This window comes from Diceros bicornis, chromosome 1 (genome assembly GCF_020826845.1).
Source record: "Diceros bicornis minor isolate mBicDic1 chromosome 1, mDicBic1.mat.cur, whole genome shotgun sequence".
Classification (NCBI taxonomy): domain Eukaryota; kingdom Metazoa; phylum Chordata; class Mammalia; order Perissodactyla; family Rhinocerotidae; genus Diceros; species Diceros bicornis.
The window spans coordinates 57,977,776-58,048,054 of record NC_080740.1 but is presented as its reverse complement, the minus strand read 5'-3'; the positions used below and the strand labels follow the sequence as shown (position 1 = coordinate 58,048,054).

At 56.6% G+C, this 70,279-nt stretch overlaps 1 protein-coding gene across 4 annotated transcripts; it reads right to left on the bottom strand.

The window, feature by feature from the left end:
• Nucleotides 1–34,549: 34,549 nt before the first annotated feature.
• CXXC5 (CXXC finger protein 5) lies at nt 34,550–70,070 on the bottom strand. 4 transcript variants are annotated; one of them, XM_058541799.1, is made up of 3 exons: nt 69,940–70,070; nt 37,086–38,159; nt 34,550–35,591 (listed from the first exon to the last, which is right to left on the bottom strand). In XM_058541799.1, the coding sequence occupies exons 2-3, from the start codon at nt 37,998–38,000 to the stop codon at nt 35,547–35,549; spliced, it is 960 nt and encodes a 319-aa protein (XP_058397782.1). In that variant the 5' UTR covers nt 38,001–38,159; nt 69,940–70,070; the 3' UTR covers nt 34,550–35,546. The 4 variants fall into 4 exon arrangements, with proteins under 4 accessions (XP_058397782.1, XP_058397772.1, XP_058397752.1 ...); XM_058541789.1 differs by lacking the exon at nt 69,940–70,070 and adding an exon at nt 69,464–69,479; XM_058541769.1 differs by lacking the exon at nt 69,940–70,070 and adding an exon at nt 68,632–69,139.
• Between the last annotated feature and the right edge of the window lie 209 nt (nt 70,071–70,279).

Genomic DNA, 70,279 nt, shown 5'->3' with positions numbered 1-70,279 from the left:
TTCTAAGGTCACAGAGCAAGTAAGTGGTGGAGCCGTAATTGGAACCCAGCATGTCACTTCCAGGCAGCCTTCCCTGGCCACTCAGACCAGATTAGGGGCCTTTACTGTGAACATCCCCAACCTCAGACCTGTGTGAGGTGTAATCAGCTGTCCACTGGTTTGGCTCCCCTCTCTTGACAGTGAGCCCTTGAGGGCTCCCATGGGGTACATACCCAGCACAAACCTGGGCCACGCAGACTCTCAAGAAACCTTAAGCACAATAAGGATGGCTGGACTCCCAATACCCAAGCAGGGAGGAGGCGAGGAGCTGCCTAGAAAGGCCCAAGGAGTTCTCTCTCCTCCCGAGGCCACACACCATCTGCTTTGTCACTCACTGCAAGGCTGTCCCAGGGTACACGGGGCTATGGAAAACTGGGAAGGGAGGAAGGGGCTACCAGGCTCTACAGGGACACCTGAAGGCCCAGCTGCTCTCAGGTCTCCATGTCCCTCCAGCCAAAGGTCACTTGAAATCCTCTGGTACCATGAACCAAAAAGACAGAGCCTTCTTAGGGTCTGCTGCCCAATTTCTCTCTTCTTACATCCAGTTTTCCAAACTATTGGATAGCTTCTCCAGCTCCTATCCAATGTTTTCAAACTGATGCTCAGACCCCAACCAGTAGAGAGGGACACCTGGGCACCCAGTGGACCAGCCAGACTGCAGGGACCTCACACTTAAGGGTTGCCCTCTGGACAGAGTCTCTTCCTCTGAAAAGCTCCATTTCCATCATCTGTGGCCCCAAAAGGAGACACAACCAAGCCCCAACTTCCCATTGGCTGTCTCTGCACTTCTAAAGTAGGATCAATCCCACCGCCCAGAGAAATAGCCCAAAGATGGGGGCCACTGGAACTTCAGTCTCAGTCTTCCCAGCTCTGAAATTAGGCTGAGGTGCTCTGAAGAATGGGTGGGAAAGGTTGCAGGTCTCTAGGGACGGAGGCCCCACTGGCCTTCAGAGGACAGCCCCTCCCCCATCTCAAAGTACATTTCCAGGCCTGTCCCTGGGTCAGCCCATCTTTTTGCTAATGCTCTTCAGATCTGGTCTCCCCTGCGGTCTTCCCCTACTCCAACCCCCAACCCCAGCCACCAAAGGGCAGTTTCCAGAGAATTTGCTTTATAACCAAGGGAGGGTGGAGTGGGGAGTGGCTGGACAGTGGGAGCTCCCAAATTTCTACTCAGGAAGGACTTCAGGCAGCAGTCTGTTTGGAAGAGAGCTGCGGGCTTTGCTTGAAGCTGTGTGTGCAGCCGCCGTTTGTACTTAAATAATAGGTTACAGATCAATAAAAATAGCAAAGTTTTCTAAAAGTTCTTTACATAAAATGAAGAAAATGCCAGTTGCCTCTAACAAAAAATTAATTATCGTCGTTATGATGATGATGGAGATTTTGTGGACGCCAAGTCATTTCCCCCCTCCCACCAGGCTGGTGTGAGGGCTGCCTGGACCGAATGAGCCATATCCCTTGGAAACGTAAATCTACCTCAACTCCAACTGAAAAAATATGCTCCAGACCACAAAGCCCTGGGCTAGGGCTGTGAGAGAGAGATGTGACGAGTCCCTGGATCTGCACTCTCTGAGTGAGCACCAACTGACTGTGTGCCGGATGTCCTTTGCCGTCTTTTATGACCACCCTACAAGGGAGCATTGAATTACTGTATTTCCCCCACTTTACACATGAAGAAACCGAGGCAGGGAGAGGCTATGTAACAACAGTTGCCATTGATTCAGCACTAACTAGACCCTATGCTGAGTGTTTCTAATTCATCGTCTACTTGCTCCCCACCATAGGCCCACTTTACTAATGAAGAAGCTGAGACAAAGGTCGCTTCCTCTAGATCACAGAGCAGATACGTGACAGAAACGAGACTTGAACCTAAATCCTGGTCTATCACACTCCAATCCCTGGACACACAAAATATTGTGATAAGGGCCCAGAGAACAGGGCAGACAGAACTGTGGGGCATGAGAGATAAAGCGCAGCCCTTGTTTCTGGGAATAAGCACGTGACTTCACGGAAGAGGAAGAAGCTGAACAAAACCACGAAGAATGGTTAGGCTTTCAACAGAGATGGGAGGCAGGGGACTCCAGGTGAAGGGAACAGCACACGCAAAGGTTTGGAGGTGGGAACCTGTGTGGCATGTTTGGGGAGCAGCAAAGAGGCTGTCTGCTCAGTCTGTGGAGCACAGGATAAGGGGAAAGTGGGTCAAGAGCAGGTAAGAGTGAGGACGTAGCTACGGGAGAACCAGTGGCAATTCATGGCTCAGGCTGAGTTTGAGTCGTGGCTTTGCCACCTTGGACCCTGGAAAAGTCTCTTCTCCTCTCCAAGCCTCAGTTTCCTTATCTGTAAAATGGAAATAATAATAGTTTCTGCCTAACAGCGTTGTTCTGAGGATTCAGACAGACACTATGCCCAGCCTTAGATAATCAGTCAAGGACTGACAACTGGCGTTCTTGTTACTGGGTAATGGGGAGCCACAGAGGACTCCTGACACAGAAGGACTCAAAAAAAGCTGGGCTGGCGGTGGCACAAGCGGTTAAGTGCGCGCGCTCTGCTGCGGCGGCCCGAGATTCGCCGGTTTGGATCCCGGGCGCGCATCGACGCACCGCTTGTTAGGCCATGCTGTGGTGGTGTCCCATATAAAGTAGAGGAAGATGGGCACGGATGTTAGCCCAGGGCCAGTCTTCCTCAGCAAAAAAAAAAGAGTAGGATTGGCAACGGATGTTAGCTCAGGGCTGGTCTTCCTCACACACACAAAAAAAAGCTAGGCTGGGAAAGGACTGACTCAGCTGCTCATACCTCATCACAAAGGAACCTTGGGACTCAAGAAGAGTGAAAGCAGGTCCCTGGGTCAGGGCCAGCTGCCACACCCAAGGTTTCTTTGACATCTCCTGTTTTATCTTTAAAGAGTCTTGTAAATGTCCCTATAAGCAAGCCATGCTTGTTTCTAATAAAAATAATGTGTTAAATTACTGAACTCTCCCCCAGTAAGAGAGACATTCCAGGAAGCAGTGCCGTTTATGCAGCCTGCCCCCCAGCCGCCCACACAGCCAGGCCCCAGGCTGAGGGGCACAGGTGGATGGAGTCGTGGATGCAGACCGGGGCTGGCCTCACAAGGCGAGTGCTTGGCGGCAGCTCCCTGCCTTTACATCTGCTGATTCCTTCCCCTGAAATGCACTTTCCTCCTATCCCAGCCCTAGCCCCAGCCCCAGCCCCAGCCCCAGGAGGGCTAGATTTTCAGAAAATCTGCTTCACAACTGAAGGGTTATCTTCTCAAGTGCCAGCTTACCTGTCTCCTCTTCAGGGAGATCTTCCCTGCCCATGCTGGGTAGGTTGGCCACATCACCCTATTTTAATGCTCGCCTGGCATTCTTCCCTGTCTATTTCCCTATTTCTCCATTACCAGTCTGCCTGGCTTACCCAGCCAGAATGTACGCTCCAAGAGTGCAGGACTGTGACTGTCTTGTACAGCATCGTGTCGCCACCACAGAACCATGCCTGGCACACAGCAGGTGCTCAATAAATACTTATGTGTAGGGAAGGGAGAAGGGGAGGGAGGAAGGAGAGAAAGAGATAATAAAGAACAAAATCTGGGTTCTTGTCCCCAAGACTAAGAGGCTCCTTTGAAGCCTCAGTCACCCCCTCTGTAGAATGGGCAGGGCCCCCAGCCCAGGGACTATGACGGCCACCCTATAGGATCCCATTTCCTCCCTGCAGCACTGTCACAGGCCTGCCTCTGAAGCTGCCCTTCCCTTCCCCACACCCCATCTCAGAGAGACAGAAATTAATTTCCCTTTGGCATAAACTGATTTTGATGAGCCCAGTCCCTGGCGATACATCACAGGCCTCTCGGGGAGCACTGCAGGGAACGGCGGGTGGCGGCATGACTTATGGGCCTCGCAGCCCCAGACGCCCAGCTGCTTCTGATGGCTCCGGACACCTCCAGCCCCCCTAAATCAGCTGCGATGGAGTGACCTGGAGAGCTGCCCAGCCCGTCCTCCGGCTCCGCTGGTGCCCCTGGCAGGCGCCTCCCAGGTCAGGGGGCACAGGCTGCGCGGAAGCGAGTGACTTCATCCAGGCTGACTCACCCCCAGCCAGCCCCTGGGGATGGACTGCAAGAGGGAAGCGGCAGCAGCCCTCTCCAGCTTGGAGATTTGGAGAGGAGGTATCCCCACCCTCCCTCTACATCCCCAGGGCTTCCCCAAACCAGACTGTGCTCCTACCCCACCCCATACCATCATCCCAGAATCCACACTGATGTCCCGCAAATAGTCCAGGCCCTCAGCTCAGTACCACCCTGAAGAGGTCTGAGGCCCAGGCCCAATGCCCTTCTTACCAGCCAGGTAAAATGCACCAACCCTGTAACCTCTGAGATTCAGTTTCTTCGTTTGTAAAATGGGCATGGTGACCCCTGCTCCACCTACTGCTCAGAGGTCTTGGGCAACTCTGATTGATGTGAGAGGGTCTTGGAGGCAGGAAAGTTCCATGTGGAAGTGGGAAAGGAAGCTGGATCAGTGGCCCCCATGCTGCAGGGCGAGATCAGACCTCTCATCCTGGCCTGCAGCACCCTGAATCAATGCCCTGCCCTCCCTCTCCCCCTCCCACTCCTCCCTCTGCCACATTTATCATCCTTACGTTCTTCAGATGGGTTGTTCTCCTCCCACCTTCAGGCCTCTGTGGTTCTAGGCCGTTCTCCCAGCCTAGAACTCTTCCTCACATCCTTTCTTCTTTGCCTGGCTAAGTCCTATTGAACTCTCAGTCCTCAGCTTATACATTACTTCCTCTAAGAAACTTTTCCTAGCCCCTCAGTTTCACACTAGGGGCCCTGTATCTGTGCCCCCACAATCTAGCCGTTCCCCTATGTTATCACAGTCATCTCACATCTGCCTCCCAGATATTGCCCTTGTTCTCCCCGGCAACCCTCGGGCCCAGCCTAGTGCCTGGCTCATGGTAAGTGTTCACCAATATTGGCTCATTTGAACTGAATTCCTGTGCCTACTCATGTTGGGCAGCAGTGGCTGCCTGAAGCACTGTGTTAAGAAGGATTCTGAGGCTGCATAACACATATAAGCATCACACCTGCCACAAAGCAAGGGTTCAATACATGTCAACTGTTAACATTGATGTTGCTATTGGGAGTTGGTTCTTGGGAACCTGTACCTTCTCCTTTCCCGCACCTACCCTCAGTCATAGTTCCAGCAACCTGGGGTGGGGAAGGGAACCAGAGAGGGCTTTTGTTCTAAAATGACCTGAAGACACTTACCTGCCTCTAGCAGAAAGAACAGCCACATGGAATTAGGAGACCTGAGTTTGAGACCTGCACCACCCTTCTGACTTGCTTAGGAGACCGACTCCAACACTCTGAGGCTCAGTACCCTCTTCTGTAAAACAGGAATAATTCCCACTCTGCTGACCTCACTGAGTGAGGACCAAATTCACAAGTGTGGAGACTGGCACTTGGTTCACCTTGATAAAGGATATACATCATCACTGTCATGGACATGCCACCAAGGCCAGGGTAGGGCTCAGAGCTTGGGAACCCCTAGAACCAGGGCCACTATCAGCCATGGAAGTCTCACCTCTAGGCCTCCACCCTGAGACCCCTGTCTTCATACAACTGCAGGGGCTGCTGTGAAACCTTAAGAGCAGAGTCAACCTTCCCCCCCCCACTCTCTGGTTCTGTGACCTTGGGCAAGTCCACCTCACTGAACCTCAGTTTCTTCACTTATAAAATGGCAATGATAATGGTAGCTGCCTCCCAGATTTCTTAGAAGGATAAAATGAAATAATTAGGTAAAGAATACACTTAGCATTCAGCTTGAGGCCCAGTAAGTGCTCAATAAATATTACCGATTATCATCATCATTATCATCATCATCATCATTCCGCTAAACGCTCTAGCTCTTCATGGCATAAGATGTCCCTGTTAATCCTGGTCCTTCTGTACCACAGTAACTCCCAGAACCTTCACAGCAAACTAAAATGTCATCCCCACTTCCTGGATGGGCAAAATGAGGCTCAGAAAAGCTAGGATTTTTCAGACTGAAAAATCCTTGAAGGCAGAGGCCATGCCTCCCAAGTCTGGGCTCCCCATAGGATTGAGGCTGTGCCTCCCCCATCAGACTAGGGGTTTGTCTCTCTTATTGGCCCAGGGACCAGGTCTCTTTTTCAGCACCCCCCAGCCAAGCTCAGTGGAGCAGGAGGAGGTGCGGTCCAGCCCCCTGCCTCCTTGCAGCACAAGAGGCTCAGGCTGTAGACAAAGGTCGGCATGAGGCCTGCCTGGTCCTAGCTGCCCCAGCTGATGCAGGGAGGCCTCGTGACTGCCCCTCCTGTCCCAGCACTGGCTCCAGCTTCCCACCTGACAGGGCTCAGCACTTCAAAGCCAGCAGTCTCTGAAATGAGGCCGCAGAATCTGAGATGGCAGCTGGTGGGGGGAGTCAGGCAGCACCTTGGCCCCCTGTGTGTATCTGCAGGCACTCCTGTCATGTTGACTTGTCGAGCAGCGTTGGCCACCAGGTCCTGGGGGATGGCTCTGGGTGCCCAATTCATCGCCGAAGGAGAATTAAAGCTACCAGAATGCCAGCAAGCCAAGGCTGCAAAGGGCAAACTCATGCAAGCAGGCACTACACGTCCACATGCTGGTGGGAGATGGGGAGCCGTGGAGAGTGACCACTAGAACACTCACACACACACACACACAAGCTCTGTACCACATAGCAGGATGATACTGTGGGCTCTGCCATTCCAGACCTGGGATCAGATCCCACTTACTCTACTTCCTAGATGTGCGACCTTGGGTAGCACTATGAGTTGAATTGTGCCCCCCCTCAATATTCACTTGTTGACGTCCTTAACCCCCACTACCTTAGAATGTGACTTTACTTAGAGATAGGGCCTTTACAGAGATAGTCAAGTTAAAACGAGGTCATCAGTTTGGGCCCTAATCCAATAGGACTGGTGTTCTTACAATAAGGGGAAATTTGGATCCAGACATGCATAGAGGGAAGATGACGTGAAGAGACACAGGGAGAAGATGGCAATCTACAAGTCAAGGAGAGATGCCTGGAACAGACCCATCCCTCACAGCCCTCAAAAGGAGGCTGCCGATATCTTGATTTTGGACGTCTGGTTTGAAGGACTGTGAGACAATAAATTTCTATTGTTTAAGCCACCCAGTGTGTGGTACTTTGTTACAACAGCCCTAGGAAACTAACACAGGTAGTGACTGTTTCTCAGAGACTCAGTTCCCATAGGCCTAAGCAGGAATTATAACAGTACCTGCCTCATAGGTTGCTACAAGGCTTAGACGAGGTGGTACCTGTCAAGACAGCACTTAGCACAGGATTAGACACACGGCATGTACTCAATAAATGGTAGTTGCTTTTACTGCTACGGTTATTATTCACTCATACATTCCTGCATACACTTATACATTTACTCATCTATTCCAGATAATATTGTACTGTACACCTTTTGTGCACCAGGCACCAGGCCCTAAGGTTGAACAAATCTCTGTCCTCTGAGCACTTGGCTACGAACAAAGATAGCCTTATCCTCATGGGAAACAGACAAGAATCCACATACACACAAATCAGCCGACGGGAGAGCAAATGCCTAGGGGTTTGTCCATGTGCGCACATCTGTGTACATGGGTGTTAATATATGCATATGTGTGTACATAGGTGTTAATGTGTGCACGTGTGCATCAGGATGTCCATGTGCACACACATGTGAGTGTGCATCTGGGTGCCCAAGTGCATACCTGTGTGTGTTCATGCATAGGTGTACACGTATGTTGTGCTTTGATATGTGTGCATGCATGTGTGGGTGTACATAAATGTACATGTGGGGGCATGAGAACATATGGGCTGGTGTGAGTCTCGATGAGTGGGCTGAGCAAGAGCAGATGTGTGGGCAAGTGTATGCGAGAACAGTGTGGCCCAAAGCTGGTGGCCTCTGCTGCCTACAGCCAAGAAGGAGCTCTGAGAGGCCATGTCAGCCACCCTCCAGACTCAAGGAAACACACATCCCTTCCCCAGGTCAGACTGGAATGCTCTTGTGCCTAGATATCCACCCCAGGACCCTCCTCGGGGCGTAGCCCTGGTTTTCAGGAAGTCCTTCCAGCATTCTGACCACAATTCCTGGGTGACACTTCAGAAACCAGCAGTCCCAAAGCCCCTGAATGAAACAGACATCAGCCCTACACTCCAGGCACATGTTGGTCCTACGCCCTCGTTCTGCTCCCCCCACTCTGCCTTTACAAAGGAGGGAGGTGGGATCCCACATTCCCAAAGGCCTCTCCCATTCCAGTATCCTATTCCTATCCTAGTCCTGCTCTCAGAATGCCCAACATCAATACTTCCTGTCCCACCACCATCTCTCCCCACATCTGCAAGCTCACAAGGTCAAGTGGTTTGCTGTGCACCAAGGTTTGAGAATTCCTGGGGTGGTGGAGTCCCTTGATCAGAAGGAAGCTAGGGCAAAGTGGAAAGAACCTCCCCTCAAGTCCTGCTGGGGGGACTTGAGGTCAAAAAGCAGGGGATGCTCTGAGGCCTGACTATCACTCCTTCCTCATCTAATGGGCAATACTAATGGGAAGATATGTGAATTCCAGAGGTGCTCCCCATCATGGGGTGGAGAGGAGGAAGAAGTGAGTTCTGCCCCGCAATCATCTCCCCCTGCCATCCCTGAGTCAGACAGCAGAAGGGTCTGAATAGATGCCCCCCCCAAAAAAAACCTGAGTTGGGTGGGAGCAACCCGCATAGCTGAGGGAGGAGGAGCCTGGGGGACTGGAGAGGCAGGAAGGTGGAAACCTGCTCAGACAAAGGCTGACCCCAGCCAGGCTGACTGGCCGGCTAGCCCACCCCCACCCACCTGCGGCAGGCAGCTTGACAGGGCTGAGCGCCAGCTCCTCGATCCAAACCAAGTTCCCACCGAGCGTGCTTAATGCACCGGCGGTGACATTTCTGCCTTCAGAGGCAAAAACAGGAACCCGGCCATTTTGATGAAGGGCACCCCAAGTGCGGGCAGTAGATGGAGGATGGGGTTCCGACTACTGCACCCCCCACCCTAACCGCCCACTCCCGCCTCTGCCCAGTGCCCAAGCCAGAAGGTCACAAAACTAAGGGCGCCAAACAGGGAAGCTGGTACAGAAACCCCCCACTCTCTTGTATAGGTGGGGAAACTGAGGCCATAGCGCTGACACTAGCCACATCTGAGGAAGGTAAAAGGAAGGATCGAGAAAAGCCCCGGGGAGGATGCCCTGAGGAATGTCCAGGTGGGAGCGCCGGTCTGAGCAGCCAGAAAGCTGAACCCAGAGGGCCGCAATGTTCGGTCTCAAAAGAGCTTGCACACCTGGCCCTCAACCCTGGCGCGCCCTCATGAGGGCGCTCGCGGCGCCTCTAATCCTCCAAGCAGCGAGAGGGTTAAGCCTCCTCGCGGTACTTGCCGCAGTAAGTGGAAAGGAAAGAAGTGTCAACTCTGTTCTCACCACAGCGGGGCTGTCGGATGGCACCTCCCCCCGCCCCGCGCACCCCGCCCGGCCTGCTCCCCCGCCCTCCCCTCGGAGCGCGCGCGCACACACCTCCCACCGCTTTGCCCAAATTATTTTCGATCCCGGGAGACTCCGGATGCCAGACGCGCTCCGCGGCGGCGGCGGCGGCCGCGCCTGATTCATTGCGCCAAAGCTGCAGATGCGACCTCCCGCCTGCGCCCTGTGCCCCGGCCCGCGCCGGGCTGCGTGCGCGCCTGGAGAGATTGGGGGTGTGGCAATTTGTAGGCACTACCCCCACACACACAAGAGGCGGGCGCCGGCCCCCTGGGGCCAGGTCCCCAGTCCCCAGCTCCCCAAGCTGCGCTAATTAGCTTCCTCGGGGGGCGCCACGCGGCGTGAGGGGCGGCAATTTCCCGGCTGGGCTGCGAGGGAAGCGCTCCCACCGCCTGGGAAGGTGAAATGGGAAACTCGATTCAAAGAGAGCTTTCCTCCCCCCTCCCGCCAAGCGCCGTAGAAAACGGGTTTGAAATTCCTCGGGTTTTTTTTTTTTATTTATAGTGCACCGTCTCCATGGAAACCGCGGAGGAGGTCACGGTAGCTGGGCCCCCGCGCGTCACCCCGCGCCTCGCCCGCTGCAGGCGCCGGGATTGCGGCCTCCCAGGCGCCGCGGCCCGCGTGGACTCTACTCCGAGTTCCCCGCCCCCGCTCTACTCCGCCCGCGGCTCAGGCCGTCTGACTCTGCCAGGTCCCAACCCGGAACGGCGCACCTGGGCACCAGTGCGCTAGGCTATGCCTCTGTCCCCGGGCTGTGGTACGCGGGAATGCGCCAAGAAACACGTGCCCAGGTCCAAGAGGGGAACACGTGCGGCAAGACGCCGCCGAGGGGCTCAAGGCACTTGCGAATGCACTGGGAGATCGACCTATATTGGCGCACAACTCGAGAGCTCTTGCTAAAACGAGACCACCCGTGGTTAGGAACGCCGGCTCTGGAGTCAGCAGAGTCCCGCCTAGGTAACTTACTAGCTATGTGACTTCGGGCAAGTCACAACCTCTTTACGCCTCAGCTTACACATCAGCAAAATGGAATTATTGTGAGGCCTGAGACAAAGTACGTCAAACGCTTAACACTATGTTTGGCACGTGGTTCTGAAAAATGGTAGCTGTTGTTGGGGTTATTTTTTCCCAGCTGGGGAAGCCAAGGCCCAAAAGGCTTTGCTCACGAGCGCGGTCAGCCTGGAGGCTGGCAGTTACACCTTGGGAGCTCCCCAGCACCTCAGCCTAGACTCACAGGCGGAAGGTGAAGGGACGCGTGCCGGCGGTGTAGGGCCTGGGCCCGCCTGAGGCGCGGCGGGCGGAGTTGGAGTCTCCCTAGCTAGCCACATCCGCACCCGGAACCCTGGGAAGGGGGCTCCCCGCGGTCTCCACACCCACCCCCCCGCCGGCACCATTAGCAACAGGCCTGCCTACCCTCCCTCCCAGGGCTGAGACCGCACCTGCCCCACCGGATGGCCGCCCCGGGGCCAGGCCTTGCCCCCCACCGCGCACACTTCCTCCGTACCCCCCCCAGCGCCCCGTCGAGCGCTCAGGGGGAGGGGACCGGGCCGCCCCCGCCCCGCCAACTTCCCACAGCCTGAGCTGCCCGGAGCCGGGGAGGCAGGAAGTCTCAGAGCCGGGGCGTGGAGGCGGGGTAGGGGCAGGAAGTTGGGGGTGACTCTCCCAGAGACCCCAGACGGGGCCCCGGCGTGGGAGCGGGGTGGGCGGGCGCGTAGGGATTAAGGGTGCCCCCCTCCTCTGTAGCCTTAGGCCATGTGACCCAGGCCGGAGCGCCCCGCTGGGTGAGGGCGAAGGCCGCTACCTCTAGCGACCCCCAGCAGCGCGCACAAGGCGGGAGGGGCCGCCTTTGTCTACTTTGCCTCAGAGGCAGCCCCCCACAACCCCTCCCCCCGCGCCCCGCCGGGCCCTGCACAGCCCGGGTTTTCCATCCGGCCCGGCTCGGCAGCTGTCAGGGGACCGAGCTGACCTTCGCGAGCAGGGAGTTTCAATTAGCCGCAGATCAGATAAGCGGGCGGGCCCGTCTCTCCGGGCACCGCGGGGGCGCAGCCCCGCCTCCGCCACGCCGCGCCAAACGCGCTCCAGATGGGAACAAAGATGAGGACGCAGCTCCACCTGCCTCCCCGGGGAGGGGGGAAGAGGAGGCCCCGCCGGGAGGAGCTTCCCACCGGAGGAAAGGGTTGCGCGCCCTTCCCTGCCCGTCTAGGATCTCATGCCGGGGCAGGGGTCTAGCCAAGAGGATCTTTGCGGCTCTGCTTGCCTCCTGCACTGCAGAGAGGTGCCTGCCGCACTGACCTCATCCCCAGGCGGGCATCGTGCCCTCCCTCCCCCCGGAGAGAACCTTTTGCCATCTCTGATCTCATCCAGAGGGCTCCCTGAGAGGAGGCAGAGCCCAACAGAAAAAGAAAACTGAGGTAGAGAGGAGCTAGGACTTCCTGACCCAGGTCACACCAACCACAACATTCTTTCAGACGTTTATTGAGTGCCTACTAAGTGCCAGGCACTATGACACTATGCAGACACCAGAAAACAAAAATAGTCTCGTTCCCCAGCCTCACAGAACTTACATTCTACTTCAGGGAGACAGACTACCATCAAATAAATACCTAGTTAAGAGCATTTCAGAGCATCTGAAGAGCCTTGAAGATATCAAAAAAGGTCATGTGAGACTGACTTCAGGGAAGGGACCATATTAGCTATGGTAATCAGAGAGGGCCTCTCTGAGGAGGTGAGGTCTGAACTGAAGCCGAAAAGGCCAGGAGGAGCCAGCCAAGCAAAGGAGAGGGGATGGAGCATGCCACTGTGGACATGACCTTAGGCCCAAAGGGGAAGCAGATAGAGCAGGGGGTTGGAGTTTATGAAAAGTGCAGTGGGAGCCTTGGGTGGGTTCTAGACTGAGAGTGACATGGTCTGACTTAAATTTTTAAAAGATCCCTCTGGCTACTGTGTAGATCAGAGGAAAGCAAAGGTGTAAGCAGGGAGACCAGAGAGGAGGGGCAGAGGATGGGGCTGGAGGGGAGAGTGGGAGTGGAGGAGGGGTTACTGGATTAATGATATATTTGGCAGATGAAGTGGATGGGGGGGTGAGGTAGAGCAACAGAAGCTTGGTGATCGAGACAGTCAGGATTTGAACCTAGGTCAGCCTTTGGGAGCGTGGAGGAGCTGCTTTGAGGTGAAGAGTAAAGCTATGGAGCAAGAATGCCAGGGTTCAAATTCTGGTGCTGATATTCACCAATGAGTGACCTTGGGCAAGCATCTCTATCAATTTCCTCAAGCATTTAAAAAGAAAAGGAAGATGATAATCGAGATTGTCATTGTAAGGTTTGAATATGATATAACATGTGAAAAGTGTTTATCACAGAGTCTGGTAACTAGTAGGTGCTCAATAAATTTTGGCTATTGTAAGTGTTGTTGCTATGCCACGCCCCCCACCCCCTACCCCCGCCAACACACACACCTGCATGTTTGTACCAGAACCATCCCCGGCCTTCCCACCCCACCTCTGGCTTTGTTTTCATTTGCTGAGGGCAGAAGCTCCTCTTCCTCCCATTTCCCCCCTACACCTTTGTTTGGAGGGCAGTCCAGGGGATGGGGATCATTGGGAAGAGACCCAGCCAGTCTTTGTTCACTAAACTGACTGCTGGGATCCCTCCTCATCCCAGGACCTGGACTCACCATCCTGGGGTAACCCTCTGAGCCCCTCAGTGGTCTTAATATGGGCTTGCCCTCCCTGCCTGTCAGAGGAGTTTGAGAGCATTCAATTATCATTCCTTGAATCAGTTGAGTGACCCTCCAGGCAGGGCTGTGGTGGGGACAAAGCAAAGCAAACCCAGGCCCTGGCCCCAGGCAAATGCCTGGACAACTCAATTGCTGTTAGTTATGATATTTTGTGCTCTAGGAGCTCAGAGCAGGGCAGGAGACAGGGGAGGCGTGGGGGCTCCCTTGGGGAAGCAGTTACTCCAGTCTCAACTCCCATGTTATGGAGCCTTTATCCAGGGCCAAGCACATGCCCTGGTCCATACATGTCATTGAGTCCTTACAACCACCCAATGAGGTCAATACTGTTACTGTTCTTAATTTATGAGCAAATAAACAGAAGCTTCCAGAGGTGATGTTCTTTGCCTAAGACCACACAGCGATTAAATGGTGGAACTGCGAATAAAACCAGGCCAGAACAGGAAAACATAACCATTCTGCTATCTGTTCTCATATGGTGTTAAATGGAAGGATGTGTCTGAAAGGCCTTCAACCAAAGTCCTGTGGAGACAGATCTTGCCCTTATTTCCCTCAACTTTGCTGTGTGCCTGAGTCTTCACCTGAATCCTCAGGAGCCCAGCCTGGTGCCAGGTACACAGTAGGTGCTCAAGTACTGCTTGGACACAGCATCTTCTTGATAAAGCAGTGATGATGCCTGCCTTCACCTCCACACTTCCCTGTGGGTTCTGGGCCCCCTATTGCCCATTTCAGAGGCTGTCAGAGCTGTTGACTAGAAAAATAAAAGTTCTAGTTTGCATAATATTTGCATCTGCTTTGCATGTTGTTCACATAACATCAAAATGAACAGAGGCCAGGACATGGTACCCTATTCCCCCTCTTGGTATGCCCCCGCCCCACCTTGCTGACCCAGAACAGGGGGTAGGGGTTTTGGAGAGAACACATTTAGGGTCCACCTAAGCTTGTCTACTTCCAATGTTGTGGGGATGGAGATGGGAAGATTCGTGCCTGCCTTTCTGGGGATGGAGTGTGGTGGGGCAGGGCAGGGGAGCCAGCGGCGCAAGCACATGTGCGTGCGCGCACGCGCGCGCACACACACACGGCAGTGCAGCAGGAAACATCTGGGGTCTGGGTGCCTGCCACCCCATGACAGAGGTTCAGGAGAAAGGAAAGGAGGAGGCGTTGCTGCTGCTGCTGCTGATGATGATGGCTGGGCTGCCCCCCAGTAGGATCCTCACACCCCAGCCTCTCCTCACACAGGGCCAGTCTGCCTCCCCCACAGCCAACCTCACATGTACACACCCTTCAGATATGGCTGCTTGGGCTGGAGGGACGGGAGGGAAGGGACAGGAAGAAATAGAGATGCCGGTAATAAGATGGTAGCAAGGACTAGGAAGAAAGAAACTGTGGCTCTGTGATCCTGGGGGAAGAGGGGCAGAGTGTGCACAGCCTGGCCTCAGCGTGGACCTCAAACCAGGTCAGGGCCTCCTAAGAGGCCCTGACATGAGGACGTAGGAGAAGGGAGCTGCTGTGATTGGCTGAGGAGGTGTGACTCACATGAGTTACCAGACACCAATAACCTGTCCTGATTGGACCCAGACATCATTGTGATGAGTGTCTTGGGTTCTGATTGGCCACGAGGTGTCAGCAGTTGAGGACTGTGATGTGCAGAGGCATCTTGCAGCCCACAACATGCCCTTTCCCGAACTCCAGGTTTAGATTTCAGGCTTGGAGGCACCCAGACACTGAGTAGGAACCAGAGACCTGGGAACTCAGAATGATGGGCTCACCTGGGGTACTTGGATGGATGGGAGGCAGCAGGATACTTACTGAGTGGCTTTGTGCCAACCATGTGATGGGTGACACAGGGTGCTGATAGCCTGGCAGAGATCCTCAGACCTACTGACACCACTGCACAAACACTGCCCTGGGAGCCCTTCCTAGAGGTGGCAGCACAGGGGCTGGGCTTCAAAAGATGGGTAGAGAAAGTGACAAGACATGTGACTGAAGTCCCAGTGGGCAGGGCCTGCTTCAGAGTGTCAGGGACGGCACGGGGAGAGGAGAAAGGAAGGGTAGGCAAGGGCTGGATTATGCGGGGCCTTGAATGCCAGGCCCAGGTACCACCACTTTGACAGGCAGGAGGGGGCCTGAAGGGTAGATGCAGATGAGGAAGAGGCTTTGAGACCCCCCAGGCTGCCTCCCTCCCTCACATCTCACACCTCACCCCTGTCCTGGGGCAGGGAAAGTATCAGGCCCGGTGAATGTCCCCAGTGCACCATCAACCCCATCCACCCACCTCCCTGCACAGCACATTGGGTTCTGCCTCTTCAATGGACTGAATTTTTATGTCCCCCCAAAATTCATATATTGACATCCTAACCCCCAATGTCATCGTATTAGGAGGTGGGGCCTTTGGGATGTGTTTAGGTCATGAGGGTGGAGCCTTCATTAATGGGATTAGTGCCCTTATGAAAGAGACCCCACAGAGCCCTCTTGCCCTCTTTCTCCCATGTGAGGACAGGGCGAGAAGGCCTTCTATGAACCAGGAAGCAGGTCTGCACTGGACACTGAATCAGCCAGCACCTTGATCTTGGACTTCCCAGCCTCCAGAACTGTGAGAAATAACTGTTGTTTAAGCCACTCAGTTTATGGTATTTTTGTTATAGCAGCCCGAATGGACTAAGACGCCCCCAGACCCAGGAGAGGCTCCCTGGAGTGCCGTCAGCTGAGCTCCCAGAGGGACCTCCTACCCTTGTGCATGCCCCTATCACCAGCCTATGCTCAGCTGAGCAGCCAGGCTGGCAGAGCCCTTCACAATCATCCTACAGCCCTTACACCTCTCGGGTCACACCGTCCTGGGGTAATTCCGGTTACCATAACTTATAGTCACAGAATCTCCTTGAGCCTCTGCTTCCTCACCTCATATGGAGATAATACCAACTTTCTAAGATTCTTGTGAGAATTAGGTTGGATGAAGTACTTAACAGAATGCCTGAATTTCATTTATTTAATCATTTTCTATTTATTGAGTGTCTTCCATGTGCCAGGCATTGTTTTAGGCACTGGGGTTTCAACAGTAAATCAGACAAGATCCCCTGTCTCAGGGGTTTCCATTCTAGAGAGGGAGGGAGAATGAATGTAAACTACAAATATGTAAATGAAAGAATTTCACGTTATGACAAATGCAGTGAAAGTACAAATAGGATAACGCAACAGCATAACTGGAGGTGGGGAGGGTGGTTTTGGATAAGATAGTCAGGGACCTTGTCTCTGAGTTGTCATTTGAGCCGAGACCTGAATAATGAGGAGGAGTCAACCATGCTGAAAGGCAGAGGAAGGGTGTTCCAAGGAGTAGAAACAGCAAGCGCAAAGGCCCTGAGGCAGGAAGAGCTTGCTCTGTGGGAAGTCTGGTGCGCTAGAGCAGGGGAAGCAGGGAATGTACAGGCAGGGGTATTGGGGGTCCTCAAGGACCTTGGTAGGAGTCTGGCTTTAATTCCAAGGGCCACAGAAAACCATTGGAGGTTTTCAGCAGGCGTGCTGGGAACTGATTTACGCAGTAATTGCTCAATAAAGGCTTGCTGTTGTCATTATGAATAATAATAATATGAAGCCCAGAGAGGAATAGCAATATGCCCAAGGTCACAGAGTCCCCATTCCACAGCCCCTTCCACCTCTGATTGGCCTTCCCCCACCCCTAAGGAGCCCTGTGCATCAGCCCCAAGCCTGGCGAGAAGGAGGCGAGGGCAGCCTCCCTTCCCTCTTTCTCACTCCTTCCCTCCAGCCATTTCCCGTGCTCCCGGCGCCTGCGCCCCAATTAGCCAGCGAGGCTGACGGCCTCGGCTCCGAATGACAGACACCTCCTGTCACCCCCTGACGAGCGAGGAGATTAACTCTGAGCGGCGCCGGCTCCAAGGGACGACAGGGAGGGGAGGAAGGGGGAGGGGATGACCAGGACTCCCCCCACCAACGTCCCCCAGTGCCTTGGAAGGAAGGAGGGCTGGGGGGGGGGGGGTGCTGCTCTTAGAAAAAAGCGCTAGCAGGCTGCGGAGGACCGCCCCCATCCTCCTGATTGGCTGCTCCCGCTGGGGCCCCTGCCCCAACTTCCACCTTCAGCTGCTCTGAGGGCAGGGACTGAGCCAGGCCTGTGGGTGCTGCACAGATGAACTCTCAGTTCTGAGTACAGAGTGGGTGCCCAGTAAACATGCTGTAAAAAGTAAAAAGTGCTAAGTACTTTTTTTTTCATACAGACTCATTCGATCCTCACAACATCCTCATTTTAAAGAACAGGAAACTAAGGCTCAGAGGTGGAGGGATTGGTTCAAAGATCACACAGATGGGCTAGAATTGAAACTGAGGCTGCCTGATGTGAAAGCCAAGCTTCTAATCCCTGGACCAAATCACCCCTCTCTTTAGCAGGGGACTCAGCTCCATCCAGGAGTTTACAGTCCGCTTTGGGGCAATGAGACACAAGCCTTGGAAAAGGGAATAACACAGCAGTTCTCGGCACAGACCCTGAGTGCCAGGCTGGGGGTCAGAAGTTCCAGGTAACACTCCCAGGAGAGTGGAGCCAGGAGAGATGGGTACAGAATGGAAGTGAGTTTCCTAGAGAAGAGGTGAGCTGGACCTCTCAACGCAGGTATGCCTAGCCAGGAGAGGGCAAGAGGAAGGCAATCTAGGCAAAGGAGAATTGCATGGGCAAAGGCAGAGGGCAGAGATGGGCAAGGCATGCACCACCTGGTCAGGACATAGGTTGCAAGTGACAGAAACCCAACACACACTGGCTTAAGCAAAACTGAAACCTATTGGTTCATTCTGAGGCTCAAGTAAAAGAGTGTTTGGCTTCAAGTACAAGGATCAGTTTCCCTTTGCTGGCTTCATTCATGAATAGCTCTCCCAAAGTGGTGGTGGCCTCAAATTCCCATACTACCAGATCAGACAACACCCCACCCCAATAATTCCAACCAAAGTTCTGGAATTCAACCTGATTGGCCAGGCCTAGGTCACGTATCCATCCTTGACTTAATCACTGTGGTCAGGGAGAAGGAGACTGCTGATAGACCAGGTCTCCCAGCACCAGGGGTAGGTGGAGTCCCCCCCACCCCCACCAGAGCCCTAAGGGTGGTGGGGAGGAAAGGTAGTTGGGGGGGGGGCACGCACTAGAGGCCCATCAATACCAGGGCTCTCCAGTTCCAGGGCTGAATTCTGGGCCCTGGATGACCCCTCCATGGGCAGCCTGAGGACCCCTAGTCTCCCCAGTTCCAAGAATTCCCACCTGTGTAGATGGCATCCACCAGCCCAGCTTTGGCCAAGTCAGAGAGGACTCCTGGAAGGCTTCTGATCCAGGACAGAAGGGGCCTTGAGGGTTCCCCCTGCCTGAGCTTGCTCTGGCACCTCAGATGTCTCCATGGGCCTGCCTGATCTCTCCACCCATCCTTCACCCTTAGCCTGATTGTAAGTTTCCCCTAGTGTTCGTTTCATTATTAGGGTCTTTAATTGCCTTTTACAAAGTCACTAGCTCTGACTGCCAAGAATGGCAGTCTTGCAACCAGAAAAACTATGGCCAGGTGCCAGGAAGGACTTCTACAGGAACAGTGTTCCATCCTGTAGCCAGGGATGGGCATGGCTCTCAGTGTTAGGAAGCAAGAGAACAGGCACCAGCCAGGCCAGCACCCAGGTTAGGATGAGAGCTGCAGTAGCTGGTCCTAGAGCTAATGACTCTGCAGGTTTCACCAGGAGGAGGGAGGAGGCACTGCACTTTTGGCAGTCATGTTCAGGGTTTGGAGCATGGACTTGGGAAGTCATACTGACAGATTTGAATTCTGGGTCAGCTTAGTGACCTTGGGCTTGCCCTCTCCAGCGTTGGTTTTCTTAGCTGTAAAATGGGGATAATGCAAGGCCTGACCTCAAGGGGTAGCAAAGTTCAAATGAGATATTACATCCAGGTGCTGGCACCACTCCTGGCACAGCAATTCTTTCATAAAGGGGCAGCTGTTACTACTAAAATTCTTCTAGCTCTGTCTGAGACTAGCCTTAGCCTGGAGCTCCTGGCATCTCTTTCTGGACCTCAGTTTCTCCATTTGTACTTCCAGCCCTCTCACTCCTAGGATGGGTGACTTGGGTGATCTCACTGAGGGGACGACCCCTCTCACATCAGTCAATCCATGGGGGGGCGGGTAGGAAGGCAGCAGGCAACGCCCAACCAACGTTTTCACCAGGCTGGGCAGGCAGCGCCAGGCAGGCGGGAGCTGGTCAGGTTTTTAATTGAACACGATGCAAATGAAATGTAAATACCATGCAAATAAGCTCTTGCCAGGAGGCGCTGGGCTGGGAGCAGAGGGAGCAGGGAGGGGACTGCTGAGCAGGGGCCCTCCCCTGTCCCCCTTTCTCTCTCTCCCATGGCTGCCCACACCCACACCCCAGCCCCTGGTGCTGCCCACCCAGCCAGGCCATTACATTCCAGGAACAGTGGGCACTGCAACCCCCCACAGGCCCCTTCCAGATCCACTTCCCTAACCCTATGGCTCCTGGTAGTGGTGGTGATAGGGTGCTCAAGGAGAAGCCACGGATCTTGTAGAGAGGGCTAGACTGACACAGGCACTCACAGTCACACAGAAAGACCCACACAGAGACATAGAGGGGACAAAGATACAGACAAGCAGAAACCCACATTCCCCCTCAAGTCCCCTGCAACACTGAGACCTACACGGTCAGCCAGTCACACATAAATATACACAATTGCACATTCAGTCACAAACACACACAGCGGCCCAAATAGAGCCAGTCACAGGGGCACACACATGTACACACACACACACACACACGCACGCACGCACGCACAGTCTGTCCTGCTATGAGGACTGCAGACTGAAGTCCTGTGCTGGCCTGAGGTCAGGGGTGGGGGGTGCCGGGGGGTGGAGGAACACACACCTTGTGTGGTCAGAGCCTGGTGGTCTGAGTGAGGCCAGATGGGGGTAGAGGGTGAGGGGATCCTTCCGGGTGGCCTGGGATCTTTGCTTACCCCCGATCCCAAGACATATCACCATACCCCAGGGCTCAGAGCCACTAGACAATCCCAGGTGTTGGTCCATCCCCCAAGTCCTGGGGTACTGGTCCCCATCCTGAGATTTGAAGTCCCCTTGTGGTTCCATAGCTGCTGCCCCCCACCTCGCACCTCCCCACCCCCACGCAGCCAGCCATTTGGGGGATGTTGGCCCAGGTGACAGGGCCTGATCTGCTAGGTCAGGAATCCATGCCCCACCCTGCCAAGGGGTAGGGGATGAAGCACAGGGGAGTGGGGAGAGGCTGAGCGGTCTGGACAAACCGCCATTCCACCCAGGATCCACATCTGGGGGTGGCTGCAGGCCCCCCTCTGAGGTGACTCACGCCCCACATTTAACTCTCATTAGCGCCTCTGAGCCCAGCTGGGAGGGACAACCGCCAGCTTCCCCCAGCAGACAGGGAGCTCTGGGTGGGCCGCCCTCGCAGACTCAGTTTCCCCCCAGGGGCCTGGCCCAGCGACAGGGGATGCGTGGGAGAGCAGTGGCTCAGAGTCCCCTCCGTCCGAGCTAGGGCTGTCCTCCGCCCCACGGAATGAGGGACTGGGTGTGGCCTCTTCCAGGAACCCCCGCCCCAGTCCCCCACCGGATGCACCGCAGCCTCAGTCCCCCACTCCAACCAAGCAGGGCTTAGGGGTCAGGAAGGAGGGGAGGGGGGCAGATGGCCTTGTATCTGAGGCTGCCGAAGTTGCGGATGATTCTGCCGCCAATCGGGCAGCGCCCTCCAACAACTCCCTCTACGCCAGGGACTTACACAGGGCGGGGGTGGATGAATGGGGGCCAGAGAAGCAGGGACGTGGCCAAGGACCCATGGCCATTTCGGGCCTCCTTCCTTCCCGCGCTTCACAGGCCCCACCCTGCTCTTATTTTGACTAAATCTGCCCTGTTAGTCGCTCACGGTGCGCAGGGCTCCGGGGGAGCAGGCTCCTGGGAGGCGATGCCGGAGACCCCCCACCTCCCCAGGAGGGGCCAGTTCCGCCTGCCTCCGCCACACTCCCTCCCCCCTTCCCCTCTCTGTGGGAAGGAGGCAGCTGGGGCGGGGGTGGCCGCGGGAGCGTCTTGCCCGTGTGATCGTGCCGAGCCGGGAATTCGGGGCCATGTGGGAAAGACATTAGTGCCGGCCGCCCTGCCAGCCAGGAATGCGCCCCCCGCTCCGCAGCCGCCGCCGCCTGCTTGGCCCAGAAACGGTGACTCACCCGCTCCGTGTTCCCACCCCCTCGTCGTGCACCCTCCTCAGCCCACCACAGGCCTGGCCGCGGGCTTCCAGCCTCCCTGCCTTTGCTGGAGCTGGTCCTGCTCCCTGCCTTGCCCATCCTCCAGTCTCTACCAATCTCTTATAATACTAAACCAGACCACACTGACCGGGGAGTCCTCAGACCCCCTCCCCAGGACTGTCTATTCTCTGGACTCTTGCTCTGGTTAGAACACTCCATTGGGACTTGGCCCCTCTGGCTGTCTCCCTCACTCCAGAATGACTCACCTGTGGGCCCCCACACCCAGCACAGGGCAGGTGCAGAAAAAAGAAGGGAGTCAATGTAAGCTAAGTCTGGGAAGCAGACCATGTGTGGGGAGTACTGTTCCTCGAGCTCCTCCTCTGTGACCTTGGAATAATAAACAATGCCACCTACCTCATAGGAGGTGTGACCTTGAGGCCTTATTCCCCTAGTCTGAGCCTTGCTTTCCTCATCTAATACAATGGGGTAACAGTACCCACGCCCTATGCTAACAAGGACGCCCTGTGCAGCAGCTTGTGTCTGTCAAGTCCTCAGCTCAGGGCCTGCTGCCGAGAGGGACTCAAGCCCCGTGATGGTGGTGGTGATATTACCAGTAATCACAGCTATTTAAGAAACACTTACTATGTGCCAGGCCCCAGGCTGGGCACTTTCTAGACATTATCTTATATCACCCCTGCCTCAGTCCTATGAAGTAGGTTCTGTTATAATCCTATTATCCTTCTTTTACAAATGAGGAAACATTGAGGCTTGGCGAGGAGAAGGCACTGACCCGGGGGCCCACAAGTGGCAGAACCCAGGCCCGCACCCAGGGCTCTGGTCCCAACACCCCCAGAGCTCTCCAGACCCCATGCAGGAGCATCCCCTAGGTCTGACTCTTCCAAAGACTAAACAGCTCCGGTAGGTGATACCTTGCAGCCCCCACCCCCATCTGAACGCCGCAGCCAGCCTCCCACCTCACCCAGGTCCACCTCTCGTAACTTTTAATAAGAGGTAATAGCACCAAGCAGCGGGCATCAGCTTCATTTTTAATTATCTAATTTACATTTAATTTTCCCCACCAACGTGATGCAGTTTATTAATGTTTTACCTAAGAGCATCCATTTATGGGCTGAAAATATGTTCACAAAACTAATGGGCAATGCTTCTCTTTTGGAGGCCCCTAGGGTGGGGGACTCTAGCTGGGGCCTCAGGCCCTGAGACCCATCAACCGACATAGTTTTTTTTTTTTTTGTGAGGAAGATCAGCTCTAGGCTAACATCCATCCCAATCCTCCTCTTTTTGCTGAGGAAGACTGGCCCTGGGCTAACATCCGTGCCCATCTTCCTCTACTTTATATAGGACCCCGCCACAGTGTGGCCTGACAAAGGGTGCATTGGTGCGCACCTGGGATCCGAACCCGGGCTGCCAGCAGCAGAGCGCACGCACTTAACCGCTACGCCACAGGGCCGGTCCCCCAACATAGTTCTTGACACTGGAATAATTAATGCACAAATGTCCCAGAACCCTTTCAGAGGATGCCCCTTCCCTGCCTGCCTCCAGAAAGAACGATTATTGAGTGCTTACTCTGCCAGACACTTTATGGGAATATCTCATTTAATCCTTGCACTAACCTTTATAGACAGGTACTATTAAACACCTGTTCTACAGATGGACAAACAGACCCAGAAAGAGAAGTCTCTTGCCCAGGGTCACACAGCAACTGAAGGGAAGAGCTGGCGTTGCGAACTTAGGGTGCGTGACTTGTAGCCCACTCTCTGCCCTGTGGGATTGGGTGGCCCCCTCAGAAAATCCATGCCCTGGTCCTGCAGATACCAGCTCCAAACTTTGAGACCTTGGGTCTGTGGGGAGGTGTGCCCTGTGGTTCTCAGGGTGTCAGCGGAATTGGGCGACAGGGCGAGTGGAGAGGAATGGGACTCAGTGACTCAGGTGTCGCAGCAGTGGACCCCAGGGGGCCTCTGAGGTCTAGGTGTGGTTTTCCAGGCCTCTCAGTGCCCAATGGCTGTGACTTCCATGGTGGATTCCATGGGCCCCAGGAGGATCCTGGAAATAGCAGGGGTAGCCCTCTTTCTTTCTCCCTATTGGTTCCCAGATAAAACTGGGCCTCCAGGCCGACCCCGTGGCTTAGTGGTTAAGTGCGCACGCTCTGCTGGCAGCCTGGGTTTGGATCCTGGGCGTGCACCGAGGCACCGATTGCCCGGCCATGCTGAGGTGGCGTCCCACATACAGCAACTAGAAGGATGTGCAACTATGACATACAACTATCTACTGGGGCTTTGGGGGAAAAAAAGGAGGGGGATTGGCCATAGATGTTAGCTCAGAGCTGGTCTTCCTCAGCAAAAAGAGGAGGATTAGCACGGATGTTAGCTCAGGGCTGATCTTCCTCACACACACACACACACACACACACACAGAAAGAAAAAAAAAAAAAAAAACTGGGCCTCCACTAAAGCAGAGTAGATGAGCAAAATTTCTGGTTTCAGGAGAGAAGAGAGAGTATGAAACCCAAAATGAAGTCTGACTCCAGGGCTGGTGGAAAAAAGACATACGCCCAGGGCAAATGGGCAGTGTGGATACTCACCTTGACCTCAGCTCCTGTGGGCAATGTGGACCCTCAACTCAGCCTCAGCTGGGACTGGGCAGACAGGCAGCATGGACGCTCACCCGAGTCTTCGTCAGGCCCAAGGTGATGAGCACTATGGATTGGGACTCCATACCTCAGCCAGGCCTTGGGTGAATGGACAGTGTGGACACTCACCTGAACCTCAACCACACCCTGGGTGGGCAGTGTGGATGCTCACCTCAAGCCTCAGCCAGACCCTGGCTAGAGGGCAGTGTGGACCCCTCCCGATTCCCAGTCATGCTCACAGAATCAGGAACTCCTCTGAGATTCGATGCAGCTAGCCTCTGCCCTACTGTGGGCGCACAGACCTATTTTTCAACAAATGCCTGGGCGTCCCAGAAGCTCAACTTGTCACTACAGGACAAGAGAGGGCCACCCTGGAACCCAAAGGCCTGATTAGCACCCCTTGAGCCACCCTTACCTCTCTAGCCTTGGTATGCTCACCTAGAAAAAGGAGATTATGACCCAGTGCATACTTCAGGGTGCAGGACAGCCAGGACTGCTATGGTAATTAAATGAGGTGGGGCAGCCAGGGCTTGGCCATCTACTCCATTCCTGAGCCTCTCCTCTTCCTTGTAGCTCCCTCATTACATAAAAAGGGAAACCAAGGCCCAGAGAGGCCAAGGGACCACCTCAAGATCACACAGGAAATCGGGGTCAGAGGTGGAAGTGGAACCCAGGTCTGGGTCTCACACAGGGGTGGGACTTCAGGAACCTCGATGGACCATAGCTCTGTGTGGGTTAAGCTGCACCTTGGCGCCTGGCCCAGGCTGGGCGTGTGTGTGTGTGTGTGTGTGTGTGTGTGTGTGTGTGTGTGTGTGTGTGGTGCTGGTGGGGGGGGTATGGTGGACAGGGTGTCAGGGGAGCTGCCGCTGCCACCTCCCTGGTATTTTTAGCCTTGAGAATGAGCTGAGCTCAGGGCTCTGAGCAACCATCGGCAGTGAGGGAAATGGGAAGGTCCCCGCCACCCCTCCCTACCACCTCTAGCCTGGAACCTCTTTTGGGTAGGGGGGGCTGGCCTGGAAAAAGGCAGGGACCCCAGGGACTGGGAGCCATCAGGTTCTGAGACCCTGAACCCCAGCCCACCCCAATCTGGGCCATCCTTCCCATGCCCCCTTCCCGTGGGGGAGCATCAGCACCAAGTCAAGCTGGCAGGGCAGGCACCTCCAGCTCACCCCCTGCTACCTTCGGCTTCCCCTGCTAGGAGCTCTGGGCCAGCTCTCGCCTGCGCCAGGTCAGAGCTGCAAGGTTCCCATGACAACAGATGACAGCAGCAGAGGCTGCTGGCCACAGGGTCAGGGGTGAGGGGGGGTGTGGGTGGAGGAGGAGGAGAAGGGAGGGGGCATAGCACGGGTCGGGGAGGGGGCTGGAGTAAAGGACCCCGAAATTGCAGTTCCCTCCTGAGGCCTGAACCCCCAGGAAAGGCCTAGAAGTTTGGCTGATTGATGCTGGAAGGGACTCCATTGCACTGATTGGAAAAGCTGGGCACAGGAAGGGCTGGCTGTGCCTTCGATCGTGTGATCACAAAGCCAGCCAGGGGGTAGGGCTTGGGTGGAAATCCTAGCCCTCTGCCTCACAGCCCAGGATTCAGCTGCCTCTAGGCTAGGGTCTTGGGGGGTAAGAGGTAGGGCCCAGATGTCCCCTTATCCCCATCTCTAGGAAGTGAACAGATCCTGAAGCCCTCCAACCAGCCTAGCCATTCTGTAACTTAGATTCCCCATCCTGTAATGAGCGGTCAAGGTCCCTAAACTGACAGGTAACTTGTTGTCAAGCCTAGCCCCCCACTTCCTAACACAGGATATGTTTTGGTTCCCCTGCAAGGGGACATGGCAGGAATCATGGCCTCCTGCTGACTCCCCACCCCAGCCCCAGGAGCCCAGAGTGGGGTTGGGAAGTTGCCCCACATACCCAGGCTTCACTCTACACTTTAGCCCCTCCAAAGTCTACCCAGGTTCCAGACCCATCATTGGTTCCCACTGTCCCTAAGACAAAATACATTGATGCACTTATCCTGGAGCTTGAAGTTGACCCCACAGTCCCCTGGGCTCCCTCCAGTATGGTCTCCTCACTGCTCCTGAAGTACCAGTCTCCAAGTCTCGTAGGTAAGCAGCATGGTCCTTTGAGGCTCAGCTCCACTCATACCTCCTCCAAGAAGCCTTCTTGGCTCTTCTCTTCCACATGGTTTTGTTGCTCACCAAGGGGTACAAGGCTTGAGAGTTCACAAGGACCTTTCCCACAGGACTTCTCATTCCACCTTCACAGTATCTCTGAGAAGTGGTTACCTGCTAATGAGTAAGCCAAGGCCCAGAGAGGGAAGTCTCTTGTAGAAGGTCACACAGCCTGTGACCATCAACTTGGTACCTGGCTCCAGGCCCCTTTTTCTCTTGGGGTCCCCTTTGGCTCCCTCTTGGCAGTCACCGGCCTGTGGCACTGCAGTTGGGATCCTCTAACAGTTCTTTCTCCAGCTCCTTATTGCACACAGGGCCAACCCATGTCCTCCGCCTCCAATTCATCCATTGATTCAACATTATTGAGCACCTAACATGTCCCAGGTGGACAAGCCCCTTCCCCTTGGAGCTCACCTTCTAGCTGGGAAGACCAGCAAGTGAACAGAGGAGGTCACCCAGTATGATCCCAGCAGGCCTGTGATGGGGGCACCTGGGGCAGTGGGTGCACAGAGAAGGGTTCTCCAGACAGACTTGCAGAGGCAAGGCCAACTCCAGCCACAGCTCAGCTTCCCTTAGGTCCTGCCTGCCTGGGGAACTTTACTTCCATGTCTAACCTCAATCCCACTAGCTGCAATCCCTAAAAGACTTTTTAAATGGGTGACTGGCTGAGAAAGGCCAATACCCAGGTCCTCCACCCCAGTGCTTTATCAACTGGCATCCTTACTCTACATCTGCCCGGAATCCCCTCTTTCCACCAACTCCACAGGCCCACCAGGACTGTTAGAATGGGCTGGCTGGCCAGCAGGCCCATCAGGCCCAGAGCCAACAGATCCACCGCACTCCTCTTTGAGCCCCCATCCCCCAGCTCTGCTTTGGGGAATTGGCAGGCCAGTGGGGCAGCAGGAGGTAAGTAGGCAGGCAAGAATCAGAGCCCTCCCTCCCTGGGCTGCTGAGACAGTCCGGGAACAGGGGAGGGAGAGAGGTCGCAGGACTGCTGCCTGGTCCTCAGGGTCCCCAAGGGCCACCAGAAAGGGAAGAGAAAATGAGAAAGGAATTCAGCCTCAGCTCCCCAAATCCTCCCACCAGTTAGACTGGGGGCCACAGGGGCTGCAGGAGGCAGGGCACCCTCGTGATAAGGCTGGTTGCAGGGCGATTAATCTTGTGAGGTCTATGCGTCAGCCCCCCACTCAGCCTCCCATGGTCAACCCCGCCCGCACTGCCCCAGGAGTTAATCTCTGCTCAGGGGACTTCTCAGCCACTGTCACGGCTGCATTAATTCTGAGGCAGAGGGAGGCAGGAAGGAGGGAACACAGCTGGAGGTGGGGGGCGTAGATAGCCTCCCTGGGAAGGTTTTGTGGTCAGCAGCTGGTGAGGAGGGGTCTCAAAAGATGGGTCCTGGGTCCTCTTCAAGGCCCAGTCCTGGCTGAGGGGTGGGGGACATCCATATTATCCCCCTTGACCATCAGAGCCCTTGCACCCCTGGCCTCTAGCCCTCAGCCGCCAGCTGAGCCCCAAATGCAGTTTGCAGTTTTGACAGCAGATGTCTCTGCTATTATGATTTATCAAATGCTTAAGGTAAATAATGCACACATATTTATACGAAAGGAGGTGGGGTGAGAGAAGGTGGGAAGGACTGAAGGGGGTCGGGGAGCTTTGGGGCCCAAGGACTCAGCACTCTTGCCCCTGTCCTCAGACCTCCCCACTCAGACCCAAGGCTTGACCCTAGCCTGGCCCTGGGGAAAGTGGGCTGGGGGACAACAAGCCTGCCCAGCCACCTGCCCCAGCCTGGCCCCCAGGAGGTCAGTGAGTGGGTGGACCTGTCTCGCTGGGCCCTTGCCAGGCCTGGGAGGTGGCCACCTGGGGGACATGGCTGAGCTCAGCCTCACACCTCAGCTGCGTTTCCATGGCTTCACTGCGTCCCAGATCCCGAGGGCTCAGTCGCCTTATCAACAGCGGCAATGCCCTCGCCCTCACCCTCGCAGCCACTCCCCTTGGACCCCAGCAGCTGCCTTGGATCCCACTGCGGCAGAGCCAAAACTCAGCCATAGGCGATGCCCCATCCTGGGCAGGACTCACAGCTGGATGAGGGGTGGGAAGATGCCAGGGAGGTGGAGGAGCAGAGGCCTTTGTAGATGCAGGCTGCGCCTACTTTGGGCCCCCCAAATACCCAAATCCTCTCATTCCAGGGGAGTGGGCAGTGATCCTGGGCTACTCTCTCATCCCCCACCCTCACTCCACAAGGTGGTCTTTGTTTCCAAACCTTTCTGGGCTTTAGAACATTTAGTTAAAGAACTTTATTGGATTTTCTGATTTGAAAAGCAATATATGTTTACTGCCCCCTAAAAAAATTTTTTAAAAAGTCAGAAAATGCAAAAAAGTTTAAGGAAGTCGGTAAGGCTTGACCCTAATCATACATCTGGGCGTGATCACAGACAGCATGTGGGGTGGGGGTGGGGGGTTCCTTCCAGCCAAAGCCTGAAGCATAACCAGGTGTTTAAGGGCCAGCTTCTGAAACCAGAGGAACCTGGCTGTGTGACCTTGCATATGTCTTTCTACCTCTACCTCTCTGAGCCTCAACTTTCTCATCTAAAAATGGGATAACTGATCAATACCTTCGCCACAGAGTTGTTGTGAGGATTAAGTGAGCTAGGAAGTGCAATGGATTGGCCAAAGGCCTGGCACACGGGCCACATGCTCTATGCCTTGTGAGGCAGGGGAATATCACTAGCACCTCTAACCAAGGGTAGAGCTGCAGAGTATGGAGGTTCCAGGGGGCTGGGGAAAGGGGGCTCTTTCTAGTAAGTTTCCCCTCACCTGTAGGCAGCACTCCAATTAGAGTTGGAAATGCACAAGAGGAAAAAATGCCCAGAAAGAGGAGATAACGTGTTTATTCAGCCCACAGAGGCTTTCTACCCCTTCCATGTTCCAGTGTCGCCCTCGCTGAGCTGCAGCCGCAGCCCTGAAGGCAAGCGGTGTCACCCAGAGTGATCAGCGCAGTGTTGGGGGTGGCACAGGGACACTAGACCTGGCCTGCAGGGGTTAAGAACGCTTCTGAGGAGGTACCACCTGAAAGGGGAGGAAGGCACTGGTCAGCAGAGAAAAGGCAACAGACCTGCATCTGACCACGAGCATGGAGCAGCACCAGAGGCTGGGGTAGCCAGCCACCAGAACTCCCAGGCCAAGCAGTCCCCTCCCCAGCCCAGCCGCTTTGCACCCAGGCCTGGAGCCCTGGAGCCCTGCTCTCCTCCCCTGGGCCCGCCCCATCTTCACGCCCTGCTGCCTGGAATCTGAGGCAGCCCTTGTTCTCTGGCAGGAGGGGAATTTAATGCCGCTGAGAGATGGCAGGTCGACAGGCAAAGAGAGATGAAAGTGTCCGCTCTGGCAGCCCAGTCGGTGGCCTCAGGGGATCCTCCCGCACCCCTCTATCCTCCCCAGCCATTCTCCACACAGTGTGGCAGGAAGAGCCCTTAAGGGTCCCTCGGGGGAAATGTAGACCTTTGGGGACAGAATTCCCTGCAGGGCTGTGTGATCTTGGGGGGCAGCTAGGCCTTTCTGTGCCCATTACCTGTCTGCAGGGTGCCTGGACCAAGGTCTGTATTATTAACATGCTGCTGGCTGCCCGTCCCTCCCCCACCCTGGCTGTCATCAGCACTGCCTGTCGGCACAGGGCCGCGGGTGGACAGCGTGGGGCCGGGGCAGGCTGTACAGTGAACTCCATCCATTTATCTCTGGCACCTGAGAGGGAGTGGGAGCTGGTGCCGCAATCAGGTCAGGCCTAAGCGGCCTTGACTGCAGCAAGCCATGTGGCCATCACCACCACCTTCTTTGTGACAGCACAGAGCTAGCCTGACCCTGGGAATAGAGGCTGGGGCCCCAAGCCAGAATCTGCCCCTGGGCCACCAGCCCCATGCTCTTATTGGAGATGCTGTGGGTCTTGGCACTTACTGTGAGGTGACATTGTTGCTCTGCAAAGCACCAGGCCAAGTGCCCCACCCTACAACCCCTGGGTATGTCACCCTTCTCTCCTGGGAACAGAGAGGCAAGGGTTTTGGCTGATGTCATCCAGCAAGGGTACACTTATACACAAACATAAACACGCAGATATGTCTTTGACACATGGCTTCCAAAAAGTGAGGAGGACCCAAGTGCCCAGACTCCCAGGCACCCTTTCCCTTCCATGGAGGCAGCTGGTCCAAAGCAGCCTGGTGCAGGGGTCTGGCAGCCAGGAGCCCAAGTTCTTTTTTTTTTTTTTTTTTTTGGGAGGAAGATCAGCCCTGAGCTAACATCCATGCTAATCCTCCTCTTTTAGTTGAGGAAGACTGGCTCTGAGCTAACATCTATTGCCAATCTTCCTCCTTTTTTTTTTTTCACCCCAAAGCCCCAGTAGATAGTTGTATGTCATAGTTGCACATCCTTCTAGTTGCTGTATGTGGGACTTGGCCTCAGCATGGCCGGAGAAGCGGTGTGTCGTTGCGAGCCCGGGATCCAAACCCCGGCTGCCAGCAGTGGAGCGCGTGCACTTAACCGCTAAGCCACGGGGCCGGCCCAGAGCCCAAGTTCTAATCAGGATCCCGCTACCATCTTGCTCTGTGACTTGGGCATGTCACATACTCTCTCTGGGCTTCCGTTTCTCATCTGTAAAATGGGTAATAATCCCTATCCTGATGACTTTCTAGAGCCAAAGAAGCAAACTTACTTGACAAAATGAAACCATCCCAGACTGAAGACAGCCTCCAACTAGCCTTGGGCCCAGGGGAAGTTCCCATACGCAGAGCCTAGCTCCTGGCCCACAGTTACCCAGGACACCACAAGAACTGTCCTGCTCCCTTCTTCCTGCACACCATGACCACAGCAGGCTCATAGCACAGGGTCAAAGGCCCAATCTGGAGTCCCAAGTCAGGTTCAGGGCGTGAGACCAGGGCCCCAGTCCAGGTAGGGGCATAAGGACGCAAGGGACTAGGTCAGGCCAAGCCTGGCTGCTGTGGAGGGAAGGGGGCGCCTGGCGGGCGCTGGGCAGGCTGGGGTGGGGGGAGGCCTTTGGCGACCACAGAGAACAAAGAGGCTGGGGTTGCCAGGATATTCGGTGGAGCTGAAGGCGGCAGTGGCGGGGCTGGGAGAGGGGCCGCCGCAGCCGTGGGAACGGTGCCTGCTGCCCCCACGCCAGCCCCCCCACCCACACTGGGCCTCAGGGCCAGGCTGGGGGTAAGAGGGGCTGCCAGGGCCCCCACTCTGTCCCCAGAGTTGCATTGCTGTCAGGACAGAGACCCAGGAAATGCTGTAGGCAAAGAGACACATGGCACATGTGTCAGCATCATTGAGAGGATCGTGGTGCACACTGACACACAATGTCATAAGCACACACCTGGGGTTATACAGGCAGAGTCACAGCATGGTCACAGGCCAGCGTCACACACACACATAGAATCCCGGATCTCAGTCCCAGGGTCACACCCATGATGGTCACACAGATACAATGTCACAAACCACACAGAATCACCCAGTGTCTGTCATAGGGTCACATGTGCCATATAGTATCAGTGTTGCATATCCAACATCACACACATAGAATCGCCCAATGTCACACATTCAGTTGTACAACCTGGTCTCACACTGGGTCTATTACAGGATGGTACAATGTCACAGAATATCCCAAAGCATGGCTGCTGACATCATACACTAACCCATGGCCACACGAGGTCTCACGTCATAGTCTACCACACACTGTGACAGGCTCATTTTCATAACGTCACACTCAGTGTCCCACATAATCACATTGCTGCCCAAGGCCTCACATGGTTGTCAGGGCCTTGAAGCATCTCTCTCTCTCTGTCTCTCTCTCTCTCTCACACACACACACACACACACACACACACACACACACACACACACACACACGGAGGCTGGGTTTGTCTCTAGCCCTGTGTGCACCCCTAGCCTCTCAAAACACCCCATGCCAGTATGGGGAGTATGGGGTGCTTGGGGTGAAGGCTCCTGGGTCACGAGAAGGTCAGGCTCCTGACTGTAGCAGAAGGGAGCTAAGGGCACCCCCGGGGAGGGGAATTGGGCATACAACCCCACAGGGGAGCCCGCCTCTAAGTACTTCTCAGAAGAAAGAGCAGCAGGGGTGAGCCTGAAACCAGAAGACACAGATACAGGGAGAGACAGAGAGATGTAGAGACACGAGAGACACATGAAGACTGAGATGCGGAAAGATGACGAGACACAGAAAAGAGTCAGAGTCCAACAGAGACCTTCAAGACAGGGATTCAGAGACAGTGAGCCAGACAGGCACAGGCAGGCAGACAGGCCGGAGCAGGGTATGGCCAGGGCTGGGGCCTGCTGGGGGAAGGGGCAGCAGCTAGGCCACTCTATGGAGAGGTGGGAGGTGGGGTGGCTAGGGCTTTAGGAAGGATGCACACCTTGGGCCAAAGGTGGGGGACATCTTAGTGAGATTTAGGTAACTGTTAAAACAGCAAGACCAGCTGCCACTGACTGAGTACTTACGATGAGCCAGGCTCTTCCCTACAGTGATCTCATTTCATCCCCGGGCACTTTATTGGGGAGAGACTATTATTGTCCCCGTTTTCCAGATGAGGTGCCTGAGGCCTCATCATATGTTTAGCCTCACAGCTATCCCCACCCCTGCCTGGGCCTCCTCCAGATGTAAGGGACAGCCTACCACCTGCACAAAGGAGAGTGCAAAAGGCCGAAGCTGGAAGAGGTGAGGGGCTTCAAGCTAAGGGCTCCTCTGTGTTGCGGGGTGGGCCCAGGAGCCATGGCTGGGCTGTGGGTTGGCACACTAAAAGGTACAGTCTGGCTGAGTCACGGCACTCCCACCCCTTGGGGCTGGTACTGGAGCGGTCCACCCCACACCTGTAGGCATGCCAATGAGGGCTGGCCGAGGCCATCTGCAGCCTGTGCGCTGCCAGCAGCCGGGTGGGGACAGGCAGGGGCCTCCCGCCTGGGTGCCCCCTGCTGGCCAGGCTTCCTACCCTGACTCCCCAGGTTCTGGAGGTGCTGCAGTTTGCCTTGTGCAGGGGGCGAGGGTGCTCCTGGCTGCAATACCTCCCCCTACTCCCTGCTGGATGCCCCCTTTTGGCAGAGCCACCTGGAGAGATCACAGGCAGCCACATGAAAGGGAATTTTTCCCAGGCAGAGATGGAGTTGAAAGCTGCCTCCCACGGCCCCCGCCTGACCTGCTGTGCCAGGCGAGGCTGCTGAGTGCTCGAGGGGAGCTTGTGACGCCCGGGAAGGGGTCGGGGGTCACAGCCCCCACCCAACATGGCTGCTTTTTCTCCTCCCAGGAACAATGGCAGAGACAGCCCATCTCCCCCACCTCACCGCCCACTCAGCTTCAGAAGTTGTCCTTTACCTCATCCCGAAAGACCTCACCCACCTGAAGCCAGGCCCCAACATCATCAGGAGGTCCTTCCTCCAGTCTAGCCTCCATCTCAGCCAGGCTCAAAGCAGCTTCCCATTGAGTGGATGATAGGCCTCATCCTGGAGGCCAGCCTCTGTAATGTGTGTGTGAGGGGCCGTGCAGCTGCCACCCCTTCCTGTTCAGGCTGCCCTGGCCTAAACCATGTGGCTGTGTGGTAATTTCCCCAGACATCTGGCCTCTGAGGTCCCAGACAACATGTGCCAACAAACTTTCCAGGAGTGGGGAGAGTCACACAAGAGCCAAAGCCAGAGACACCCCCAGGCTTCAGTCCAGCGGCCTTCAGGCCTGAAGAGGGGTATGTGGGGGTGGGGGGGGGTCCTCTGTGTATGTGCTGGACACAGCCAGGGCCCCACAAACCTGGGCTAAAACTGCTCCCTAGGGAATCACTAGATCCCTGCAAGTAAGAAGAAAGAAATAAGAAGCTGAATAGGCCACACAAGCCCCACCCCTAGTACTGCTGGCTGCTTTGCACTGATCAGGTCCTGATGACTTCAGGCGAAGAGAAGGTGGCCTCAGGTGAGTGAAGGTCCCTGGAGGTCCAGGTTCTGAGGTAGGGGGTACAATCAGGTAGGCAAGGTGCTCCAGTACCAGCCACTTCCAGATTTAGAGCATTTCCACCCTGTCAGCCAGGCTGGCTGCTCTTGTCTGCCCCGCTTCTGCCCAAGGTGATCCCAGACAATCCCTGCCCAGCAACAGCCCCCAAGCCAGCCCCCAAAACCAGAGAGCAAGAAGCCAGCGGTGCTTCGTGACACAAACATGCATTAGTTTTATTCACAAAACAGCCTGGTTTCCTAAAACAATACAAACAGCATGTTCATCAGCAGGAAGCTGGCCATGGGCAAGGGGGCCCAGGCCGCAGGAGGCCCCCTGGGCACCCACCCCCACTGGCAGGGGGCCACGCAAAGAAGCCCTTTCTTCTGTCGCCATCAGCAAGGCCAGAAAAAGAAGGACTTATTTTCTCTAAGGGAAATAGCCAGGATCGGAAATATGGAGACATGGGCTCCCCAGATCTCAATGGATAAACAGAGCCTTCATTTTTGCAAAATCATCACTATTGGCGTGGGGGGTCCCATTCTGGGGACCATAGGTGCAGCATGGCTGGCCTGGGCATGGGGGTGGGTGGGCTGCTCCCTCCCCCTCTGTGAGCTCCTCGCGGCAGCTCTGCACACGTGGACGGATACAGAGGGGTTTGACACGGCGCCATCAACATTCTCTTTATAAACATGAGTGGATTCTCCAGGCAAACTATGCACTATTTCATGGTCGGAAAGAATCAAAGGAAGTTTAAATGAGGGTGGAGTTAAACTGTGCTAAATTACAGTAGTGCTTATTAGTAACTAGATTTCAAAAGGTTACAGAAAATTTACATTCTCTACACAAAAACTGCATCTCCTGCACAGACAACATCGACATCGACACAGGAAGGAAACTGATTGTCCATTCTTTGCCCAGGAAGTCTCGGTACTTTATAGATTCGTCTTTACCTCTTTTTTGTCGTTGTTCTTCCGAAAAAGCAGTTAAAATATTTTTTTTCTTTTCTTTTTCTTTTTATACTAGGGATGTGGAGATGTTAAAACGACAACAAAAAATATATATATAAAAACAGGAATGAAATTTGAGAGAGAATATTTTTGGTTCTAAAGACGGGTGCATCCGTTTGTCTTCGCCCGAATCCCTTGCCGGAGACCACACGAGCAGTGACATTGCACGGAGAGGGCAGCTTTGGGTTCCCGCCGCCGTCACTGAAACCACCGGAAGGCGGCTCCCGTCGGAAGCATCACCTTCTGGCGGGGGCGGGAGACAAAAACAAGGAGAGAGTTCAGTCAGGGTCCGGCTGGGCCTGGTGCAAAGACGTCCCCCGTGGATGGCCTCGTGGCGGAGGGATGGGCATGGAGTAAAGGCAGCCACCCCATGGAGTTCCTGCCATCCTGGCCAGGCCAGAGAAGCAGCCTTGACCTGCTGGGCTGCCGAAGGGCCTGGAGCACCCTGAGGCCTCCTGAGCCACCGTGCCTAGGAACCCTCCTTCCAAACAGGAAGACCCCTTCCTCTGGTCCAAGGGCCACAAGCGCCAGGTGGCTGTGGTACATCTGGGAGCTGTATGCACATTTCTGTCGAGTGAGCGTGTAAGCGTGTGCACTGGAGGCATATACGGATGTGTGCCTCGAGCACACAGTGTGCAGCGTGTTTGAAGCTGTGGTGGGGAGGAAGGATACTTGCTATGTTTATTAAGAGGCTGTGTCTATAATAAGACTATGTACACTGAACAGGGGTGAGCGTGTGTGTGTGTTTGTATGTCTACACTAGATGAGAGTGGGTGCCTTTGTGTGCATACAGGTGTGTTCTCTGGGCAGGAGAGCAGATATACGAGGTTTGGGGCTTGGGCGGGTAGCCACGGTTGGGATGCCATTATTGTTTTCCAACTATTCCGGTCATTTGTGCCAAGCCCACCCCTAGAGGGGCAGGGACGGGGCAGGGACAGCAGGCTGAAAAGGCTTTTGTACCCAGGCCTGGCACCACAGCTAGGCTGCCACGGCTGGGGGCCCAGGGACAGGCCATGCCACAAGTGTGGAGAGAAAGCAACATGGGAACCCTTCTGCCTTCTCTAAGCCAATCCCATAGTGGACAGGCCTTGCCCACACCTGAGGCTCAGAGCCACCTCCTAACACTAGGCCCACTGGACCTATGGCCATTAGCTGTGCAGCCAGACTGACCTTGGGGCCCTAGGTACCCCAAATCTGTCAACGACGTGCCTAGACCCAGGGCTCTTCCAGGCCTCAGAGCAGGGTGGTCAGCACCCAAGCTGCTCTATCCTTGGGTTGTCTTGGAGAAAAGGCTGGGCTCTGAAGGGGCAAGTGAAGAGCTGACCCTCAAAGTCACAGAGTCCATGGGACAGAACCCCTCAAATAGGGCTGGGGAGAGTGCCAGAATCTTAGGTCACGGACTGAAAACTTTAGGACCTGTATGGGAATTTCAATACCTGACCCAGAACTCCAGGAGGGGGTTCAGGATCCCAGTGCCTGGCTGGGAATGCTAGGCCCTTGCCTGGAATTTTATGCCTGCCTTGCAAACTACAACCTAATGGGATCTCAGGGCGTGGCTCTGACTTTTGGGGCAGTGAACTGGTGTCTCGGAGCCTGGCCTAGAACCCCAGACCCCAGGGTTGGCTGGGCATCCCCCAGACACTGGCCTAGGCAGAAAAGGTAGGGTTGGAGTGGGGGTGGGTTTGGACTGCCAGACAGACGCAAGAGCCCACACACCTCCCTCTAAGGCGCCGTTACCTCCAGAGCAGCGGAAGGCTTCTTTTTGAGTTCCTCACATTTTCTGAATTTGCAAATCTGATGGCCAGTCTTTCGGTTCCTACAACTGCTGCACTGCTCGCAGTTGATGCGCCGCCGGCAGGGCGCACACATGCCGCAGCGTTTCCGCTTCTTCTTGCCCGAGCTGATGGCTGAGGCCAGCTCTCCCTGCATGGGGTACTCGGCCAGGCCGGCCATGTGCAGTGCACTCTCAGCCAGGAACACGCCCGCCGGTGTCATGATGAAGAGGCCTGGGTTGATGGGGAAGGCGCCCAGGTAGGGGAAGTCGGACTGGCCATTGAGGGCTTCGGCGCCCGCCACGGCCTCCATGTCGGGCAGGCCAGCGGCCGCCTCGCTCATCAGCGGCAGGTGCTCCTGCACCACACGCTTCAGCATCTCCGTGGACTGCGCAAACTGCTGCAGCGTCAGCTGTCCCTCAGCTGCCAGCTCCGTGGCCCGCTCTGCCTTGCTCAGCAGGCTGGCCACAGCACCACTTTTGTGCTTTGAGGTAGGGTTGCTTTTGTCCACAGCCATGGCTGCCGCCAGGTCGTGACCATTGGCCAACAGGGAGGCAGCGGCTGCGGCCACAGCAGCCTTTTCAGCAGACTCCCCGCCCATCATGCTGCCACCGCCACTGCCCCCACTGCCCCCAAAGGAAGAGTAGTGGGAGAGAGGGCGGGAGCGGCGCAGGCTCTTATTGAGGGGTTCACTGATAATACCACTCTTGTTCCGACGCTCGGGGGGCGGTGCATCATCCGCCACTGAGGCTGGCGCAGACGCGGCCACTGCTGCACTCTTGTCGGCCACTCCCACCTTTGGGCCACTGCCACTGCTGCCATTGGCACTGCTGCTACTACTGCCGCCGGTGTCCTGGGGGCCACTGCCGAGGCTCGACATGGTGGGGTCGAGGCCCAGACCCCAATGCTGGGGGAGCCTGCCAACTGCGGGGGGTCCACAGACAAGTGCAGGGCCCTGCTGCCCACAACAGAGATGCCTGGTGGGCCTCGCAGCTCAGGGCAGGCACATGGTCAGGTTCCACGTGGAACTGTCTTCACACTGTCGAGACAAGACAGTACAGGGTCAGGGCAGAGGTCAACACGTCCTTCTCCACATCACCACCACCAACTGCACCACCATTGTAACAACCACAAGCCTGACTAGGTATTTATTAAGTGCCAGGCCCACCTTGGTCAGGAACTTTTTATTTGTACTATCTCAGTTAAGACTCACAAAAATCCTATGATGTAGTGGCTAGTAACACCCTATTTTATAGATGAAGAACACAAGGTTTAGGAGAAGAACTGACTAGCCCATGGATACACAGCCACCAAGTGGCATGGTGGAGGCTCAGCCTGGATCTCCACAGCCTAGGTCTGCACTGCTAGGGTCTGGGAGACCTGATGGAGGCAGGCAGTCCTTCCTGGGCTCGGGGAAGGAAAGAGCTGGAGATGTTTATCAACCTCGGAGGGTTATAGAGTCACCTTCCATGTCTAATCTTCCTTCCCTAACCCACCTACGGAGAAGAGGAATCAGAACAGCCTCTGAAGGCTTGAAGGTGTAGACCAAAACGTCTGGGAAGCTGCTCCTGGATCCTCATTTGGAGATTCCTAATATATATCAATTATCTCATGGCTCTGGCAAGTCCTGCAGGTAAAGAAAACTGTTTTACTTTGTTTAATAGAGTTTGCCCAATAGAGCGCAGAACCATTATTTCAAGGAGCACGTGTCCTCCAGCACTGCACCAGGACAAAATCTTCTCCTGCAGGGGCAGGGGACACGCTGTGCGCACATTGGCGCACACTTCCTCCTCACTCTCAAATCATGGTCATCATCACCTCAGACCCCACTCTTGTCGACTCTGGCCTGGCTCCCAGATGGGTCTGGGTGGAGGTGGCAGTGAGAGCCTAGAGCTGGGGTGGGCTGTGGGCAGGAGGGGCCTCTGGCTGGTATAAGCTGGGACTGAGAGTAGTTTCCGACCCTCCAGAAACAGAGCCTGTCCTTCGGCCACACCCGCATTTCCAACGTGCCCCTCTCCAGGACAGAGCCTGCTCTGCTCAGGCCCCAAGACTACCGGCACGTGAGCAGCCAGGCTCCTTGGCCAGGAGCTCTGGAAGGAACTGGTCCAGATGGAGCGAGCGGCAGTTTCCTCATCAGCCTGGCTCTCCAGCATCCCTCCCCTGTCTGCTTGCCGTGGCCCAGCAACCCCCAGGAGAGGGACGGGGAGACAAGGCCCAGCCCAAGCAGCTGGTGGCTCAAGGGGGAGGCGCACATCTGGCTTGGCTTGTCCTGCCCTGGCCTTGGGGCAACACACACTGCATCTTTGTCCCCAGGCAACCCCACCATCCCCCAGTCACAGGACTCAGCCTGTCCTGAGAAGTGATCTAGTCCAACCGGCTGCACTTACAGAGGGGGGAAACTGAGGCCCCCAGCAGGCAGGGCCCCCTGCCCCAGGACTGCTAAGGAGTCACCACAATGAGGAGGCACCATAGGGAAGGGAAACACTCTGTCTTCAGAGTGAGGCAAACAGCAGGCATCAGTAGACAGCCAGATACTCCCGGCCCCTTCCCAGTGGGCACTGGCCCACCTAGGGTCCTTCCCAGCCAAGGCAGATAGGTAGTGAGAAGAACTGGGCAAGCTGGCCGATTCCACCAGGACAAACCCAGGAGGGCCTGGCAGGATGTCCAGGCTGGGCTAGAGGGTATTACAGAGGTCAGAGTTGTAGTAAGGGAAGGGGGTCATGTATGCCCCAAGAGAGCTGGGCTCTGCCCCACCTCCTAAGGAGCAAGCCCAGGTTGGCTCTTCAGCCCCTCTCCTCAGAGATGGGTACCCCTCCAGGCATCAGTCACCCTAGCTGGGTGTTGGGGATAAGGGCCAGTGAGATCAAGGCCTGAGACTATCACCCCAAGTCAACTCACCCAGCCCCTGCCTATCTGAGCTCAACTACTCAGCCCCAGCAGCCCCAAACACCAGGTGAAGGGAGAAGACAGGAGAAGGCAGGCACCCATGGGCTGGAGGTGGGGAGGGGAGCAGTCTGTGCCCAGCCCCTGTGTGCGTCCTCTGCCTCTGCGGCCTGCTGGCTGGTGGCAGAAATCGATAGCTGCATTAACGCTGCTCTTGCTCTACTCCCTCCCTCCCACCTCCCAGCTCCAGGATCTGGCTCTGTGTGCGGGGAGGGCAGGTCAATTAAAAGTCAGCTCCCTCCGACACAGCCGGGTCCGCGTTCAGGGCTGGCGCTCTGGCTGAGTCTCTCCACTTTTGTCTCCATCCTGAGTCTCTCGTGGTGGGGACCAAACCTCATGTTCTGCTCCTCTCTGGCCCCCTCTTTGAATCTCTCTGATCTTCCATTTTTCTGTCCTTCCTCAGGGACTACCCTCCCCTAGCCCCCCAGGTCCTGGGATATGCTGAGCTCGGGACCAGAGGACGTGATATGTCATCGAACAGGTGCTGCAGGCAGAACACTGTGGTTTGTCAGCCACAAAAACTGAAGGTGGGGGCTATACAAGGGGGACTGGCACACAGGGTAACTGTCCCCAAACCCCAGAGTGGGCAGATACCAACATCTAGTCCCCAAGGCATGGTCCCCAAGCTTTTCCAAATCTGCCCCTGTACCTGGCTCATCTCTTTCAGACCCTGAGAAAAGCTGATGCCCTGGTCCCAGTGGACCCCTGACCACAGGGCCCATTTGCCCTACTCATGGAGGAGGAGGACATAAGAGAAGACCTCCAGGTCCCCAGTCTTCTACGGCAGGGCACACAGCAACCCCCTCTTAGGCCAGGAAGGGTCTGGCAGTGCCCAGGCAGCAGGGGAGGAGCTGGGGCTGCGTTGAAGCGGAGCGGGAATGAGCGGGAGGGAAAGCTGGCGGGCAGGCGGGCGGCGGCGGGTGCATCCATCATCGGCCCTGCCAGGAACGCATCCAGCCCCCAAAAAGAAATACTGCGCCTGAGGAGGGACAACAAAGGGCTCCGTTTCATCAGCAATGCGGAGCCAGCGCCCCGCCGCCCCGCCAGCCGCGGTCAGGCCACAAAGGACCCCTTTGTCCATGCAGGAGCCGGGCCGGCCGAGAGCTGGGACCAGGGGCTGACGGGCGGGGACAGAGCCCAGGGGGCGGGGGGTGAGGGAGGAACCAGTCATGGAGAGCTGGGGGGCAGAGGGGAACACGGGGGCAGAAGAACAGAGACAGGTGGTGGGGACAGAGGATCATGAGACAGTGAACTGGAGGGGTGGGTCAGAGAAAAGGGGACTTGGAGAGGACAGGGCAAAGGGTCAAGGTTAGAGGATAGAGTATCATGGGGAGCAGAGACTGGGGCGACCACGCTGAGAAAGACCCAGGACTTGGAGACTTGAGGGTCTGAGAGACAAGGAAACAGAGCCCTGAGGAGAGTCCCAGACTCAGGGACCTGGAGACCAAGAGAAGGTAGTGGACATGCCCACAGGAGAGGGAGGCAGAGGCAGAGGTGGGGAAGACCAGAGGAGACCCACTTCATCTAGGGCCCCAGCCCAGTCTGGCCCAAGGCCTGGGAAGAAGAGATAGGGAGGAGGGCTGGGGGTCAGTCAGCTCTTGGCCTCAGGGCCTGGCCGTGGGGCCCAACCTTCTGCAGGCTTGAGCTCACTGGCTGAGCTAGGAAGAGTGGGAGCCTCAAAGCTGGGGGGCTACTCTCCTGATAGGGGGGCTGCCCCCTGCCTCCAGGCCCCAGCTAGCCCCAGAAGGTGCAGATTCCACCCCTCTCTAACCAGCTCCCACCACCAACTGACAATCAGGCTCCCTAAACCAACTAACTAACCCTATCAGCCAGCATTTACTGAGCACCTACTGTGTCCCAGGCTCTTAGGCTTTACATGACTTCTCTCCCTCCTTGACTCCTCCCCAGAACCCAGGGAGATAGGAACTATTAACCAGTTTCAGAGATGAGAAAACTGTGGCTCAGCGAGGTTCAAGCCGTCAGGCCAAGGTCAACCAGCTGGTGCCCAGTTGGGGTAGAACTTCAACCCAGAGCCCAAGTGTTAGTCACCCTGCTCTGTGACCGCCTTTGTTCTACCTGAGCAACTGACAGAGGAGTCCAGAGCAAGGTGACGCAGCTATCCCAAGGCTGCCTCCACCCGCCAGGGTTGTTACCGTGCCTGTCACCTTTACGTGGTCAGGGGGGAGAGCTGTCACAGACCCCAGGGCAGTACCCCCACCTGGGGGGCTTGGAGATGCCCAGGCAGGAACTTGGAATGCTGGGCGAGTGATATCATAATGCCAGCTGGCAGTGAGGTCACCGGAGGTGGTGGCAGTGCCCTCACTCCACCTTCAGGCCCAAGGGAGCCAGGATTCACCCCCAGCAGGCTGCCCTGTGCCCTTCAGGCCACATGGCATTGGGGGGGTGGGGCACCGTGGGGGCGGGATGGTGCTGTCTGCATGCAGACATGCACACAGGTGGCCTGCAGTGAGATCTTCTAGATGTTTGGTTGCACACATCCCCCCATTGCCTACGCAGTAGCAGCCCCATGCCCTGTGGTACTGGGGAGATGGTACAGGATACAGACCTAGCACTGCCCTGGAAGAGTACACAGGAGCTGGGCCGATGGTCACACAAACGAATGTGAACCAGGGGACCAAGCAGGGCATCAGGGGTCTTCCAGAAGGAAGGGACTGCTAGCTTGTGAGTTAAGGAGAGGTTACCAAAGGGGACACAAGCCCGAAAGGGTTCCTAAGAAATGGGGAAGTGGATGTGAGATGTGGCTACGAAGTTGGCAGCATCCCAACTGGGCAGGGCCTCGAGGCCAAGGGCAGGTTTTTTTTTTTTAACAGCTTTACTGAGATATAGTTTACATACTATAAAATTCACCCATTTATGAGTGTACAATTCAATAATTTTTAGTAAATTTACTGAGTTGTGCAACCATCACCAATACCAAGGGCAGAGTCTGAGCAAGCAAGGCCTCATCTCTCCCCTACTTCTTTGCTGGCTGCAACAGCCTCCCTGCCATCCCGCCTGCTGAGGGAAGGCCTCCTGGAGGAGGCTGCATTTCAGCGGGGCCTTTGAGACCCCAAGACACCGACCCAGCAGAACCCACCATGGTCTAGGCAAGCCAGCTTTGCAGACTTGAACACCCTGGCTCATCGCACCCTTCCATGCACAATTCTGACATCTCTGCTACACCCCCTCACACTCCTCCACCCACCTTAGTGGGCTGGTCTCCTTGGCCTCCAGGGGAGGTGAGATAGACAGACAGATGGCGGGCAGGCCAGTGGTGGCAGAGAGAGCAGACCACAGGCTACGGTGGTTGAACTGAGCTGAGCAATAGGGTGTGTGTGTGGGGGTTTCCGTCTCTGATTTCCATGATTCAGCCTGGGGAGTTTCCATAGGGAAAAAAAGCCCCACTCAGGCCCAAGGAGACACACAAGGGGACAGTGGTCTTGGAGGCTGGGAGAAATGCAGCCCCGGCTGGAGAGCACAGGGCACATAGCCAGCTACGGATGGACACACATACAAGGACACATTGACTACCGCTAGCACCCAGCAGATGGCTTGAGGCAGACGTGCCCTCAACACTACTAGGGTCTCCCTAAGACTAACACCTCAAGATCCACTGCCAATGCCAGAATGGGGGGCTGCAATCCCCTGCATATTTCCCTGACTCCATACCCCCTGACCCTCTTATGCCCCTCCTCCCAGGGCAGGCACAACCCCCTTGCCCGAGGAATGAGACATGCAGCTGAGAAAACCCCAAGAGTACATGGGGCTCTGTTCTCCCTTAAAGAGCTCCCAAAAACAGCTGGAAAAGGGGATCAGCTCATTGCATGGACAGGAACACTGAGGGCCCAGGCAGAGGTATGCCCTGACTTGGGGCTCTAGGGAAGGAGATGCAGAACCTCTGATCAAGACAAGGCCTTCCTCAACAGGCACCTCCTTTGGGCCAGGTTTCTTCCCTGGGAGAGTCAAAGGATCAGGAGGGCCCTGTGTGACCTTGGCATATGGCCTCTGAGCCAGTTTCCCCATCTGTAACATAGGACCATGAGGATAACAGCTAACATGTATGCAGGCCTTCCTGTGTGCCAGACACTGTACCCACCTTATCTCACTGAATCCTCATACCCACCTTCTCAAGGAAGTACTATTATTGCCCCATTTAGACCAGGCAATTTGATAAGCAGTTGTGATGTAGAAAAAATGATGCCCTCCCCATTTGGGACTCCTTGGATCTTAGACCAATATTTCCCAAAGTGGTGATGTCTGAACTGACACCAGTCCGGGATCAGAGCCCACACACTTAGTTAAGACCTCCCTCCTGGTGGGCCTCACCACGGGGCAAGCCAGGGAAGGTTAGCTCAGAGATTTTTGGGCCAAGGAATGGGGTGTGTGTGTGGGGGCGGCTCATCAACAGGACTGGCTGGGGGACAAGAGTCCTAAGGTCTAGATTTGTGGCTCCATCCTGACCCTATCTGACTGCTGACTTTGACCAAGGCCTTTCCCCCTCACTGAGCCTGTTTCCCACCTGTAAAATGAAGAACGGTTCTTGTTCCTCATCCCAAACTGCAGGAGTCACGATCCCAGAGGGGCCCATGGGGAAGGAGGTGGAGAGATATAGAAAAAAGACTCCATATAGTGACCCCCTCCCACCCTCCAAATCCCAAGAGAAGGCCCTCAGAGACGTGATTTGCAGATAGGGAAACTGAAGTCTGGAGAGAAGGGTTCTGAGCAGGTCACAGGGTTGAGACCAAGCCCCAGATGATGTGAGTGAGGCTTACTAGAGTGAGGAGCGTCCAGCCCCTCCTGCCTCTGTCTCCCCAGAAGACCTAAATAGCATGCCCTAATAATGAATGCTCACTCTCTGCCCGGCATTGTGCTAATAAGCATTTTACACGCATTTTTCTCATCGAATTCTATTACTCTTTAACTACTATTATCCCCATTTATAGATGAGGCAACTGAGGCTCAGGGAGGTAAAGTCACCTGCCTACAGTCACAAGGGCAGTAAGTGGCAGAGCCAGGATTTGAAACCAGGTGTCTGTGTGACTCCAGGGCCTGGCTCTCCAACAACGGCCAAGGGCTCTGAGCCACATGGAGAGAAGAAACCCCTAGGTTTCCCATGGGTCCTGGGGGTGGCTCTCAGGCTCTGGGCAAAACCTGTTAGGGCTCTGTTGCAGAGAAGTCTGCAGTTGTACCCTAAGGCCCAAGAAAAGACGGGAAGGGGCTGCGGGTGGGCCGGACGGGCCAGACTGGGCCAGAGCTCCGGGCATTCCGGCGGCCTCCGCAGGAAGCAGAATGGGACGGAAACCGGCTCCTGCCTCCTCCCCCAGAATCCTGTGGGCAGCCCAGCCGGGCCGCACAGAGGCCCTCTTTGTGCCTGCCCCAACCCGCCACCCGCGGCTGGCCCAGGGTTTTGAGTTTCCTGGGGGGTGGGGGCCCTGCCACCGCTAAACCTCCAGCTACCTCCCCCTCTCAGGGGCAGTCACAGCAGTCCACAGCTGGAGGAGGAAGTGAGTGGATGGCCAGGGCTACCCCAGAGACCCTGAGGGGCCTGGAGTCTGCCCACATCTCATTCCCCCAACACTTACACACCCTAATCAGGGACTGGAGGTGGGCAGAGGGACCCAGAGACAGAGCCTGAGAGGCCAGCCCCCTGAGCCTGCCCTCTCTGCCAGCAGCCACCAAGCCCACTGTGACCCACCTGGAACGGCCCAGCCTACTCCATCCCAGTGCTCTTGGGCCCAGGGTGGTGAACATAAAGAGGCTGGCCAGGTGTGTAGGGCAGTCCATCTGTTAACCACCATTTCTCACTCCCCAGGGGCTTCCTGGACAGACAGGGTGCATTGAGGGGGAGGCTTCAAGCTCACTTCAGCATTTCAGGGGACCAAAGCCCCTTGGGTGGTATAACTGTGCTCAAGGAATACTGGCCCCCAGGCAGTGAGCTGGGGTTGGAGTGTGCACCGTGAGCAGCAGCACGATAGACAAGTATATCTGCATGTGTCCACCTGGGAGGTGTGCCCGACAGCTGTCATGCTGCGTGCATAAGTGTGTGTGTGTCTCGGGGGCTGTGGCTGTGCCCAGGTGCGTGTGTAGTCTCAGATGTCACTTTCTGTGGGTTTGAGCATGATGTATACACGGGGCTTATATACCAGTGTAGGTGGAGGTCTTTGTGTGACCTCCCTGTGTGTACAAATGGAGTGTGTGCTATCTACGCGTGTGGATGTACAGGTATGCGCGGGTATGCGCAAGTGTGTGTATGTCTAAAAGTATAGCTATTTATACAGTGGCTAGATGTTTGTGGGTTCTGCTGGCCTGTGAGTGTCAACACACCTTTGCCATGTGTACACCTCTGTATGTGTGTGTGTGTGCATGCACGCACACACTATGAGTTGTATCACAGTCTCTGAGGGGTTCTGGGGCCTAACTGGGATGCGGATGGTGCAGACAGGAATGGATGCCACATGCCAGGGCCCCTATGGAAACAGGAAGCTGCCCACAGGTGCGTTTGGGCTGTGGTGGGGGCTGGGCTCCACCCAGGTTCAGTTTTTCCTCCTGAGAAACCAACCCAGGGTTCTACTAGCCAAGAACCTGTACCAGCCATGAGAGAGGCACCTGCCTGCCTTGTCTGCCGTTCAAGACCCAACGGCTCTGGCCAGCGTCTACCCCCCTGCCTGGCCTGAGCGTGGAAAACACTGGAAAACAAAAGCCCCCAGATCGCAGGCCCTCCCTGCAGAGGCGTGGGGGAGGCAGGCAAGAGGCGGGAGGCTGAGGAGGAGGGAGGGAGGTGTCGCCGCAGCCCCGGAACACAAAAATAATGAGGCGAGAGGGGCCATGGGGCCGAGCCGGCTGGTTCCGGAGTCGCTATCTGACCTTGACAGATGCCACAGCTGGGCGCCTGGAGAGGAGCCGCCGCCACAGTGCTGCAGAACACCCCCACCCCCCTACCGCCGCCGCCACCACCACCTCCCCCAGGCTGGGTCGATGTAGGTTCAGGCAGGCCCCAGCCACAGGCAGCCACCCCACCAGGTCGGAGCAGGGAGATCTCAGAGTGTGTTCCAGTGGGGGTAGGAGGTGGGGGTGGGGTGAAAGGGAGGCAAGGGAGTAGGGGCTGGGCATGGGGGCAGCAATGGGGTCTCCTGAGAGTGCCCTGGCCCTCAGGTGTGGCTGCATGTGAGAAACACACAGAGCATGCTATTGTGCTTATGTAGCTGTGAGGCTGAGTGTGTGTGGGGAAGGGAAGCAAAGTGTGACTGTGGGTGCGACAGAGACAAAGATCATACTTGTGTGTGTGTGTGTCTTTGGGGTCACACAAGGCTAGAGAGACAAGGCCGATGTCCCCGAAATGGGTGTGGCCACAACACTCAGGGGTGGGCACTGATCACTCCCCTGCCACCTTCCAGAGCCACAGCTGTCCCGGCGGGTGCAAGCCATGCTGGGGCCAGGGGTGGGGAGGACAAAGAGAGCCATAGCATCCCATCCCCAACCCAGTTCCGTCACTTGCAGATGGAGGAGAGGTGTCCCTGAAGCCTTTCCTGGCCTACCCTCTCTCTCACTGTGGCAGTGGTCCCGGGCATCAGTGATGGGCTCTGGGCTGGGCACCACCACTCTGGGGACACCAGCGAGGGGCTGGAGTGTGAGCCACAGGAGGGGATGCTAGGCTGGAGGCGGATTAGCAATTCCGAACACTGGCTGCATAATTAAAAAATCATTACGGCAGGCGGGTGGGCAGAGCTGAGTGTGAGCTCACACTCAGAGCGGGCGGGGACACCGCCGTGGTGCACCCCCTCCCACCGCTTCCCCGAGGAAAAATCCCACCTGCTAATATAATTATGGAAAAACACAAGCACAGAAATTCGGTTTCAGCAAACAACACGCCTGAGTGCCCAGGGCCTGTCTGGCCCTCAGCACAGTGAGCAGGTCCGTCACTAGTGCCCAGGGCTCATGGCAGTGAGGCTGGCCCTGCTGGGTCCATACTCCAGACCCTGACCTCCACCCTCTCAGCCGCCCCCAAGAGAGGGAAGTGGGGGCATATAAAGCCCAGCTTCTCAAACCCCAAATCCAGGAGAAAAATGGCTGATTCTGATAATTTACAAATGGGAAAACTGAGGCTAAGGACTCTGCATCAGGTCGTGGTGTTCGTGGCAAAGCTAAGAGGAAGAGTTGGATCCTGCTGCACCAATGCAACACCTCAGAGCTCAACACCACCACCCCATCTCTTCCCTCTGCCATCACTCATGCCCCCAGCTCCCTTCACTCTCACACGCATCTCTCTCTCTGAGACTGAATGGGACTGTCCAAGCCATGTACTCCAGCACTGCCCAGAGCTTACCCACGCCCGAATCCCACGGTGGGCGCGGGGGAAGTCCCAGCCTCCCAGTTCAAGGACAGGGCGTCCTGGGCTCGTCTGGGTTAAGCCAGGCGAGCAGAGTTGGCTCCCGCCCGGAGAAATGCGGCCAGCTCTGGGGCACAGGCCCCAGAACGGCAGGAACAGCCGCCATCACCTCGGGCCTGGAGCGGGCGGCGCGGGGAGGGGAGCCGGGCCTAATTAGTCGGCCTGGGACCCGCGCGGGCGCCGGGGCGGCAGACGCAGCCGCCAGGGCCGCGCAGGCACGTCCGTGGCCGGCCGGGAGGCGGCGGGGCGCCGAGAGGCCGCGGCGCCCGGAGACGCGGTGGGACAGGCGGCCTGGGAAGGGCCAAGGAGATTGCGCCGAGCAGGCCTGCCTCTCCTCATTCCTCGGTGCCACCAGGCGCAGCAATTAGAGGCTTTCAAAGTTTGTCCTTAATTGGTTTCATTTTTGCCTCATAAATGATTCATGGCTCCGAAGGTCTGGGAGGCGGAAGGGAGTGGCAGGGGAAATTTGGGGAGGCTTTCGCCTGGAGCCAGGCCCCCTACCTCAGGCTAGAGAGGGAGCACACCGCCCTAGCCCTGTGGATGACAGGGACTGGGGAAGCCTTGGGCAGGTGGGATCCTCCAGCAAAAATAAAAACCCAGGCCCTCTCCTTGGGGCACTGACTAATTAGCAATTGCAACTTCTCTGCAGACCAGAGCTCTGCGTCCAGGCCCAGAGCCACCACAGCTGCTGGGGACCTGGGAGCGTGAATAATAATGTAATGATAACAAAATAACAGTGTCAATAGTAATAATAAAGATGGTGAACACTTAAGGAGTTCTTACTAAGTTCCAGGCATGGAGCTAAGAACAACATATGCATTATCTCTTTTAACTTTAAGCTCCCCCACCTGCCCACCAAGAAAGACCAGGGAGAGAGGTACCAGGATCCCCATTTTACAGATGAAGAAATTGAGGCTTGGAGAGATTAAGGCCTGCCTCTGACTCTCTGATGCCAGAACTCCTCACTCCCTAAGATCTCAGGAGCACAGGGCTCAAGGCTGGACATGGGGAACACTGCCAGCCGGTGGGTCAGGAGCTGCAGGCCCCAAGGAAGTCTGGGAAGGTCCTGAGGCCTGCAGGAAGACCCCAGATGGCACCTGTGGCCCCACACTCACCTGGGCAAGGTTAGCTCTGCCCTTCAAAAGGCTGTGTAACCTAGGCTGAGCAATGTCCTCACAGGGCCTTAACTTGGCCCCACACTCACCTGGGCAAGGTTAGCTCTGCCCCTCAAAAGGCTGTGTAACCTAGGCTGAGCAATGTCCTCACAGGGCCTTAACTGGCCCATCTGTAAAATAGGAAAACAAAAGAGCCCTATGACCCTGCCCAGTGCTAATTCTGTGCTCGCCATGGGATACAGAAAGATGCCACGGACCCTACCCTCAGGGAGCTCCCAGTCTAGGGGGAGACAGATGGACATACACATACAGAAGGGTTTAACAAGTCTCTGCAGAGAATCTCAAGCGCTCAGCCAATGGCCTAATGTGCTGGGTGGTGGTACCAGGGAGGGCTTCCTGGAGGTAAGGGGGACAGAGGAAGCTTCTTCCTTCTGACTCCATAACCAGCCCACACAGGATGCTCAGGGAGAGGGTGTGGCCCACTTAAAACCATGACTAGGGGTCAGACCTTGAAGAAACCCAGAACTACAGACCACATCAGAGTGATGTGGGAATGCAAGGTGCTCAGCTCAGCCTGCTGATGACAGTCACTTTTGTTCTGAACAACTATGAGAGGTGAGGCCTATACAATTAACTGAAGGGCCCACTTGGACCCTGGAGACATCCTGGAGGTGAGGGAAGGCACTAAACAAATCTGGGAGTGGATGCTGTATGGACTGACTCCCCCTAGAGGCCCCAGGGAACTGAGCTGCTAGCTCTTGGCTCTTGGGTGCCTCACAAATATCACCTCCTTTTGTGTCCTCCAGCTCCTCTGTCCCAACCACATGCACCATATTCCCCTTCAAAATCCTGCTGGCCTTCTCAGGCCCTGGCACCAGCACAGTCCCATTGGCTCCCTGCTCTCCCACCCAGCCTGGTGCCAAGGCCAAACACTTCAAGTGGTTATACCAACCTGCGCCTCACCACAGCCCACTGAGTGGCATATATGGTCATCCCCATTTCCCAGATGAGGAAAATGAGGCTCAGAGAAGCTAAGGGACCTGCCCAAGACCACACAGCTTGAGGAAACCCAGGCCCAAACCTCTTGAAAGCCCATGGTCCTCACCTTGCTGGCCTCCTCCGGGTCAGTATCAATGACCTGTCCACCTCTTGCCCCAGCGCTGATCCTTCCTCTGTCTGTATCAAGACTGTACCAAGCCCACACTCCTCTGGAAACTAGAACTTGGTTGGGCTGTTGTGGTCAGGGGCCCAGGGCGGGGCCCCGACGTACGTCAGGGAGACCTGGGGCATGGGGCCTCCTACCTCAGCACAGCTGGGTCATCCTGAGGATTGGGTGGAGTGGTGGGGAAAGCCTCTACATGCACACACAGAGTACCATAATTGTCCAAGGGCAGGGGTTGGTTGGGGTTTGAGAAGGAGGCACATTGGTGCCAGGGATTCCAAGATGGAAGGGGTTGGCCATGTTCTCTGGCCCCCTCCTTGGGGAACAGAGAGCAAACTTTAAGGCCCCTATCACCCACACTCCAGAGGGGGCTGCCTGTGGGAGCATTCATCCCTTGGGAAGAAGCCTAAGCTTTATACACCCCCTACTCCATTCAGCTGGAGGATATCGCTGAACGACCTGGGCAAGTCAGATCCTCTCTGAGCCTCACCTGCTTCATCTGCAATGTTCTACGAGCCCTTTGGAAAAGCCTTTGGGTATAGGTTTAAAAGTTTTTCTTGGGCCGGCCCCGTGGCTTAGCGGTTAAGTGCGCGCGCTCTGCTACTGGCGCACCGCTTCTCCGGCCATGCTGAGGCCACGTCCCACATACAGCAACTAGAAGGATGTGCAACTATGACATACAACTATCTACTGGGGCTTTGGGGAAAACAAATGGAGGAGGATTGGCAATGGATGTTAGCTCAGAGCTGGTCTTCCTGAGCAAAAAGAGGAGGATTAGCATGGATGTTAGCTCAGGGCTGATCTTCCTCACACACACACAAAAAAAGTCTTTCTTGAGAAAAAGGATTTGGAAGAACTGGACAAAACATTCAGTGGTCTGTGCTAGCTGGGGGCACCTGAGACACTGGTCAGCATCCAGGAGAAGCTTGACAATGGCTTGCTGAACGTACAGACAAGTGGCTGAGTTCTCAGGATGCCGAGTTCATCTCAGCAGGTCCAGTCCACAAACCCTTTCCAGGTGCCCGCTCTGGGCCAGGACACTGGGTGCCTCTCCCTAGCCTGCCCAGGAAGCTGCACGTCTCAGGCAGGTCAGTGCTGACATCAGTAGGACCGGCTGGGCGTGGAGCCTGCCACCTCTGGAACCTCCAATTAATTAACTTTTTCAAATTAATTTCCAAGCAAAATTCCATAATTACATCTGTCTCCATCAGCCCGAGCTGGGCAGGCAAGGGGACCCCGCAATGAGATGGAATGTCGGCTGAGGGGTGACCATACCGGCCTCAAGACCAGGTCAGAGAGGCGCTGGGGGTCGGGTTTCACACCAGCAGGGCGACTGCCTGGTGTCCTTATGGATGCTGCCTGGGAGAGGAGGGGGCTGAGAAGCCAGAGCCCCCCAGTCAGGAGGGGGGTGCTCAGGGAGACCAACGCCTGCCCAGCTCATCCTGCGGCCCCCATCCCTCACCCCATGCCCCCAAACCACAGCGGGTCTTGGCAGGGCCCAGTAGCAGCACAGGCACCGTGAGGCTGAGGAGGCCGTGGCTGCAGCGTTCTAATTTCCCAAAGGGGCTGAGATTAATTAGCTCACACACAGGCGTAGAGAGGGAGAGGAGAGTGGGAGCAGGGGCGGGCTGCGTCAGGCGAGGAGCTGGCTGGCGCTCCCCCCTGCCTGCCTGCCCGGCAACCAGGCGGCCTTGACAGCCTGGGTGCTCTGAAGGTCAGTGGACAAGCTGGCTGAGCCAGTAGACTGGCAGTGTCTCCTTCCCAGAATCCCTGAAACTAAGGTTGGGGGGACAGTGACCAGGAGGACAGCCTGGGGGCAGAGGGCTCTACTGTCACCACTATCAATTGAGTCTGTGCCAGGTGCTCTGTCTACAACATCTTGTTTTATCCTCACAGCAGCCCAGACGTAGGTACCGTGTTCCACCCATTTTACAGATGAGGACACTGAGGCTCAGAGGTGAATGTGGCAGTGATTGGCCAAAGTTACTCAAGTTATGGATGGTGGAAGTGAGACTAAAACCCAGGTTAGCCCAACTCTAGAGCCCGCCCTGCTCCCTCTGCATCCTAGGTCAGCATGAGGGCTGGAGGAGCCCTGGGCCTGGAGGACCTGGGAACACCAGTTGAAGGGCATGAGGGTGTGTCTGTCTGTGACTTACCCCTGCCTCAGAGAATGTGCAGGGCAGACTCTCTCAGTCATTTCACAGATGCAAAAACTGAGACTAGAAAGGGGAAGTGACCTGCCAGACAGCACAGGGCCCCAAGCCCAGAGTCTGCCCCTCCATTTGAGGCCGGCCAGCACCAACTTCCAGCAAAATAAACCCAACTTAGTGACCTTTAGTGAGCCCTGACCCAGGGCCAGACTGTGCCTGGTGCTCTCTTTGGCTAACTGGCACACTGACTAGGGGGCGGGGAGTCACTGTGGCTGCCCCTGTGTACAGAAGAGGAAGATACCTCCAGCTCAGGGGCACTTTCTCAGCTACTCCCTGCAGCGCTTCCCTGAGAGGGGAAAGGAACCCCCAGGAAGGCGAGAGGTTGGGGGATAAGGATGTAGGCTCCCTGACCAGGGTTCTAGGCACTCTCACAAGCCTAACAATTGAGTTTCCCAGAACTTGTCTGCAAGGAGATCCCTGCAACCCTAAGGGGCATCAATTTGCTCCCTGGGGCATCCCCTGCCCCCCACCCCACTCCCAGTCAGTCACTTCCCCTGCAGAAGCCAAGGCCAACAGGGCTCGCCCTCCCAGGCCCAAGGTGTTAGTAGTCCCAAGGCCCTTGGGTCCAAACCTGGGGAGTGCCCTGAGATAGCAGAGGGCCCTAGGATAGTCATGGGGCTGAGCATAGTTGGGGAGGGGACTGGCCCACCTAGGAATATTACTCATTGTAGGTGATTATGGGGGATGGGTGGGAGCCCCCCAGAGGCACAGGTTCAGGCCATGAAAGGGTCCAAGTGGGCTTTGGAGTTAGAGTTCCTCTCCTACTCTGCAGCCTCCAGTTTAGGTGACCTTAGACAAGTTGTCTGACCTTGCTAAGCCCATTCCCTGGTCTGGGAAATGCACACAGTGACAGCCCCACCCCTATTAGGGTCCTAGAGATGACATATGCTAAGTTCTAAGAGCAGGGCCAGCATGCAGTAGGCGCTCAACAAATGTTAGCTGTGTTGTTACTTTTACGGTCATCATCAGCCAGCCTAAGAGTGAGTGTCAAGGACAGTTCAAACCAGGAGTGTTGGGTAACCTAGGTTGTAGCCCCAATTCTGCCACTGTTTGCCTTTGAGTCTGAGCCAATTCCTTGTGCCTCAGTTTCCCCAGCCTCAAATAGAAAGCATCCCCCACCCTGCCCTCTTACCTGGAGGAACATGGGGAGATGAGCATACAGCAGGGGTCTGAAGGCTACAGGGAGGGCAACACTCAGGTGTCTAGGCTTGCACTACCTTTTCTGGCCACAGGAAGAATCCACCTATACTTCCTGCCAACCTTTCCTTCTACCTCCCTGGCCCCCCAGCCCTGCCTGCTCTATGTCAGCAACTCCTTAGATCTCCCACAGTCCCGATAGCACTTCCACACAGGCATGTGCTAAACCCCTCACCACCCTGCAAAGGTCCTATTTGCCACTTGGAAGTCCCTGCTTGAGTCTAACTTGTGGCCTTGCTGTCCGGTGTGGGGTTGGGGACACAGAAAGCCTTGGAACTATGGTTGACTCTGTTTCTTCCCATACTGGTAAGCTCCCAGGAATGTCCTGACACTCAAGGATCCTGGGTTCCTCTGCCTGGGTCCAACCCATTCCCATCCCTTCTCTTTCCCTGTGGCCCCAAGGTCAGCCTCTTCACTCCCACACATCAGCATTCCCATCTGAGACGAGCTCTAGAGAAGGCTAAATCCAAGACATTCTAATTAAGGAGTAGTTGTTGTGGAGTACTACTCCCAGAAAAATGCCAGCTTCGGTGGAGCAGACAGGTAAGGTGGAGGGCTGGACTCATCCAGAGATCAGGTGTGACACGGTGAGAACCACACTCCACCATCTACTTCAGGTCCTACAACTTTGAGACACAGAGGTAAGGTAAGGCTCATGCCCATTTTACAGGTGGCAAAAATGAGGTCAGAGAGGTTGGCAGACTGGCCCATGATTACACAGTAGGCAGTGACCCAGCCACGTTTGGAGCCCAGGACTGTCCAACTCTAGAGTCCATGGCTCAGGGGACATCCAGTCCTCCCGACTGGCCACTATTTGTTTTCCTGAGGATGCCTGGGCCCCTCTCCCCTCCCTGACTACTGGCCTTTATGGGAGAGATCTGTGTAGCCAGGAGGTGGGAACCAGCCTGGGCCTACTCGAGTCATTAGAGCTACCTGTGCCTTGACACCTGCCGGGCTGTCGCCCAGAGTGATCTGTAATCTGGGTATTAGGTGACTGTGTCCAAAGCCCTTTAGGACCATGAAGACATCCCCGTCAGACTCAATTCTCTCATGTGAAAAATAGTGTATTTTTTAGTATTTGAAAAAATGGGTATGCCCCTAGTTCTGCTCAGTCTAGGGAAGGCAGGCCCCAGCCCCAATGGGCAGCAGAAGCTTAGACGATCCCTGAGGGCATCCCTCCAACCTGGTAGCCCGGCCCCTCCCGTACTTAGGCCAGCTCTCTACCCATTTTGCAAGCTAGTACCAGGAACCACAGGCTATGTGCAATTCTAAGTGTCAGGGTGCTGGTTGCAAGACAAGGGAGATAATGAGCAGCTTGGGGACCAAGGGGACAGAGGAAAGCGGGTGCCGAGGTGAGCAGGGAGGGGGGCAGACAGACTCCTGAGGCACAGCCCACTAGATCAAGGGGGTCTCATTCCTCCTCCAATCTCCCCATCTCTGGCACCCCCAACCTCCCAAGCACCTTGCCCCCTGAGTCGGGGGAGCAGCTGGCCACTTGGCGCTCCCAGGAAAATCGATTTTCCATGGCTTTCCTTCTCCAGCCTTTCTTCTTTCTAGCTTCTCTGCATCCCTCCCCCATCTCCCCCCAACTCACTCTGCCTGGGCCAGAGTTCCCCATCCTGGAGGGCTGATACTTGGGCCTCTTCCTCCAGAGAGAGCCAAGCCAGCCTGGAGGAGGGGGAGAAAATGTCTCCCCTCCCACACCCATCTTACAGAACTCAGCTGACTTTACATGGCCGAGGGTCAGGCCTCCTTTGTGTGAGCCTAAACAGGGGGCATTTAGGTGAGTGGAGCCCCAACCATGTCATGTGTGTGCGCGCTCACACACCAGGCTCTGTCGTGTCAGCGCTCCTGGCCCAATTCTATGGCACCATCTGGGTGTGAGCTGTGGCCTGAGGACGACTGCCTGAGCCTGTGACAGGATGGAGCAGACACACAACTGCCTTATTGGAGCAGTGTGTGGGGTCCTCCCAGGGGCATGGCCCACCCATGTGTGGCTGCATATGTCCATTTGCCTATGTACGTGCTAGTATGTATGCGTGCGCCAGAGGCTGGGGCTGTGAGTGTAACAGCCAGTGTGCTTCTGGAGTGTCCACGGTGTGTGTGACCAAGCCCGTACCATGCGTGTCAGTTGTGTGTGCTGGGTCATGTGGAACTACGTGTGCTAAGTGACTGTGTCTGTCCCAAGTGTGTGCCCCTGGGTGTGCCGTGTGGGGAGTGCGTGAGTGCACTCTGCCTGCCAGGCCGCAGGGCCTCGTGGGACTGCTGGGGATGGGGTGACTCACGTCTCCCGAGCTCATCCCTCTGCCTGCCCGCCCAGCTCACCCTGCTCTGCTGGGCTCATGGCCGCCAGCGCCGAGAGGTGGCGGGGGAAGTGCGGGGAGCCACGGGCAGACGCGGCGGGGAGGCTGACTTGATAAATAACCTGCTGCTTCCCCAGGCCTCTGAGAAGGGGAGGCTGCAGCATGGGGAGAAGGGGAGGAACGGAGGGAGGCAGCCTTGGCCCCCAGGCTCTGGCTGCCCTGGCTCCCACAGCCCAGGCTGCAGCTCCGGTTCCTGTTTCATAGAAACCTGAGCTGGGAAAAGCCTATCGGGTCATCTTGCCTGTCCCGCCGGCCGCCAGGCCCAGGCAAGCTGCCCCTCAGGGGACAAGCCCAAAGCCTGGCCGCCCAGCCAGTGGGTGGGTGGGTGGGGGGAGGATATTTCTGTCCAGACTAAATGCAGCTCCAGGCCTCTGTTTGCCCCCCACCAACAGCTGCTCCCAGTGGCCCCCCGGCTCTGCAGGACTGACTAAATATAGCCCCCTTTACCCCAGAAAACCCCCACTGTTCACCACTTCCCATTGGCCCCACCCACATGAGGGTAGGGAGAAGGCTGGGAAACCCACTGTGTGACCTTGGGCCAGTGTATCCCCCTCTCTGGGCTCTCAGCTACGGAACTCAGCTCTAGGCCCTGACCTGCCTAACAGGCACTATTGGAGAGCAGACCACAAAAGTGGCTAAACTGGGGTCATTGTCCAGGGAGATAACGGCTGAGGTCCTCTCCTCAAAGTGACTCAACCTGCTTCAGCAAAAGAATGGCTGGGGAGAGCCCCTCCCCAGCAGCCCAGTACCTAAGGCTTATAAACATGGCCCCATCCGTCTTGCCCATTCCTTGCTCAGGCTGGGCAATACCAGGCTCCTCCAATCTGCCCCAGCCGGACCCTGGTCAGGAAACAACTTGTGCCAGGCTTGGCAGGGGGTGGGGAGGGTGGCGAGGGAGCATGACAGCTGCTATTTCCTGGAGGCCACAGTCGGGCACAACCCGGATTCCTGCCTGGCTCCACACTCCACCAGACAGCCTCTCTCAGGCTCTGAATCTCAATAGGGCACCCCCTTCCCCAGTGTCAGCACTGTCATCAGACCCCAGCCAGGGTCACAGTCCCACTCCCCCCAATGTACTGGTACCGGCAGGAAGAAGGTGCTAGATGCACCTTCTGGCCTGGGCTAGGGAGAATGGTGGTCTCTGCAGGGTTCAACAGGCGGGGGAGACAGCCCTAGCTTCCCTCCTCCTGCCTGCCTGCCCACCCGGCTGCTTCCCCCAGCCCCACACGCACCAAATTCCCCACATGCCTGTCTGTCTCTGACAGCTCGAGCAAATACTTGGCTGCGCGGGCACCCGCTGTTCTGAGCCCACTGCGCCTCCTCCTCTGCCTTCCCCCGGGGGGCTCTGCAGACGCAGCCAGGGATGGGAGGGGGCCAGAGCCAAGAAGCTTGGTGGGCAGTGGGGGGAGCAAAGGCAGGAGAGACTAGTCTTAATTCCAAAGCACACCCCCCAGCCCCCAGGCCTGGGGGACTGAGGGACCCGGGAGGCCACTGTGAGCCAGGCCTGGCTCTGCGGCAGCTGCCGACGCCCCCGCTGCCCCCCGGAACCTCCCAAGAGGACCTTCCGGAGGCCTCCCACTCGCCTCAGCCGATGAAACAGCATCTGCCACCCCCGCGGCGGCAGCTCAGGACAGGGCGGAGGGCACCACAAGTCCCCTGGGGAAGGCTTTGAAATCTGGACTATGGCCCGGCCCCGCTCCTGGTAGCCTGGATCGCCCACCACAGACCCAGCCTCAGAGCATGGGCGGGGGGCTGGGGGGGTGCGTTCCAGCCCTCCTGCAGTGTGAGGAGCACACCCACCCAGCTGCCAGGCCTGGGACGTCTCCACTTGGACTGGCTGGGGGGCCTTGTTTGCCCCCAACTACCCTCCTTCCTGCTTGCCTTGCCTCCCTCCCTGGAGACCACTGGAGGAAACACTTCCTGAGAATGGCTGGGATTTTCTGCTGGACATTGCCTGCCTGGCTGGCTCCTTATCTCCCCCCCACCTCATTCCTTCTCCCAGAGTCACCCCTTCAGCCAAATCACACTCCCACCCCATGTCTCAGCCAAGGAGCCCCCCCTCCCCACCCCACTGCTCTGCCACTTGCCTCGGCATTCCCAGTATCCCCAGCATCCAGCACATATCCAGGCACAGGGTAGACACTGAATGAATGACCTCATGGAATAACATCCTCCATTTTGCAGATGGGTATACTGACGTCAGGAGAAAGCCCTGCGAGCTAGGCCTCCCATCCAGTGCTCTTCCTGTGGGGGACTCTGACTACAGGTCCATTCTCTACCCATTTACCCCCCACCATGCTTTCTGTTCCAGGAACCAATTCAGCCCTCCCACCCAGGCTACTGGAGGCATTAGGGTGGCTCCAAGAGAAATTCTCAGTGCTTTGGGTCCAAATGCCCAGCTGGCCATTCCAGACTACTCTCCCAACTCTCCCACAGCCTAACAGTGTTCTTGAAAAGAATCTCAACTGTATTGTCTTTGTGATGCTAGACTGTGGGGTAGAGCCCCCTCTCCCCATTGCACAGATGGGGCTGCTGAGGCGCCCAGGGGAGGGGGGAGCTGCAGGCGGCCGTGAATCAGAGGGGGAGCTGGGAAGCCGCCCGGCCCTGCCGGCTGTCGCTGGAAGCAACAGCCTGCATTTCCTCCTCACATTGAGCCTCGGGAAGCGTGGGCAGCGGCGGGCGGGCGGGCACCGCAGGGAGGACCCCTCCTATGCCTGCAGGCCAGCCGCATCCCCTTGCTGCCTGACTGGGCCCACACAGCCCACTCCCCATGCTGGCTAGATCTCCAAAGATAGGTAGACTCTAGAGGCAGAACTGGGTTTCTATCTCAGGTATGTACTCGTGTCACCTGAGGGCACCACGGGGAAGCCCCTCCCCTCAGACCCTCAACGTCCCCTAGCGTCAAACAAGATTGAAACATGACCATTCACGCTTCCTTCCAGCAGTAAAATCCACAGTTCTGTGATTCTAGAATCCTAACACGACAAGAATCCTGACGAGAATCCCTCTGCTCCATGCATTCTATGATTCTAGACTCCTGTGACTAAAACTTGTAGGCCACCAAGATCTGATACTCCAAGGAAAAAAGGGAGCCAATCCAACCCTTGCCTGCTGCTATGGGCCCAGCTAACCAACTTCCCACCTAGCTCTGGGGGAGGTGGGTCAGGCAGGAGAGGGGCTGGGTCTCTTCCATCAAAGGCAATAGGAACTGGACATGAGGCTGTGGGCAGGCCTATGGGCCTGAGGATAGAGCTGGTCTAGTCCTGGAGGACAGGTCACCTCCTTGTGGCACACACAGCCACTGAGGCTGCAGACGTTAGGAAGCCCAGCCCTCGCCAGAGCAAGAGTGGGTAGCTCAGGGTTTGTGAGCCTGCAGCTCAGAGGGAGGACAGGCATCAGGTCAGGGCTGCTCTCCCCGCTTCTCAGGTTCCAAGCCAAGCTCCACGCTTCATCTTCCTGTCTTCACCACCCACTGCTTCCTCCTTCCCACCTCAGTCCCCTCACCTCTCAGGCTCCCAGGCCAGCCTCAGCCCAGGCTAGCTGGCAGCCAGCCAGGGCAAAGGCTCCCAAGCCCATTTGATAGATGGAAAAACTGAGGTCCAGAGAGAAGATATGACCTGCCTCAAGGGCTCAACCCCAGCAGCCTACTGGTTTCTGGCCACATCTCTCAGCCCTGCCTCCTACCTCACTTCCCAGAATCCTCTACAGGGCCAGTGGATCTCAACATACCAGTCTGATCACCAGCACAAACACATCCCCCATCCTAGTGTCCCTTGAGAACACTCATTCCCACAGCCAATCATCTGGTCATTCATTAATTCATTCTTTCATTCACCCAACTAGCCAATCAGTGCATCTCTATACCACATGCCAGGCCCCTTGCCAGGGGTATGGGGGCCTCAAGAAGGAAAGCGAACAAGGCCTATATTCAGCGAGCATTTAGGGAGTCCCTGCTGTGGGCCAGGCAGTGTGGAAGGTGCAGGAAACACCACATACAGACCAACTCTGGCTGTCTTCACGGTGTTCACAACCAGTCACGGGCTCTGCCAGGACCCAATCTCACTTGTCCAGGGCAAGTCCTGGGGCAAGTCACAAACTCTCCAGCCTCAGTTTCCTCATCTGTATATGGGGATGCTAAGAGCACCCAACTCACTGGGCTACTGTGAGGATTAAAGGAAGTGAAGGCTAGAAAACCATTAACACAGCACCTGCTCCCAGTTAAGGGCTTAGGATGGGTTAGCCGTTGTCATTACCACTGTCGTGACATATTATTATTATAATAGTAATAATTGGGGGAAAGCAATTGATTACAACAGCAGCTAAAGCTCCTCAAACACTTAGCTGGTGCCAGGCACTGGGGGTACGGGAAGGAATCACTGCCACATCCCGTTGCAAGGCTGGCAAGGAGCAGGCTCAAAAAATCCCATAAGCATCTGATGAATGAGGGAATCAATGACAGGAGGCATGGCCTTGCCTCCAAGGAAGGTACAATCCAGCATGTGTTCATGGGTGTTGCATAAGTATATACAAGCACTTAGGTGTACACACATATGTGTGTCTGTGTGAAGGACCTGGGAGGCTCAGCACAGGGCAAGTTATGTGGGAGTGGGGCAGAGGTGCAGGGAACACAGCTGCTTACACTGGCTTAGGCCCCCACCCCACCCCACCCCTGCCAGTGATCACAGCAGAGCTGAGGGGATTGTGGCAAGAGCAAGGACCAGGCCCGGTGGGGAGAGGCCCGGAAAGATGCTTTGCATAGTTCTGGCCACCAGATTACAGGCCTAGGCTAGGCCCCTGGGTGGGGGTGTGGGGGCTGCCAGGTGCTGCCCCACACGAATTAGGCCCTAGGACCCGCACTTTATGCCTGTACTGACATGGCACAGGAGTGCTCCTGCTGGCAGGCTGGGCAAGTCTGAGGAGGTCAGAGGAGGTCACAGGGAAAGGAGGGAGCAGTGGGCCCAAGGGCCATGTAGGGTCTGCTGGATAAGGGAGGGTGGGTACAGGGCTCCCCTGGGGCCACTGGGCAGGCCTGGCTCTGCCCTGCTGGGGCCGGCAGCTGGAGGGGAGTAAATATAGCGCGGGGCGTCCCGGCCACATTCCTGGGAGGCCAGCACGGCCTGCCTGCCCGCTGCTCTAGGCAGAGCACAGCAGCCAGGGCCCAGAACTGCCACTGCCCTCTTCCCAAACAAACAGAAAAATAAATAAAACCAGCTCTCACGGCCAGCACAGCTGGGGGGAGGGGGCAGGAAGGGGTGGACCCGGGAGAGGGGGGCAGGCAGGCAGACCAGTTGCCGTGGTTTCTGTTCTGCTGGGAAGGAGGAGGCCAACAAAAGAGGAAAATGGAGGAAAAGGGCAGGGAGATGGTCAGAGATGACAGAGAAGGAGAGAGAATGCATATGAGAGATGGAGGGTGTGACAAGTAGAGGTGTGGGGGAGGCAGGTCAGGAGGGACAGGGAAGGTGTCAGGGCCAGTTGGAGGAAGGCAGGGGCAGCCTCAGGGTCAGTAATTCAGCAATTCAGAGACAGGGATGCCCCGGGGCAGGGGGGAGCAGCAGGCAGACAAAGGGGGCCGTGTGGGCTGGGGCAGGAGGCTGGCTCCAAGGGCCATGAAATATTAAAGAGTCTAGACCAATGAGTGACAGAGGTCATAGAACTAAGGAGACTAGCCAGGGAGATACAGGGACCCTGAAGCAGAGGGCTGCCCCCCACCTCTGACCAGCCCCTCTCCTCCACCTCCAGCAGAGCCAGTCTCCCCAGCTCTCCTCCTGCTGTGGCTCTTGTCTGTTTCTCCATTGGTAGAGAGGATAGGCTGAGGGTGGGAGGGGCCGTGGGGATTAGTGATGGCAGGGGACCTCCACTGTTCCCTCTTCCGTCTGGCTGATCTGTGCACAGCCGGCCTTCCAGAGCTGCCAGCCACCCTAGCAAGAAGGCCAGGAGGCCTGTCAGCACAGCCGCTGCCACGGGCGCCTCCTGGGGAAGGAGAGGGTAGACATCCAGCTTCCCCTCTACAGAAAAAAATCAGCCAAGCCACCGCTTTCCACAGAGACCAGCAGGGAGGGAAGGCCATGCCTCACAGCTCAGCTGAGCCAGCGAGTAAACGAGCTAGCAAGCCAGCAGGTCATCCCCTAGCCCTCCCACCCCAGCCAGGCCCCATTACCAGCCTCAGGACCTTAGCCAGTCCCCTTGTCCCTGAGCCTGTGTCTTCACCAGCCCCATCCCACACCAGGCTTGGTGTGAGGAAAGAAAGAAGAGGGCAAATAACACCTTGAAAACCTGCTGGGGCGGCTGGGACCAAGCGTCTGCATGCAGATAACCCTCCCATGCATCGTGTGAGGTCAGGCCCTTTATCAGTCCCATTTTACAGATGGGGAAGAGAAATCCAGAGAGGCAAAGTGTTGTGTCCAAGGTCACACACCGACTAATTAGCAGAATGGAAACAGAAACACTAAGTGTGAGCCACATCTTCTTTTCTTCCTTTTCACTGGGGGATATGAGGTCCTCATCACCATAAAAGCCAACTGTTATCGAATGCTGACTGGGTTAGCCACTGGTGCTGGGGCACTGCACAACCATCCCCGTGTCCAGCTGAAAATCGCCTTGTGGAGCAGGCACTCTTAATATCCTTTTTCAGGGATAAGGAAACTGAGGCTCATAGAAGAACGCAACTCACCCAAAGGTCATACATCCAGCTAGACAGTGACATGTCCAGGATTTGGAGCCAGGACTGATTCCAGAGCCAGTGCTCAAACACACTTGTCTGGGTGAGGTCAAGGGAGGGGTTAGGAGGACCCAGTAGAGGGGAGCTCAGTGGTCCTATTGGCCCCTAGAACAGACACCATGAAAAGGTGAAAAACAAGGTCACAACTGCTGTGCCAGGAGGTGGCCAGCACCTGCTCTGGGAGAATGAGATGGGCAGAGCCTGTGGGGACCCAGGGTGAGGGCACTAACTAGGGGCCCGGCCAGAGTGATCTGCCTGGTCTACTCAGAGCCCGTGTACCAGATAACACAAGCCCCCTCCCCCAGCATGGGGATACTGAGGCTAGTCCAAAAAGAGTCAGTGGAGCCTTGTCCTGTTGGCCCCCAGGGTTCCAACCTGCACCCCAGGGCCATTGTGCCAGAAAATAATCACACACACCCCAAGAGCCCCCAGTGCTGGCGGAAGGGGAGCAGGATCCCCTCCCTCTCAGGCATTGCAAGCCCAGAGGGAGGCCAGCATCAGAGGCAGGAAATGAAGAAGAATTTGCCATCTAATTGAGCTGGCGGGGGGATTAGGCGGCAGAATGCAATTACAGGGGCTGGAGCGGGGCCAGGGGCACTGACACCCTGTGACGTGGCCTGGCCCAGGTAACTGGGCCTAGCCAGTCTCTGGCCAGACACCCTACTTGCGGGGTGGGGGGAAGGATGGGTAGGCAAGGATTGGGGCCAGATCCTCCTCAGCACACGAAGAGGACTGCAGAGTTCCAGCTCCATGTAACACCAAGAAGCAAGAAGTTTTCCTGGGAATTCTCCCCCAGGGAACAGCCTTGTGGACTCTCTCATGGGGAGCAGGCAAATAGGAACACACGCTCTGACTGCCTCTGCTCATGCATGTACACACATGTGTTCATGCTCCCAGGAAAGCCTGACATATCCATGTTCACTTGCATGGGGACAGACGTCCAACATGCAGACACACAGCTCTGGCCCTCTGCTGCCATGGGCTCCACCAAAGGGGGGAAAAACATAAAACAAAACAAAACAAAATACACCCATGACCTTAAAATCCTTTTATTCCCATAATCACAGGCTGCCATTGCCGTGGATACGCGCTGTCACCCCGGGCCCCAGCCTGTCTCCCTCCATGGCTTCCAAAACTCCCAGCAGGCAGGCAGACAGGGAGGCTGCCCAGTTACTGACAGAAAGGGCAGGGGAGGGGAAGGACCGAGTGGGAGAGGTTCGAGGCTACACATACTCACACACGCAGGATCTCAACCAGGGAGGGAGAGATTCAGAAAGACAGACTGGCAGACAGAGATACAGAAAGAGAAAGGAACACAGACACCAGCCACCAAAGACAGACACAGACCACTGCCCGCACAGCTCAGATATGCCCACTCTCAGAGTCACACACACTTTCTCAAATCAGATATACCACTCAGGGAGTCAAACACTCCCAGATTTATAAGGATATACAAAACACAGATATACACAAATCATAAACACACACTCTCCAAAATTCTAAGCACACACAATTCAGAATACATACATTCCCAGATTCATAGGGACAAATCCAACTTTCAGATATATACTCTCAGATTCACAAGCACACATGTACATATGCAATGCAGACATACACAACTCCTAGATCCACAGATATATATGCCCTGATTCGCAAATAAACACATGCTCAGACTCCCACACCCCAAGACAGACACACACTCGACCCACAGATTCACAGATACACATGCCCTGAGTCATAAGCACGCACACACACTGCCCAGATTCCCACATCCCAGAGCAACAGACTAGAACCACACAGTCTCCTCTAGCAGCTGACACTGCCTTTAGGGGGCAGGTGGAATGGCTGGAGATCCCTGATCTTTGAGGGGGCAGTCCTTTCTCATTGCCTGCAGCCTCAGAGGTGGGCTCAGAGTTGGGGGGAATAAAGGGGGAAGTAAGAGAAAGCAAAAAAAAAAAAAAAACTTGAGTGGGATATTCTTGTTGGGCAGTAGCGCGTGAGTAACTGGGGAGGCTTTTTGTGGTCTGGTGAGTTCCAGCTATGAGTGAGAGTTTAACTATTAATACACTTAATCAAGGACACTTCACACACACACACTCATACACACACACACACCCATACAACCACACACAGACTAGGGTGGGACCAGGTGGTGGAGGTAAGAGAGGGGAGCCCCAGGGGCAAAAAAAAAAGGGAAAGTCCCAATCAGGGCCCCAGGGGGTGGGGAAAGAGGGCGGAGCTTCCACACTGGGTTTGCCTCCAGAGCAGGGGCAGAGTCAGTGATTCACTTCAGCACCCCCAGAAGCGTGGGGCTTGGTACACAGTAGGTGCTCAATAAATATACATTGGGCCAATAAATGAATAAGTGAATTACATATAAAGAGTATGCAATAATAATAACAGTAATAACAGTAAGTGAGCCCTGCCCCATCCTTGGCCAATTAGGGCATGCTCTAGAGCACCATGCTTGGGGAGTTAGCTCTGACTTCATGGTCACCACCAGATAGGGGCTCTAGGAAAGAAGGCCTGGGTCTGGCTCATCAGTATCCCCTCATTCCTCCACCTTATCCTGCACCTTGGAAAGTCAGCTGACCTCCCTGCCCAGACCACACCCTTCCCTCCCAGGGAGACCCCCATCTCCCTCCCATAAATAACTAGGTGGGGTCCTAAAGAAGATGGGGTATTTAATTCCCAGAGACTTGGTTCTATATCCAGATGCAACCCTGCCCCCACACTCCTAAAGCCTCAGTTTCACACTTGCCAAATGGGTAGAAGGCAGGCAAAAAGCCAGAAAGAGGCAGGGAGAGTTGGGGGTCACAGTGTGAGCCCACAGAACATAGGCCTGTGCTGGCCTGGGCCCTGGATGCAGAATCCTCCCCTCCCCTCCCCTTCCCCAACCCAGCCCAGCCGGGTGGACATTCCAGGCCTCACGTGATAAAGACGAGGCCGCTGGCCCACGGGTAAGTCAACAGGCTCTGTCAGGGGAGAGATAGGAGGCCCGAGCCAGGGTCACCTGCTGAGCGGGGAAAGCAGCCGGGCCCAAATACACACATAAATAAGGCGCCAACGGACAGCCAGCCAGCCAGCCAAGGGTCTGTCTTCTGCAGAGAAGCCTCTGCCCCAACTTGGAAAGGGAGGTGGCATGGGAGAGGGAGGCGCAAGGCTGCCTAGGGGCTTCCCTGAGAGATACCCAGCTCCTGCCAGGATGGGCGCGGCTTCTACCCAGATCCCCAGGGCTGACCGAGAACTCAGAGGCCAACCTCCCTCAGCTGTTCCCACCCCTTCTCAGGGCAAAAATCACCCCCTCTCCCTCCTCCCCAAGGGGAGAAGACAATTTCCGTTCTGGGAGGGGGTGACAGCTGCAGAGCGGGCCACTACTCCCCTCTGCCCCCCCTCCCCCAGCTCTTGCTCGAGTCTCATCCAGGGAAACTGCTAAATCAACACTACGCATTAGTAGGTAGCACTGGCCTCAGTCTCCCCGCATTGCTCTCCAAAAGGGGTTTACGAGGAGGCTTCAGGTCCCAGTTCCTGGATTTCCTATGGCGGCTGGAACCCAGGGTATCGGGGTCATTCGGGAGGGAGATCAGGGCAAGCGTAGGCCAGTACGTCCCCTAAAAACGTCTAATTGAAATGCTCTCTGGCGCACGGTCGGACACCCCCCGCCCCCGCAGGCCAGGGCAGCTGAGGTGGCGCCGAGCGTTCAAATAGCGCTCCAAACAAGTCCACAGCGACCGCGCACGCAACCCCCGCCAGGCGGCCCCAGCGGAAAACTTGAAAGGGACTCTGTTTGCCGGCCGCCCTGGGGCGGCTCCGGCGGGGGCGAGGGCTGAACGATCACATACGCCCCCCTCCCCAGCGCTTCCTGCACAAACGCGGGGGGGCTGAGCCCACCCCAAAACCAAGGACTGCGAACAGCTCCCGCCGCGCTGGGAAAGGCGGAGGTCAAGAGGCTGGCTCGCCGGACCCCCTTCAGCCTCCCCAATCCGAAGACGCGACTCTAAGACCACCCAGGGTCCAGAGGCAAAGTAGGGCGCGACTGCTAACCCTTCAGACCGCCGTCGCAGGAGGCCAGAGGAGGGAGTGGGTCTTTCCGGATGAGTCCCTACAGAACACCCCAAATCTGCTGGTACCTCCTTGCAACCCATGGCACCAGCCCAACTCCGCGCACCCCTTCCGAGTCCTGAGGGGAAAAAAAAAAACAAAAAGCGATCTCGCTTTTTGCTCATTCTGACAGGTCCCGGAGACGGCCCCCCATTCAGAAACTGGGGTCACTCACTTTCTATCGATCCTACAAATAAACAAAGCCAGGCGCACCCCGCGCTCCCCGCCGGAAAGCAGCCCATTCCGGGCGAGGACAACTTCCCCAGCAAGAAAATTAACACATTCTTCTCTCGGCGGTTCAGCCCCTCGCTCTGGGGAAGCAAAGGGGATGGGGGCTCGGGGCCGAACTTCATGGGTAAATTTGGGGCCAGAGCAGCGAGGCAGACGCCTGGGACACCCGCCTCCCACAGTTCCGCAGCTAGAGGAACACCCCCATTCTCCCTCCTGGCTTTGCACGCTGCTTGGCCACGCGGGGCTCGGGAGACAGCCTAAGGGACTCCCCAAGGCTGGAGAAGAAGGGAGAGAGAGGCTGCGCGGGGAGCGGTGGTGGTGGTGGGTAATGCTTGGACGGAAAAAAAAGGTCAAACTTGATCAGCCCGCCAGGCACCCCGCGGGCAGCGGGGGCGAGGAGCCGGGAGGGGAAATGCAGAAGTGGCCGCCGCCCCCTCCAAGTGGAGGGGAAGACTCAGCCACGCGTGGCCCAGGGCACTCAGAGCAGTTACCGTCGCCCCCAAAACACAAGGCTGCCGAGTGGGGTCTGATGAGGGGAGTGCGCGCCGCAGATCTCCAATCAGCCGCCCCCGCAGGCGGAGCGCCCGCCCAACACCAAGAGGTGAGGACCCCGGCTCCCGCCGCCCCAGCTACCTGAAGCTCGAGCACTTGGGGAGAGGACGGTACCCCGCAGGGAGAGTTCCAGTCCCAATCCAAGGCGCCAACCCGCCGTACCCGACCCTAAAACCCCTCTTTTTGTCTGAACTCAGTGATCTGCAACCGAGCCGACTGCGGTTTAGGGAAGCTTGGGTATAGCAGCGGCCACAGAGCGATCACCGACGCTGGGGCTCCCAGCCTCTGGGGCCCCGTGGCTCAGGCTGCGGGCGCCCCCCCGCCCCTCCTAAACACGGACCCCTCCTTCCCCGTCCCTGGCTCTCCGCACCTGAACTTCGGGGGAGCCCGCGCCGCCAAACTTTCCGCCGACTTGCAGCGAACTCCGGCCCCGGCCGCGCACCGGGCCCCGGGGGAGGAGAGGGAGGTAGGCGGGGAAGGGGAGGGGGCCGGCCTCCGGGGGGGTCGGGGGAGGGCCATGGCCCGACACCTACCGGCTCTCTTAGTCGTCCAAGCCGCCACCACCGCCGCCGCCGCGAGGCCGAGGGGGAGGGGCGGGGCGGGCAGCTGCGCTCCGCTCTGGGCACCACCGCCGCGGTGCGCTCCGCTCCAGCCGTGACGCCCGCCGTGCCCGGGTCCGGAGCCGGAGTCACGCCGCCGCGGCTAGCCCGAGGCGGGGAGGGGGGGGGAGCCTGCAGCACCTGCCCCTCCTCCCCCTCCCCGCGGCCCAAATTAAAAAACAACAAAAAGCAACTAATCACCCCCGAGCGAAGCGCGGAGCGGCGGGCGGAGGGCGCAGCGTGAGGCGCCCGGACTCAGCAGGCGGCGCGCATGGCTGGCCGCAGGCTGGGCAGGGCTGGGACGCCGGGCTCGGCTTCGGGGGACAAGGTTCGGCCGCTCTTCTCGCTCGGCTCGGGCGCCTGCTCTCGCCGCCGCCGCCTCTGCTGCCGCTACTGCCGCCGCCTCTACCTCCCCGCTCAGGCTCTGCCGCCTCTGCCGCCGCCGCCGCGCGCCCGCCCGGGCAGGAGCTCTGAACGCTGCCCGGGGGCTGCCGGCAAAACCCGGACCGGACTCAACGCTCCCTCCTCCTCCCCCCGTTTCCACCTCGGCTCCCCTCCCTCCTCCCTCCGCCTCCCTCTCAGCGCAGCTCTGGCCACTTGGACGCCGCAGGCTCTGAGGCTGGAGCCGCAGCCTCTGCGCCTCGAGCTCCCCACGCTCTGAAGAGGTCGGCCCCATGCTCAGCTCCCCAGCGCGCCCCGTCTTCACCTCTTTCTCCGCAACTTTACAAAAAATAAGAGTGAGGGGTGCATGGGCTTGGACACCCACCTTACGTTGAAGTCCGCCGTCCCTCTGTCCCCTCTCTTCAGCGGGCTGCGAAGCTACGAGGACCAGTAGGGAGGGTTTGGCCGCGCCCCTAAGCTCAGGTGCGCGTTGGGCTGGGAACTCCTAGGCGAGGGCTCTTAGCGCCAGACGCGTGTTCAAAGACGCCACCCTTCCCAGAGCGCTTTCTCTGACTCGGTGGGCTCTAGTTTCCCGGGAGAAAAGGGGCAGAGATTCCTGTCCCCATTTCACAGATGAGGAAACTGACCTGAGAAAGGACATTTTGTGTCCTACACAGGCGCCAGCCCAAGCCCTGAATCCTGAAGCTAAGGCGACTACATTGTGGTGCTCTGAGACCTTGCCCTACGAACTCGAACTCGGAGCCTGAAACAGTGCCTGGCACAGAGCAGCGCTCAGTAGGCACTGGTTGAAAGACAGAACAAAAGCCCGGTGGGTACAGATTTAGGCCCGCTTGTCCTTACCCTCACTCAGTGCCCCTCCACCTGCCCAGCTTGGGCTAATCCTATGGCTGCAGACGTCCTCTTCTTGCCACCTCAGGAACCCATAGAGCAAGCTCCGGGCTCATATAATCCCAAACTGCAGATAAATCCAAAGTGGAAAGTTTCTCCAATTCTGTGGAATTTGTGGGGGTGGGTTTGTGTTTGCTCCATGAGGCAGAGAAAACACGGCCCCCAGACCCCAGCAGGGGAGGGGCAGGGCAGTTGGGGGAGTCTGCATCCACTTAAGTGTTACAGCCCAAGACTGATTGGGGCCCAGATAACAGGGAGTTAATTGCAGAAACCTGGGTGCCTCCAGCCACAC

What these genes read in the sequence shown, in the direction of transcription:
- CXXC5 (XM_058541799.1), bottom strand. Translation starts at nt 38,000, where the DNA reads ATGTCGAGCCTCGGCAGTGGCCCCCAGGACACCGGCGGCAGTAGTAGC. An exon ending in AGCCTTCCGCTGCTCTGGAG is followed by an intron (nt 35,592 to 37,085) that starts GTAACGGCGCCT and finishes CGCCCCCGCCAG; the next exon opens with AAGGTGATGCTTCCGACGGG.